This window comes from Centropristis striata, chromosome 15, assembly GCF_030273125.1.
Source record: "Centropristis striata isolate RG_2023a ecotype Rhode Island chromosome 15, C.striata_1.0, whole genome shotgun sequence".
NCBI lineage: Eukaryota > Metazoa > Chordata > Actinopteri > Perciformes > Serranidae > Centropristis > Centropristis striata.
In genome coordinates, this window is record NC_081531.1 from 16,671,718 (window position 1) to 16,743,575 (window position 71,858).

Here is a 71,858-nt window from a genome sequence, read left to right on the forward strand (position 1 = left end):
TCCTTTATTTAAATTCAAAGTACTTATAATTTACTTAAGTATTTCCATTTTATATGATGTTATACTTCCATGCAAATATTGCACTTTTATTTCCACTGCATTTGTCTGACAGCTTTAGTTGCCTTTCACAAGACAGTTTTCCACTCCCTTCCTGTCCAGTGAAAATCATGAATCTCCAGATGTGATGATTTGGAATGTTTGTGATAAACTGAAGGATGAAGTGTTCCTTCATGTGTTGAGAAAATTACCCTTCTTCTTAAGCTAAATAACCTCTTTAAAAACCCTCTTGGATCAGATGGAAAATCCATCATAACAAAGCCGCAAACAGGAGTTTCATTCCGACACCATTAAAAGTTATTAATGCAGCAGTAATATTAAACCAAACACATAATATATGTAAAACACTTCCTGTGCACAATCAACACTTTAAACACATTAAAGTATATTAATACAGTAAATAAGGATTTGCAGGACTTTTTCTTGGAATAGGCGAATCATTTCACCTTGCTGTATTGTGTTTTTTGCCGTGGGTCCACCACTTTTGTATATTCTTCTCACATGCAAGTTTACAATCTAGCATACAGTCATCTGGCTTTTATGGAGCCCGGCCATTCGCTGGGGGCTGCACGCCAAGTGCCCAAAGAGTGACCTAGACAAACATCCTGGGTCAGAAAATAGGTCATAAGTGATGATGAAGACGGATTATTTATGAGTCTGTATGCTGATTTTTTTTAAAGGAGTTTTGAGGAGTTTTCTCCCCCCATTGTGCCTTTAAGTAAAGCATCTTGATACTTCATTATTTTTGTTTCATACTCTAAGGTCCTTCATAACCACAATATAAGTGCCGGCTCAAGTATGATGGGGCCTGTGCAATAACAACAACCTTTTGCATAATTTAATAGCTTTAATATCTTTGATGCAAGAACAATTAAGATATGTAAACTCACAAGGCTTAAATGAACAGGAGAACTGCTGAGGAAATGGAAATAATCTTCTGGAAACTACAGGGCACAACAGGCTGAAAGAACATGCGGGGCACACTATTTATCATGGTAGTAAAAGAAAAAAAGTGGGGATATAAAAATGTTAACATTAAATAGTGTTCTTGCTTTGAGCGACGCTACAGACCTTCATAGGAGGAAAAGCACAGGTGAAACAAATCAACAAACTTCACTTCCTTCAGGACATGACAGTAAGCCAGCATGCACTATATAGTTTTTTTCGTGTTTTACAAGAAATATAAAAACTTATGGAAAAACAGTGGACAGTTTCTTATGATGTGCACTTTAGGGAATAAGCAGTGAAAGGTGCAAAGCTTATGACCCTTCTTTTCCATCTTCACTATCATTATGCAAAAGCACAGATTATTATATGCAAATATGACCTATATGCTCACTAACATAGCAATCTTTGTCAGAACTAATGACACATTTAACTCTGTAAGCTGACATATTAGTTTTATTCTGTATTTTTTTATACACACTTCTATATATTTTGCACATTTTATTTGTTCTTGTTCTTGTCCACCATTGTCTGATCAGTTACTCACACATGTCACACATGCAACATATGAGAAATAACTGCCTGCTGAACGTCCAGTGCAACCACTTAAATAACCAATAATATATCCTGGAAACAATGTTGATTAAAGTTACAATAAAGGAACCAGAGGTTATATGAGTAGAATCAAACATTGTCTGAATGCTGTTTATTCTTTCTGCAGATTTCTGCCTCTTCAGTACTTCTCTTCTTCTTAAAATACACATATCTTACTGATAACTTCTTCTGTTATTTTCTTTAGCATGAATAATATAAAAAATACAACCAGTCAAAATAACTTTCTTTGTTCTGATCTGTCCGCACAGCAGTATCCAGATATTAAAGTCAAAAGATCAGAGAGAGTTATCTCTCTCCTGTTCCCTAATGGTCATAACCCACATCGTCGTAGTCCTCTTCATCATCGTTTTCGACTTCACCGCCGATGTCGTCGTAGTCCTCTGTGGAGGAGTCGTCTCCTGCAGGATCTGGATCATTGAATGTTGGAGGAGGAGGGAGAATCTCCTCGTCATCCTCCACCGTCACGTAGTCAGACTGCTCAGCCTTGTCCTGCTCGTAGTCGGGCACGTCCTCTCCGTAGCCATTCATGGCCTGTTTGCAGTCAACCATGGCCTGTTCGTAGTCATTCACGGCCTGCACGTAGTCCGCCTTGTCCTGCTCATAGTCGGGCATGGCCTGTTCGTAGTCATTCATGGCCTGCACGTAGTCCGCCTTGTCCTGCTCATAGTCGGGCATGGCCTGTTCGTAGTCATTCACGGCCTGCACGTAGTCCGCCTTGTCCTGCTCATAGTCGGGCATGGCCTGTTCGTAGTCATTCATGGCCTGCACGTAGTCCGCCTTGTCCTGCTCATAGTCGGGCCCGGCCTGTTCGTAGTCATTCACGGCCTGCACGTAGTCGGCCTTGTCCTGTTCGTAGTCAGGCACAGCCTGTTCGTAGTCGTGTATGCTCTGCTCGTCGTCAGCCCTGTCCTGCTCATAATCAGGCATGGCCAGCTCATAGTCAGATACCTCAGCCAGGTTCTCATAGCTTTGGGCCTCTGGAACAACAAATTTCATATTAAGGCAGACTTTACTGTAAGGTTTTCCAATACACCACTGTAGTAGTTTAGTAGTAAATTAAATGGACTGCACTCTATAGCACTTTTCTAGTCTTTGCAACCACTCAAAGAGACAGTGCATTAACACCACAGACACCGCTCATTCACCCTTTCAGGCTAAACTGTATGATGCCACCTGCCACCATCAGGAATTAATCGGGAGCAATTTGGGGTTCAGTATCTTGCCCAAGGATACTTCGACATGTAGGCTGCCAAGGTCAGGGATCGGACCATCCGATCAGTTGGTGACTGCTCTACCAAATGAGCCACATCCTTCCCTAGTAGTGAAGCCACTATCGACTCTAAACATTCATTTTAATTATATTTATTTCAAGAGAAGGTATGTCTTGGACATTTGGGAGAACTTTAAAAAAAAAAAAAAAAGAACGTTTAAAAAAAAAAGGTGGACCAATTATTGGGATCACACTGCTCAGCACCGTCAGGAAAGTTTTTCCCAGGGTGCTGAAAAGGAGCCTCTGATCAACTGTTGAAAAGATACTAATGTATTTTTTTCCAGACAGCAGATAGTTAAAGCCTTTTAAACTGCATTAAAAGTAGGCAATTTCTCCTTCAAGAGATGCTGTGTATTGTTTCACAGTTTGCGGTAGGCCTGCAGTTACAGTTGTTTGACAAAATAGTGTATTTTGGTCTGATTTGGCACTTTTCTTGTTTGGCCTCACAGTGAACAAAATCTACACTCCGTCTGATTCGATGATGCATGGATGAACTTTGGTTCAGAAACCACAGCTTGGATTAGAATATGTGGTTCTCTCTTGGATCCAAGTCCAGTTTCTGGGGTTTTGAAAAACAAAAAGTCACCCCAAAAGAAAAGATTTTTCACTGCCCTTTATGACATCTAATTTTACTGTCATCAGTGGTTACATGTTTGTTTGGTTTGTCTCAGACAAATTCATGTGATACCACAAATATAATCTTGTTTTTTTTTTTTGCCCTTTAGATGTTTAGATATTTTCAGTTCTTGTGATAATGTGGTGAATGTGAGTGGAGGATGTTTGGTTTAGAAGAGAAAGGGGAAGTGTTGTGTCTTGCCTGCTTTGACAAACTGTGACCGCGAAGGTAAGGGTGGTATGATGACTTTAGGACTTCCTGCCTGGTATTTGTTGCTCCTGAAAAAAAAAACGTAAAAGAAATGCAGTTCAGTGTGAAAACTCTGACCTACAGGAACAGTTCCACATTTGTACTGTATTCGCTTTCTTGCCGAGAGTTGGATACGAAGTTTACTACCACTCTTACAGCTGTCCTTTAAATATGAAGCTATAGCCAACAGCTGCCTAATATAGCTCCTGGCTTAGGTCTCTCCAACTGCTGCAACTAAAAGCTCACTAATAAAGATGGGTGCATTATGAGATGTTGGGCCCCTGGGCATGGGAGCAAGACACAAACTTTGTGGTGGCATTTTGTCTCCTTCTTGGTCATTTTGTGTCTCTTTGTGGTCATTTCGCATGGGTTTGAAGTCGTATTGTGTCTTTTTGTGGTATTTTGTGTCTCTTTGTCATCATTTGATGCCCTTTTGAGTTGTTTCCTTGATGTGTCTCCTGGTTGTCATTCTATGTCCTTTTCGGGAATTTTGTTATCCTTTTTTGATCGCGTTTTTGTCTCGTTGAAGTTGTTTTGTGTCTTTTTGTGGTCATTTTATGTCTTCTCTAGTCATTTTGTTTCCTTTTCTCCTGGTTTTGTTGTTAGATGGATTAAAAAGACAAAATGTATAACATGTTAATTATGTGCTGGTTTTTTATTGTTACTTTTGGACAGACCCAGGCTAACTGTTTCCCCTAGCTTCCAGTCTTTATGCTAAGCTAAGCTAAGTGCTTCATATTTTAGACAAATATAAGTTTGGCATCATTCTTCTCATCTAACCATCCCTCTGTCTGTTAAAATGTGAAACTGTTCCTCTTTACAATTCAGTAAGATTTCACTTTTACCAGTCAAAGTAGTCAATATTCAATATTCAATATGGGAAAAATCAATAATAGAGCGTGTATTCATGTATTACTGGGCAGAGAAGTCAGAAGGTCTCCTGTGAAGCTGTGAGATTCTGTGTTTTCCTGTGGAAAAACAAAAGAACATGCAGTCAAATTTAATCAACAGGAAGAACAAACCTATATAATATAATCTTAAAGAGTTTTTAGAGCTCATAAAAGACCAGAGTGTTTGTTGTTGTTATTATTATTATTATTATTATTATTATTATTATTATTATTATTATTATTATCATCATTTTTGTGAGTCTACAGCTCAGCAGGAATATGATGCAGGATTAGGGTTTTACAAATGAGGATTATTTTAAATCAATATTATAAGCTTCTTCACTAACTTTTGGCATTAAGTAGGACATAATCATGAGAAAACCAACAATGAGCATTTGCACATTAAACCATGTTTATTTCTTCATTTATATACATATGGTATTCATGTTTTCATATGTAAAATATTCTTTTATCTCCACATGTGCTTATGATTATCACTTATATTGTGTTATATGTTATGTGTTTATTTGCTCTGTGTTTATCATTAACCATCACTGAGCCCGTCTCTCTCTCTGTTGCAGCCCAGATTCCCCACAGGGATCATTAAAGTTTCATCTAAACTAATCAAATCCAGAGGGCACCACTAATAATAGCAATTCATACAATTATAATAGTTTTTCTTCAGCTTTCCAATGAACCCCTCAGAGTAATACTTTCAAAGTAATAATGCAATGTTATCGGTTTATTTTCTCTTCCTGTTTAAATTGTGGATTGTACAGTTTATCGGTTTTTCAGTTAAGTAAAAAAACGGGTAGTTAACAAAATTGAAAATGAAACTGATGTCTATTGCTCACTTGTACTGTACATTGGCTACTTTACTTGGAATTGTGCCTTTACCAAATAAGGAATACAGCACTGCACTGGGAGTGTTACTTCCTAAGATTTAAGGAATCTATAATGTTGGTGAAATAATGCTCTAAAGTTCAGCTACATTTTAGTGAAGGAAAAACAAGCATGGGCTTTCATATATCTGAATAAAAAATGGTTCAAGTCTCCCCTTGGTTATTATCAAGTAAACCATAGAAAATGGCTAGATTTCAGCTCAAATTAAACAAATTGTTGTTATCATTATATTTGTCCAAACAAATGTACCTTTAGTTGTACCAGGCATTAAAATTAACAAGAAACTGAAAAAAAACAAGGGTGATCTAATCATTTTTTCCATGACTGTACATACACACACACACACACTCTACGATAAGCCCATTTAGCTATACGTATCTAAAGGTCATTAAACAGCCCTTAAAATTGCATAATTGTGTCTATGGAAAGCTAAGACTCTTGTGGGTTCAATTAGCCCAATTTCATTCATGTGCGATGATGTTCGCCCCCACAGTAGCTATTTCATTGTAGTAAAAAAATGTTTTAAACTTGACCTCACTCTATAAAAAGGGGCCTCGGGAAATTTTACAACCACAAATAGGATGTGTATCAGAGGATGTGTAGCTTTACTATGTATATTGACAATAAGGGGGTTTCTTAACAATTAGGAGAATAGAAGTGTACATCATCCAATCATTGAAAATACAGAACTCTCCAAAATGTCTTTGAAGCTAAATCACATTATGGATTCTTCTATGGTGTAATTTGATGTCCCTATGTCTTAATGTGTTGTTTTGGGGGTGATTTTTAATTTTGAATTGTTTATTAATTCTCAAGTGGTATCAAATTTAGCACCAAATATGTAAAACAAATTATATTTACTCAGAATTTGTGTATGAGACACATGGGAATTTACTTATATTCTAAGCCCTTATACACTCTAAACTTAAATACAATATTTACTGCAATTTATGACTAGAATAAGTTAAAACACTGTGCTGCAACTCAATTTATCTTAAGTTTTCCAATGATGGACACCACTTCTATGTGGCATACTGTTGACCTGCTATCTCACCTTAAAGACGCCCTGCCACTCTAAAACAAATGCATGCAGATTGGTAAGGGGTTAATACTGATCCTGCTGAGGTGCCAATCACAGCCTGTATAAATGGTAATTATAAAATAAATGTATGTAATATTTTTTTACATGAATGACTTTGTTTTATGGCTTTCTTTAAGAGCATCAGGTTTGCATTAATAACACTTTTATTATAATAAGAGGAAAAGAAGAAGTGTGTATCAAAACAGGATAAAGAAGTAAACATTTTCGTTTTGACATGCAAATGATACCACATCCAATAAGTGTCTGACAGATGTATGTGCAAGCAGAGATTCAACCTACCTTTTCTTGATATGCACTTGTTGATGATGATGAAGACGAGGATGATAATCCCAGATGCAAAAATAATCCCAACTATCACCCATACCCAGAGGTATTTGCGCCAGAGTTGCATGGACATTCTGCTCGGCACGACAAAAGAGGATAAAGTAGAAAAAGAAAATCACATTAAAGCTGTTATAAAAGCACTCCTCACTACAAGAAGACATCTGAGTTGTTGCTTTTCAGTAGAACTGTGAGTCGGAAAGAACACCATTGACCACTTCCCCTTTTGTGCGTTGACTAAGTCCTAAGGTTATTTTAGTAGTTACATTAGCACTCTGAGAATCGAACCACCTCTTGACAATCTCTAGGGACTTTTTTTTAACTTGTGAAGAAGTCTAATAAAAATGTGGTAACTTTATAAGGCTGAGGTGTCTGTGCCTGTACTTGACAAAAAAGGGACGGCAGTTTTCAACTTAATTTTTTATGTCAGCCACAATGACTTGTTTATGTTCCTTTATCTCTGTGAACAGAATTTAATAAATGCTTATCCTATTTTTTCTTTTGTTTATCTGTGCGCCCCATGTGCAACAGCTTCCTGCCAGCATCTAAAAAAAGACAAGTCTGACAAATACTGCTGATTCTCAATCAAACGTCTCACTGGATATTGTGTGGACATTGTTGAACATTTTCTCTAGAACCGAATTACTTTTATTGTTGAAGTTTGTCCCACTGTTTCCATTTTTATTATGAACAATTTGGTGACAGAACTGAATTTCAGGAATCGTTTAAATCCTAAATGTTATTTTCACATCAATTTCTTCTTTCTAAATAATCTGAACGTGCCTTACCTTTTCAGAGAACAGCTGATGTCTTCAGGCTTGGTTTAAGTGGGTTGAAATTCTCAGTAAATGGATGTTGAATGCGGATGGCAAGATATGATAATAGTCATCATGTCTTGTATTTGCATGACAGTTGCTAATTTTCTTAGTGGACCAAAGAAACTTGAAGTCTGAGACTGCACTATCTCCTCCCAACCTTTTGCCATGCTCCAGTGACTACGGCGTGTGTGTGTGTGTGTGTGTGTGTGTGTGTGTGTGTGTGTGTGGGAGAGAGAGAGAGAGAGAGAGAGAGAGAGAGAGAGAGAGAGAGAGAGAGAGAGAGAGTCAAACAAGCATATCAAATGTATAACTCTGTGCGAAGACTTGAAGTGTGATGTTTTGGTGGGAGATGGAACTCCTCACTCTGTGATGTTAAAGATGTCAAAAATTATATTTTATTTTTGTCTTGTGAGAGGTTATGTCAAAGACTGAAAAGAAGTTTACTTCCATTTCCGAGTCTCTTTGTATTTTCAATTCCTCTTAAATTTGCATCAACCTACGCTTGTTTTATCAACCTATGGGTTTCAAGAATTATATAAAAAGGTTATTGTGCAGCAACCTTTTGAAATTATTTTTATTAACGCTTTCTGTGTCAAAAAGAAAGAAATTGAACTTAAATTAACTTAAAAATATATATATTGTGGTAATAACACACATAATATACTATTGTGTAAATAAGTCAGTGCCGCTTAAAACCTTTTTTTCATTTCATTTAGCTTTTTTTCATTTTCACTTTCCCTTGTATTTTGAGTGTAATTCAATCATTTTAGAGACAAAGTACACAATAAACAAAGTTAAGAATGACTTTAACTGATACTATTATTATTATTATTATTATTATTGTTATTGTTGTTGTTGTTGTTGTTGTTGTTGTTGTTGTTGTTGCTGTTGTTGTTGTTGCTGTTGGTTTACAAATCTTCTATAGATATTGTGACAATATTGTTATTGTGTATTCTTTCGGCCATAATAATTGGTTAGTAAAAATCAGATTTTGTGACAGCCCTCATAATATCAAAATATCACAGGAAACTACAATGAAGACAGGACAAGAACAGGAAACAAGTACAAAGGAATACACCAGAGATATTGCATTATATATAGTTTATATTCTACATGAAATAAGTACTAAGTACTACATCATAAATAATACCAAAATGCATGTATGTCATATTGTACATTACGACATATTGTTATTAGTATATTATTCTTGTGTTGTTAACTAATTAGAAAGGGTGGGGAATGTGGAACTTAATACTTTGTATTTATCAGAAAAGTAATTAAAATAGTTTTTATTTTGAAGGGTTATGTCGGAATCACACAATTTACCAACATTTAGCAAACAGGAATTGAGAAATTTACTACCAAAATATTAGCGCGAAAAATTGTAAATTGTGGGAAAAGAACATTAGTAGGACGCGGTTATACAACGTTAATTTTAAACGTAAAAATTATGATTAAACTTTAATTCTTAATTATGCTTTTTGTTTTTATATTCGTAGACGTTACGAGTGAAACAAGCGTCGTTGAGCAGTGACATATAGATTTTATTTTGAAAGTAAAACCGGAAAATGCACTCTTCCCTCTCTCTCTAGCTTAACAGTAGTTGTGATGTTAGCCTGTTTTCTTGGACACTCCTAGCGCTTATCCCACTGCCCGCTAATTGCCTCAAGCCCCCTCAGGAAACCATGGCCGAGCAGGCCTCGGGACCCCCTCTGTCGTCCCAACATGACGGTAAATGTGTTGTGTTTGTGGGGTTTTGTGGTGGGAGTGTTCAGGGCTGGGAGCAGCGGAGCCAGCGGCCCTCTCCATCCTTCACAACATTAGCTTAGTTAGCAACATCAGGGCGACGTGTCACTGGCTGTCACTGGCTTTTATTGAACATTTACCACTACGCAGTTAGTGCACTTACGAATATCGACTTGAATTAATTTGCGGAAAGTCACTAAGGCTTTATATAGCTGAATCGGAGCTGTGATATTGCATCATAATGTACCCAAGCTAACGTTGTTTTCTCATTATAACTTAGCTGGTTAGCTTGTAGCTTAAGCTAGTCTGACTAATGTGATCTAAAGGTCGGCACTAGCCTCTGTTAGCCTGGCCTTGTCAGTCTTTAATATGGATCATATGGATTATATCAGTCCATTACAGTGTGCTGTGTATGGCCTGCACACTCGGGGGTTGGATCAGGAGCTTGATTCTGCAGGAGGTTTCTCCCTCTGGTTCTCAAACAGGGGTCCGGGGACTGGCCTGAGGTCCTGCAGGGAATATGTGCTGTAGCTTTAACCAGGGCCAGATTAACACTTTGCTGTACCCTGGGCAACAACATTCAATGGCCCCATCATCATGACCCCAGAAACACCATAATCTGGCAAAATATAGAATACATTACAGTAATATACAGTTAATATACTCAATACACCAATAACTAACTGTCATCAAGTGCATTTTTATGTACAGATGTGCAAACGCTCATAGAACTACAAATGCACCACTATGTCCTCTTGTCAAGCCACTCACTCACATATGATGTCATGAAAACAAAACACATCAGCATCAGTATAATCTGGCAAAATCGACCCACTACATAGATGATCATAATAATAATAATAATAATAATAATGATACATTTTATTTAGAAGGCACCTTTCTTGGTACTCAAGGACACCGAACAAAAAGATAGAAAAAGATAGGGAAGGAAGTGTCCTCAATTTTCACAAAAATATGTAAGCAACCACTTTCAAAGCATCCAATATTTATTTAACAACACCTATTCCCAGCACAAATGTATTGAATTGATAGAGCAATCACAGAGGAAGACAAGACACAAACAAAAATCGAGGATCTAGAATCAAGTAGCATTTTGGTCCTCAGCTCATTTTAAACAGAAATCACCCTGTCACCTCAAATTTCATTTTTGAGCAAACGCTCCGATGGACAGTTTAACATATAAGCGAGCGATAACCAGATATTTTGCTTGCGCCCACACTGCCCTTTAGAGGCAATTGCCCAGTTGCCCATATGGTTAATCTGGCCTTGGCTTTAACCCATTCAGAGACCTACATAGACCCACTTTTTAGGGGGCTGATGATAGTAGGTGATCAACGGCAGATACTTGCATAAAAGTGGTATACACCTTTTGAAAGCTGGGAACCTGAAGACTCATTTTAGCACTATCAGCACTATGTGTCAGTTTTTCTTAGTCATACATTTTTAATAAGTATTGTGTTTTGGTTTAGCGCCCATTTAAATTGTGAAAGTGTGCAAGTGCTTAGAACATTATGATGGAAGGACATGATCACCATTCCCATGCTCAATTAGATATCATAAGCTGTTGCAACAATTTTGGGGTTAATGCCATGTCTTGCACAGATTTGGTATTAAATGTAGCCATTGTTTATCACTCAATATTTAATGTAAATCCCTTCAAAACACCACATTAAGACACAAAGACCTTGATGGTCACCATAGTCAAATCCATGCTGTAGTTTAGTATTAAAAAGCAGAATTTCTGTAAGAAATGCAATTTTTGGTGACTGTCATTATATACCAATAGCCATATATCAGCTCAATGCCCTAGCTCTCTAGATTGTGTTTGTAAAGTTTCATGAGGCTGTGAATATCCTAGAGGTCACAGCAGATAATTTTATACAGTGAGGTCAAGTTTCCACAAATGCTCTCACTACAATGAAGTACGATTATGGGGACTAACATCCTCATAGAAATTGGGTTCATTGTTTCAGAAGATACCAATTTATTCACTGTAACTTTTATTTAATATAATTGTGGGTTGTTTTAAGATGTATTAGAATTATTTGATTCAAATAGATGGGTCAACGAAGATATTTTCATATGCATCATTGAGAGTAAAGTCCCATTTTCATCCTGCAGTTTCCCTGCTGCAGAAACACGAGAGAACCACAAAATAATCAGATTTACTGGCAGCTTTTTTATGACTGCTACAAGCATTAGAAGGCCCCCTCTGGCAGTCACTCTGTTCGGTAGTGTCAGTTTTCATGTCATGAACAATTCCTTCATTTTATCATTTAAGACCACCCTGTCCAAGAGACTGTCAGTGTTTGTTTTAATAGAGTGCTATCATCACACAAACCTTTACGCAAGTGTCGGTTTATAGATTACAGTTTTACAGATTTTTTATATATTTTTATAGCAATACTACAAAGGCTAAGGCTACAAAGGTAAAGTCAGGTCTTGACACAACTAAAATGTTCTCTAATTATCTCTAAAACCTTTTTATTAATGCTTTTGTCTCCTGGGCAACGTCTATGTTTTCCATTATGCTTCCACATTTTGTGACTGCTGAAAAGTGGAGTGTGATTGAGCTTCATCTACATATTTGCACTTTAGGTGAATTGATTGTCTGTTAGTTAATTACTGACTTTGTTTACATGCCAATTCATGTGATCCTTGTGCATTCCTGGACTGAATGACTGAGTGTTTCTTACCAAGACAGACAGTGTGGCAAAGGTTTGTTTAGGTCGCCATTATTTTACAACCATAGCAGATAAGTAAGAGTTAAAGTGCAAAAGGGCTTAACATAATGTCTGTGTAAACACACAAAAACCATGTGAATATGTGTTGAGCTTATGTGGTGATGGAATTTCTGCTTTAAAGTCCATTCAGCTGTCACATGATGGAGTCGTGCAGAGTGCACTGCTGCTTGTGCCAGTAAATGTTTCCGTTCGTCTGTCTGTGTTCGAGGGTATCATCGTCTCCGTCCTCGCTCCGTTGGTTTTTAATAAGACAGGAAATAAATAAGATGTAGAGTAACACAAGATATAGGAAGAAACCGTGTGACTTCAAGCCAGTTTGGAGGATTTTGGAGGACAGCCTCTCTTGTCCTCTCTCTGTGTAAACTACCTGCACATAAGTTGAAATACCACAGATTTTTTGTCATGCGACTGTTGGTCTCAGCTGAGTCATTTATGACTTCCCAGTGTTGCTGGGTGGAGCAGAATTTAATGTTGTTGTTTTTTTTACGGGATCTGGTTTCTTGCAAACACTATTTTCGTCAAAATTTAAAATAGGAAAATCTAGAATAAAGTGATTTCAGTAAATGATCACTATTTTAGGCTTGCTTCCTTTTTCCTGATGGAAGCATTCACCACACATGATTTGTCCAATGACTAAATTTGAAAAAACTAACGTCAGTTTCTGTTTTTACAGTTTCTGGCTATGGTAAATAGGATGCCTGCTGATTCAGATGGTTAAACAATAGGCAAGACAAGCTTATTACTTATAATTCAACAATAAGAACAACAAAGAGTAAACCAGTCTGGTAAAAAAATTATAAAAAATAGTGATTGTGAATAGTGATGATTATGGCAACCTTTTGGTAACTACTGAATTTCTACCACGGTCTGCTGGTTTGCTCATTTGCATATGTATTTATTCATTTCCTGTTACTGGGAAATGAGCATTGATGACTACTTCCTTTACACCTGTTTGTTTTTGATTTATTTTTGTGTATACATTTCCATATACCTTCTTAAAAGGTCATCATGGGATAAAGATAAAGACCTTTTTAGATCTCAGTAAGTTAGTTTAAATAGTTAGACTCAGTACCTCCATTAGTACAATACAACAGTATTTTTTAAGTTAGTTTTGATGCTTCACAAGAATGCTTATGCCAAAGGAAATGTTAAAAACAAGCTGTAATAGCGGATATGTTGACTCGTCTGATGCTGTGGGCCGTGGAAAGCAGTATAAATGTATAATGTCTGCGTCACAAAATTACATTTTTGCTCTCTAATCCTTGCTTTTGTCTTATATATAACCAACAATTTTATGTCCTCATGCCTCTAGAAATTATTAAAACAAAACAAAAGATGGTTTTTACTCTCATGTTAAAGTATTGATATAATAATATGAGACTAACAAAAATAATACTGAAGTAAGAGTACTCACTAAACTGCTATTGAACTAGGATCATCATTCACTGTGCAAACAGTTACTATTTTTATCAGGTAAATAAAATTATAAAATGTCATAGAATTGTAAAAACACATGTCACAACTTCCCCAAGTTCAATTTGACATCTTCAGATGTCTATTCTGTCTTATTCATTTAGACTAGATTAGATTGACTGAAATGTCAAAAATTATGTGATCAATCAAAAAGGCTAAAATGTCAAAATTTTTCATGACTAAAAGTCATCCAAAACTTGACTAACCAAACCAAAAACAACTAACAAGGACATTTGACAAAAGACTGAGACTAAATAAAAAATAACTACCAATTAACATTACCTGGGACCAACTTTATTGTTGTTGAACATTTTCTTGTTTCTTGACTGGCAACTGAAGTAATTACAGTGAATGAAAGTTGAATTTGCAGATTCTAGTCTTTAATTTGATGGTTCTGTTTTTATATTAATATGATCAACAGCTGATTAATCATGGTTGTGTGTGCTGTTTTGTCATCCAGAGGTGCTCCAGCAGCGAGTGGCCGCTCTGGAGCAGGAGAGGGCCGAGTTCATCAAACTCAAGCAGCAGCTGGAGGCAGAGTTTAACCAGAAGAGAGCCAAGTTCAAAGAGCTCTACCTGTCCAAGGAAGGTAAGGATCATATAACCGTGTAATCACAAAAGCTCTACCTACTGAACTACTGATAATACACATGGTAACCGTGCCAGTAACACCAGTAATGTGCAGCTTTTTCTTCACCTGTCCCTGATCATGCTCTCACGTATGCCTTTCCTCCACCCCAGAGGAGCTGAAGAGGCAGAACGTGGTGCTGGAGGGCGCCCAGGTTGAGCTGAGCACCCTCCAGGACCAGCTGTCTCAGGCCCAGGCTGAGATGGAGACCATCAAAGCGGTGGCCACTGTGTCGGAAAACACCAAGCAGGAAGCCATCGACCAGGTCCGCAGCCAGTGGCAGGAGGAGGTGGCCTCGCTGCAGGCCATCATGAAAGGTAAAGCTGAGCCGCTCTTACAAGCTAAAAATTGTTTTAATATCTTAAATTTTACCTTTTTCGTGTGTGCTTAGCTCCAAGTTGGATTCACCAAATTCTTGTTACTGCTTGTTTCAACCTGAAAACTTAATTAATTAAATAATAATGAAAATATTAAAAGACCTGTCAAAGGTTCACTGTACCATGACAGAAATTTTAAAAGAATGGTTTTGACATGCATGTAGATGCCAAAAAAGAAAAAAAACATCTAAAGCGTGTGTGGCTTAAAGGGGAGGCTTTCAAGGTATTAAGTAACACTTCTTTGGCAGGTATGGCAGCTGCTGTTCACTTAGACTTGCATAAAGATCCCTAGGAAGCTAATAAAGTGTGCAGATTTCGTCTGCCAAAGCAAGTCTATACCTGAATTACACAAACTAAAAAATTATTTCTTTTCCCCTGAGCTGATATACTGCAAGTGTCTACATGCATGACTGAAGGGAATATGTAAGGAAAACTGAAAATATCTTAAAATGAAGAAAAAACAAAAAAATGATTTATGTGGCTCCCCACTTGATAAAATTATTGTTACATGTATATTATCATGTTCTCTGTTTAATTGGATGCTTCCCCTCTGATTTCCAACCAGAAACGGTGTGTGAGTACGAGGTCCAGTTCCACCAGCGTCTGGAGCAGGAGCGGGCCCAGTGGAACCAGTACCGGGAGGCAGTGGAGAGGGAACTGGGTGAGCTCAGACGCCGTCTCACAGAGGGCCAGGAGGAGGAGAACCTGGAGGACGAAATGAAAAAAGTAGGCTTATTTTCTGTCTTACTGTTCGTATCACTACTGTTCTTATGTATATTTGTTATTTATCCGTGCTATTGATACCCAAACAAATTTTTTGACACATAAAAAAAAATCTAAATAAATGAAAACAGATACTGGATTAGAACTTGGAACGTGAATGTTTTATTTGAATATGTCTTTACACATAACTACACAAGCTATAATTATTGATTCTACAAATCATGTTTTTGCATCTGTAAAAAGAAACAAAGCATATGAAAGACATTGTAATGTGTTGTGTAGCTGCACACATGTATACATTTTTAATAGGGGATTGTAAAAACCTTTTTAAGGCGCAGGAGGATGCAGAGAAGCTACGTTCAGTGGTGATGCCCATGGAGCAGGAGATTGCAGCCCTGAAAGCAAAGCTGACCACAGCTGAAGACAGGGTGAAAGAGCTGGAGGCCTCAAAGGTTAGTCAGCCGTAAATCAATGAAAAACAAAGGTGGAGATGATAACTGGGCGTGACATGTACCAGGCATGGCAGCTGCTCTTTTCTGAGGAAATTTAGTTCAGTATTGTACAAGGTGAAAGCCTTTTTACTACTTCAACATTTAGTGCAGGTAAGGAAATATGGCATTGAACAGGGAGTGTTGGAAATACTTAAGATGCATGATCTCATTCGTCACAAAGATGCACTTTTAGTAAATAATTATACTGTATATAGATGTTTTTGCTTAATTTGATCTGAAAGCCTGAATTTGATCTTTGTATCCTTAAAGGAGTTTATGGAGTATCACTGTATAGTATTATTAGTATCTTTACCATTATTTGTACATTCATATAAATGTTGACATTTTATTCTAGTGTATCTAGTATTGATGAAGTTATGCTGCACCAACATGTACTTTAGTGTCAAACATTTGTTGGCCTGGAAAGTGGCCGTTGAATGTTGTGGTTACAATTCTCATCCATGAAAGTGTTTGTGGTTTCCACTTGTTAGTTACGTTACAGGGCAGAGTTGAATGTTGAATGTACTATAACTTTACCAACAGACAGAAGACATTTTTATGTCTTTTGTTTTCATATTTTATTGCCTCTTTAAAAATTTGTCACAACTGAAATAATTATTTTTTTTAATGAAAATAAATGCCATCTTTTTCAATTCAATGGTATTTAATGTGTTTGGTCATATATGCCAGTCCTCACCTTTTGCTTGTTTAAAATAGAAATAAAATAAAATAATACATTTAATCAAATAAAAACATAAAAATAATAACAAAAAAAAATATTTATGGCTGTAATCCAAAAAAGTTGGGGCGTTGTGTAAATGGCAAATTAAAAATAAACTTGTCAAGTTCAGAGTGTATATTTACAAAAATAAAGTACCCTTTTGAACAAAAATTATTCCATCTTTATATATATATATATATATATATATATATATATATATATATATATATATATATATATATATATATATATATATATATATATATATATATATATATGTATGTATATATATATATGTATGTATATATGTATGTATATATATATATGTATGTATATATGTATGTATATATATATATATGTATGTATATATATATATATATATATATATGTATGTGTGTAAATATATATATATATATATATATATATATATATATATATATATATGTAACAAAGTATTGGAAAAGTATAAAAATCTCTTTATTCACATTTTAGACAGCGTCCTGACTCCGACTATTTTGGAATCAGGTTTGTATAAGAAAAACCCTGAATACAAACTAAAATGGTTGGACACCTTTACGTCATCCGTATCCTTCCACCATGAAACAGTTCTCCCCTGAGTGAAGTGTCTCAAACTAATTTTAAGCTTGACAGCAAATAAACCAGAGTTGCATGCATCTTATTTATTTTTCTATGTTTCTATTTATTAGGTCAAAGAGCTCAATCATGTTCTTGAGGCTGAGAAGTCTTGTCGTACGGACCTGGAGATGTACGTCGCCGTGTTGAACACTCAGAAGTCTGTCCTGCAGGAGGATGCAGAGAAACTACGGAAAGAGCTCCATGATGGTACTTAGTTATTACTGTTTATGAATGTCCTTCTGATAAATAGAAGAAATGTAAATGCTGCACAGGTTGATGAGAGAGGAAGACTTGTAGTTCTTTACTTGTAATGGAGTATTTTTACATGATACAACGCCAACCTTTTTCATCTCTCTCTCTCTCACTTGCTGCTGTTTGGCGTCTCAGTCTGTCACAAGCTGGAGTTGGAGCGGCAGCAGCACAACCAGCTGAAACACACGTGGCAGAGAGCCAATGACCAGTTCCTCGAGTCCCAGCGCCTCCTCATGAGGGACATGCAGAGGATAGAGAGCGTGCTGTCCTCAGAACAGCTCCGCCAGGTGGAGGAGATGAAGAAGAAAGACCAGGTACACACACAAAGACAGACCTGTTAGTCCCTCAGTGTTACAACACCACATGTTACAGTTTGAAGTAAAGAGATAAAAGGGAGACTTAAAATTATTTCTCAGTGTTCAGCCAGCAGATTGAGCCAGTGGTTTGACAGATAATTTAATTCCATCTTTCCAGCTGAGACATGTAATCTTATCTTATCTTATCTTAGCGATAATAACATTAATATGTTGAGCTGCTGTGTGATCAGAAGGGCGCAAAGTTCACCCAGAAGTGTGATTTCTGATTCCCAGACAATCTTGCTGGGAATCGGAAACATGTTTAATGCCAAGTAGGTTTTCACATACAAGGACATCTCCTTGTCAATCTGGTGCTTATAAAAAAAAAAACAATAAGTAAGAGACTTCAATATAGTCAGAGTCATAAATATGAAATTGATCTCTACAATTACAATATCTAAATAAAATATATATATTTATTTAAAATTAATAGAATGTGAAAAACGGTAAATATAGATTATGAACATGTTAAAATAGCATGAAAGAAAAACAATATGTTTTAGATGTATGAAAGAGAAAACCTAGAGATTTGCAGTAATGCACCTTTAGTAACGCATCAGATTGAAAGTGCTTTGAATTTCATAATTGCAATTTTGTATACTACTGTTACGACTATACGACTATTTAGTCTCTGGGGACAAGGGTTAATATTTTTGGGGTGGTGTTGAAACCAACAGATATCTTGATAAGTCAGTTCTGCCTCTTTTGCTTTGTGCTGACTGTTATCCTGAAAGCCTGCTCAAATTTGATTGATCAATACTACTAGGACTACAAGCAGAAACCAGAACATTTCTTATACCAAAATACCAATAATATATTTTTCTTATACACAAATTATGTGTATAAGTTTTAAACTGTGTACTTTGCTTTTGGCTCATTTCAGCTTTTTATCTGAAATATCATAAAAATATTCACTCCAGTCATCCAATAAAACATGTAGGCCTTTGGCTCAGATGGTACAGCAGTGTTGGCAGTAGTGTGTTGGTGTGTGATGCATAGTTTTAATTTAATTAAATGGACATAATTTTATTCAAAATGTGATAAAACATAGTATTACTTTTTTATTTGTATTTAGTTCACTATCAAAGAATATGATCCATGGCTAAGCTCCAGCAGCCTAAGCAACGATGTGAAAAATTCAGATTTAAACACTTTTCTCTCTTTCCAAGGAGGAGGATGAGAAAGAGAGGCTGAGCCAAGTGAAGGAGCTGCACGAGGAGGATGTGGGAGACAACACTGAGCCTCTGGAGGATTTATTCCTCGGGCTGAGTGTCGAGGAGGTACGAGCATCATGTAATGTGATCTCTCCCTCAGAGAGAACAGAGCAGAGCTGTTACCGTCTTACGTCATATTATATTCCCTTAATGAGTAATGTGAGCTTCAAATGGGCAATATGGCACCTTCACTTGTGTCCTTGTGTACTGTGCTTCTAGCAGCCATGAACTGACGCTGCTGTAACCGGTGAAAACAGCTCGTTGGGGATGTTGAAGTAGAAAGTAGCACATAAATAATAGACTCATGTAAAGTACAAAAATGCCTCAAATTTGTAATATAATTTATATATATATATATATATATATATATATATATATATATATATATATATAAATGTATATATATATATATAAATGTATATAATATATGTATATATTTAAAAATTATATTATTATTATAGAATTGTACAAGAAGCTTATTTATAGTCCCTGTATTACCTGTAGTACCCCTTTTCGACCAGAGACGGTTCCCGGCCGAACCGGCTGTTCTTAACGAGCCGCGGGGGCTGCCGGCGGCCCCTCCCTTGCCACAAAGCACTCACAAGCGGCCCAGTCCTTCTGCAGGAGTCTCTCCCAGCTGCAGTCACAGAGCTGGAGGGCATGTTAACCCCTAGGCGTCCAGTCTGCAAATTGCGCATGCGCGAAGTCGCCACTGGCTCGTTTACAGTCAATGTCTCTTTTGAGTCACTTTTGCCGGTCCCGAGGCCGGATAAAGGAGGAGGGTCGGAATTGTGACAGACAGTGCATTGCAGTTCTAAACATATTTAGGGTGTTCTCCTACAGCGTCCATTACAATTACATGCACATAGTAAATTATGCAAATTAGCTAATGAGGAGTCTGAGGAGTTGGCAATACTGGCTGGGGGCGGGGTTATCTGACCAACAAGACCAACTTGGTGCCAGATACCAACTTAAACGTGTATCATTCATTTATTTGATTTGTTTAACTGCAATTTGATTGATACGGGCGAGCTAGTGTGCTAGGGTTAGCGGGCGATCGATAGCATGCTAAGGTTAGCGTGCGATTACTAGCGTGCTAAGGTTAGCGGGCGATCACTACCGTGCTAATGATAGCGAGCTAGCGCTAGCAACAAAGTCAACATTAACATCTTACATTCAGTGTTAATAAGAATGTATTTGGCGTCCATAGTGATCAAAATGAGCAGCACGGATGTGTTGTAGAGACATGTAGACTGCCGTTGTTATTATACTTGCCGAGAGGGCAGAGACATATACAGACATTAACAGTGACACATGACATGGCTCTAGAGCCTGTGGAAAAGCAAACAGGTTCAGAGCTGGTTCGCAGGTTGAACCAACTGTGAACCACCATGAGCTCTGGCAGGGAACCGGCTCTGGACGAAAAAGGGTAAAGATGGCAGTTGACGCGCCACCATTCTAAATCTACAACACTTCAGTCCAAACTATCCCTTTAATGAAAAATAAACAGGCATTATAGAAACCCCTTATTTACAAATTTCTCAACAAACTTATATTTTCCTTCTTTTTCAGCCCCATGCCAACCACAGCGGCCATGGCTCTATGCACTCCTTAGACACTGACGTGGTGGCAGGCGGGTCGATGGATCCTTACAAGGAAAACCTTCGGAGAGTTCAGTCAACGGACAGCCTCGGCTCCTCGCTGTCCGTCCAGCAAGGCCTCAACCACAAAGCCAAGTCGGCCAGCCATTTAGATGAGTCAGACTTTGGGCCCTTGGTGGGAGCTGACTGCGGCGTGACGGACAGTAGTTTTGGTGAAACTTCGTCCATCAGTTCCATCAAGCTGACGGCAAGTCATTTCCTGTTGACTAAAGACCAGGAGAAGGCCATTAAGGCCATGACGCCCGAGCAGGAGGAGACGGCATCGCTCTTGTCCAGCATCTCCCACGCCCCTGACACCGCCTTCTTACCACCGGTGGGCTACAGACTTGTCAGCGACAGCGAGTGGAACCTGCTGCAGCAAGAGGTGCATCACCGAAGACATTTCAGAGAAGTTTTAATAGTTTTAACACACTGCTGTTGTTAAATATAGTGCAAACTATCCAGTGGTTATAACAGGACATTTAACACGTACAGCACCAGGTAGCATTGACGGTTTCATTCCCTTCATGGAATATATCACTTCTCCAAGCGTTTCTCGCCATAGAGGAAGTTAGATTTTAACATCACAGCTGCAGTCTCCACTTCCTCCCACTGTTCAACAGTGAAGCCAAAATATACCTGCCATCTTGCACCAGCGATGTCATTTGGAGCTAGAAGAATTATCAGTTTAACATCAGTGTGATAGGAACTACCTTAAATGGCAGAAACCATCTCTGGGAAGCATTTATTTGAACTCTACTTTCAGTATTTTATCCGTTCACTAATATGGGGGGGTGGGATTTATAACCTATACTGCAGCCCGCCACCAGGGGGCAATCCAAATGTTTTGGCCTCACTTATGGGGAGCTGATATGTCGTCCATCTTATATATAGCCAGACAAAAAAAGAAAATAAGATGATCTTTTTCACTGTCTAAATAGCATACACAAGGTTTCATTGATTGTTTTTAGTGAGAAAGTTTAAAAAAAAAACTATGGATCTAATGTTAATGAACATGCCTGATAGTCATTTTAAAAGGTTAATTAAGCCACATATTCCATTACAGTATTATTAGTCTTTACATTATCAAAGCGTTATTGTTAAGTGGTTCATGGTTTTCTTGTTGTCACCAGGTGAAAAATGCTGGCAGGAAGCTCGGCCGACGTTGTGACATGTGCTCCAACTACGAGAAGCAGCTGCAGGCCATCCAAGGACAAGAGGCTGAGACAAGGGATCAGGTTTGTGTCTTTACAGTCATTTTATTACCTTTTTTTACAACAAGAATGATTGTTTTATAGAAGCATGGTGATGTGTGGAGCTGTGCTGATTCTCCGTTACACTGTCTGCCAGGTGAAAAAGCTGCAGGTGATGCTGCGTCAGGCCAACGATCAGCTGGAGAGGACAATGACTGAGAAACAGAATTTGGAAGATTCCGTCAAAGTAGGCAACGAGGAAACCGCTGCCAAGGTTTGGACACAGAATGCATTATTAACTAAAAAGAAATTAAAATTAAATGGACTAAAAGATTGTTCTTTTTATGGAGGTATATACAGTCATGGGAAAGATTATTAGACCACCCTTTTTCTTCAATGTCTTGTTCATTTTAATGCCTGATACAACTAAAGGTACATTTGTTTGGACAAAGATAATGATAACAACAAAAATAGTTTATAAGACTTTAATTTAAGAGCTGATATCTAGCCGTTTTCTATGGTTTTCTTGATAATAACCAAAATCATCGTCAAGAAAACAATGGAAAATGGCTAGATATCTTATGAGCTCTAAGCTCTTATGAGCTTTATTTTTATTGTTATCATTATATTTGTCCAAACAAATGTACCTTTAGTTGCACCAGGCATTAACATGAACAATAAATTGAAGAAAACAAGGGTGGTCTGATAATTTTTTCCATGAATGTATATTTTAGTATGTCATTCTCAAATTAAATTTGATAGCATGGAATAATGGCTATAGGAAAATGACACCTTTAGATATTTATTTGAGATAATTTTGTTATAGATTATGTTATAAACCCTGTGGGACTGTTTTGAGTTCACACAGTGCTGTGGAGAATATAAACAGAAAGATTTGTGCTGAGAGTTGGCCTGTAAGAGAATGACAGTATATAACAGCAGTTTCTATCAGCACATCATAATAGAGAAATCTGCTCTTAAATGTGTGGCGAGGAGCTGATGTGATTGGCCTTTATTTGTTAATTGCCCACTAACAAACCACGAACATTGCACTCCCACTGATATTGTGTGATAATGGATTCTTCTGTAGCCCACGCTGTTCCCATGTGCGTGAGTGTTCCCGGGATGCACCACAGGTCTGCCATACTCTCTGCACACTTGGATGCACTTTTCACTCTACACCTTTTAATCATGCAAAGAGTTAAGGGGCTGCCTAGGAAGATTTTCTTCTAAAAATAAAACCAACACAATGTGACAGTGCGATTGTTTTCATTGAGAATTAATACACCAGTTATTTTCTTTATTAGTTTAATAATAATATAATTTCCCCAATAAAAATTAAGAAAATAGTGAAACATTCCCTGTGTCATTTACCAGAGCCCAAGTTCTTCAAATGTGTATGTTTTATCTGACCAAAAATCCAGAAGTATTATATAATATTAAATATATACAAAGCTATTTTGTTTATTATCTTGTATGATAAAGAAATGCATCAAATTCTCATATTTAAGAAACATGAAATCAGCAAGTGCTTTTTTTGCCATAAAAAAACCCAAACAACTAAAACAATTTGATGATGAGTTGCCAAAAAAAATTCTGTTATAATTAATCACCAATTTGTCACAGCTCTAGTGTATGGGTAAGGCAACAATCCCACTGCCAGGAAGAAAATGATATGTCATGACTTAACTTTAACCCCCATTTTTAGCATCTATAAGCACTTAGAAATCTGATTATGAAGCCCAAAACCCATACCTCCTGGGAAGAAATTCACAAGTTGCACAGCAGATAAAGTAGTTAAAACGAGACCCACATTTTAACAGCTGCAACAATAGTGCATAAATAATGATAATACAATAATGTCATAAACATAATTCTGAAATGGACCATTCTGCACAATGAGTACTTAAACATTTGGTGTAAGTATATTTTAGAGCCAATACTTTTTTACTTCTATTCAAGTAGAAATTTGAATGCATCACTGGAGTATTTCTATCTATAGTCTAAAGACCTTATTGAAGGCTTTCTCCTTGTCTTAGGTGTGTTTTATTTTCTGTGTTGTAGGTGTCCGCCTTCATGCAAAGGGTCCAGGAGTCAGAGACGCTGCTCAGCACACTACAGCAGGCCTTCAGTGAAGCAAAGAGGAACACCCAGGAACAGATGGTAAGGAGCGTTTTCTTCCTGTGTTTCTTGCTCTTGCCAGCTGTGTTTGGATCTCAAGTTCCTTCCTAATGTCAGTGTCTACTCACGCCGGTGAGACCTTAGCCCTTCAAATATCAGGTTTTTTTGTTGTTTTGACAACAGGCTCTCTATCGCTGTTGGACGTTCAGCCAAAATGAACTGAAGCCTGTCTGTGTTTTTGATTAGCTTCTCTTTGTCTATGTGGCAGTAACCTCACTGTTCCTCCTCACCACAAGTATTTGCTGACATGTTGGAGGGGGCTTTTAAATTACGTATATGTCCAAAAGTTGCATATCCATCACAACAGAAATATACAGAATTTTTTTGTCCAACCAACAGTGACAAACTCCAAGATATTTAATTCATTATTAAACACAGAAGATCAGACATTTTAGAAGCATAACTCAGCTATTTCAATTATTCAAGTTGTTATTTATTACATTTTCTGTCACAGTCCACTAATCAAGTCTTTCAGGTAAAGTTTAGACCTAAAGAATAAACTAAAGAGTAAACTTTTTGGAACTAAAATGTAACTTTGACATAATGTTACTGTTCTTCCCTTTCATATATATATATATATATATATATATATATAAATAAACAAAATAGTCATTATTTTGGAGGAAAAATGTGTAATTTTATTGTTCCTCCAAACCACAAATAAATGATTTTTAACTTGCAAAAATTACATTAAATATGTCGGGATCATAAAGACAATTGTCATTAAAAACACTAAATTATTTCACTTATATATACTTTTTTTATGACATTAATACTAAGCAGACCACAAAATTTAAAATAGACGAAAGTTGCAATTATACAACCTGAATTCTAATATATCTTATAACTAATATACAATTTTAAATTTGTTGTCTACCCATATGCAAAAGTGGGTTTTTCTAGACTGTACACCACTGGGGAAAAAAAGTGAAGTCAGTGCACTTACTTTTTCTAGCAGCTTGTTTTGAGGGAAAACCAGAAGGAAGTAAGTGAGACGGAAATATTCTCAATAATGAATATGCAGCTGTGAGCTGTACTGTATCACAGCGTATGCACCGATGAGCCTTCAGAAAAACTTGTCTGCCCAAAAAATGAGACATTCCTGTTGCTGCATGTGGCTTTGATCTAAAGAAATATGGGTCTTAAAACAATCATGAATTCAGTCACAGTGTTTCGCCAAGCAGATTGATGACTCTGCAGGGAGAGTCAGATGGCCGGTGAGTCACTCCTCACCATGTGTTGAAGTGCTGCTGGTTCCACATAACAGGAGCTTAAAAAAAGGGAAATACGCAGACGCACGATAAGATGAAGTGATTTGTTTTGTGTGTTTGTTTCAGGTGGTGCTGGTGAAGTCGAGGGAGCAGGTGGCAGATGAACTGAGCCGACTGCAGAGAGACAACGAGAGCTTGCAGGGGAAACACAGGCTGCATGTCGAACTGCAGCAACAAGAAGACTTCCAGATGCCCAATACTGTGCAAGTAGGTGAAGCCCAAACTCAATTTAAGCATCAGTGTAAGAGCTGGGTGTCAAACCGAAACAGTGACTAATATCTGCATTGATTCTAATAGCCAGCAGGGGGCGACTACACTGGCTGAACAAAGAAGTCTGATTGTGTAAACAGTCATGGGATACAAGATTAGACCACCCTTGTTTTCTTCTGTTTCTTGTTCATTTTAATGTCTGGTACAACTAAAGGTACATTTGTTTGGACAAATATAATGATAACAACAAAAATATCTCATAAGAGTTTAATTTAAGACCTGATATCTAGCCATTTTCTATGGTTTTCTTGATAATGATTTTGGTTATTAGTAAGAAAACCATGGAAAATGGCTAGATATCAGCTCTTAAATGTACGAACAAATAAACAATTGTACCTTTCGTTGTACCAGGCATTAAAATGAACAAGAAATTGAAGAAAACAATGGTCTAATATTTTTTTTCCATGACTGTAGGTCTATGAGAAAATGACCCTGCTTCTCACTTAATTTATTACTTCAGTGAACATACAATTCACAATTCCTGGTCGGGGTCAGGAGCAGGCAGGTTGCTGGGATTGGTGGCCTTGCAGATCCCGCCTCTTGTCCAAATAAGGTCACTTATTTTAAAAAAAAACGAGATGGTGACAGCCACAATGAAATATTTGAGCCTTCAAAACAGTAGTTCACAAATAAATGGGTTCCATCACAGTGGCTACAGTCAGTTTTGTTGTGTTTTCCAAATGACTCATGATCTTCCTCAGTGATATATTGAAAGCTGTGATGCAATGTTGAAAAGCAGCAATGGAAAGTGCAGAGAACACAGTGGAATTATTTTGCTTCATATACTGATCCGGTGAAGAATGGATTTCCATGCTCAAACTGCATCAGTATAATGAGGGTTCTTATGAGGAGCATGCTCCATTTGTCACTAAACAGTCGACTGCCCTTGTAAGGTTGAGTCTGCACATGAGCAGTGGTGTCCTCATGCGTACCACATTTAAACTTTGGACCCAAAATTAAAGATGATAATCCCTGCAGTGTACAGTGAGAAGTTAATTACTTTAGTGTTGTCACTTTTGTGTCTTTTTTAGCTAATTTTTTAGTGATTAACAACACCATTGTTCATTTTGAGCTCTCTGACGAGGTGGGAATACTATCTTTTCTTTACAACTGTGTGCTCTATAACACACACACATTGTCCTCCCACACTATTACTCTTAGCCCCTCGCAGAATGATGCTGCGGCGTTATATCTGGCAGAGTGGGCCCGTGCTTTAGTGGAGGTGGAGTAACACTGATGATCCGGTGACATTTTCACCCTGTTGGTGGTTAAAACAAGCTGCTCACATAACAATTCAATCTGTATTTACTGCTTCAAGATACCAAATCATTAGCCTGGCTAACGCCAGACTAATCACAAATGAGATTAGTCTGGGCATTAATTTCTCCGTAGAGAGAGAGAGTGTGTGGCTTGCTTGCTTGCTGCTTTGCTTCTCCAGTTCTCGCTTTCTGCAAGATTATTTATTTTTACGCCTTATTTCGCCCTTATGTCATTCAGCCACACATCCACTGATTTTATGGGCAACAGACGAGCTGCTACGGGTTTTTCGCCGGCTCCGATGTCCCCCGGCTCGTAGCGAGATCACCGGCGTTACAGCAGTGGCAAAACGGCGTCTACAGCTAGATCAAAAGAGAGTTTTGCGTCTGCTGCAGCCATGTTGGATCCGTAAGAAAACTACAAAACTAAAATAGGGCTAAGAAACGGCCATCTTGCCAGACTGCCTGCAGGTTCGAAATGAAATCGAGCGTGCAAGGCAGTATGGGTATACCCAGGCTACCAAATCATGTTAAAACAAGGCAGTGTAACTTCTCATTATTTATATCTGGTTTTGTTTCTTTGAATATGATTTTAATTTTGTTGGACTAGATATTCCTAAATATTTTACTACTTTTTTACTTTTATTTGTGTGTACTGCCGAATGTCTTTGTTAATTTCAAAATAGTGTTTTACTAATTAGAGTTGTTCCATTTAAACTCAGGGAACATCTTGGCTGCAATATAACTTAACTGCCAATCCTGTTTAGGTTATATTTTATCACGAAAACATGGCCAATTGCAAGCCAATTGCTTGGCCCCAAAGAAACTCTAAAATGTTCTAATGTTCCTTGCTTGGCCTCTAGAAGTACTGCTTGCATCAATTGTATGAATAGTTTTTGAGATATGCGAAGGACATAAACAGAGATTCCTTCCTTTTGTTGTTAGATCATGCTGCCGCAGTGCATATCTACAAATTATCACAAAACATGAATAATAGAAAAATATACCAAAAAAGTTTAAAAATGTTTAGATGTCGTCACCACATGCATATAAAGGTCTATGTCGTCAGCATACAGCATCACATGTTCCAGCTCAGTCTTCACCAGACATTTAGATAAGACAATATAAAATTATATTTAGTCCAAGGGAAATCGCTGTTCAGCACAACTGCAGTACAAAGTAGATAACAGAAACAAATGGAGACAGTAACATTTGGGGAAAAAACCCAAAACAAATGCTGGAAATGCAAAAGTAAGAAAGTCACAGTCCTCTCTGCAATCTCCTTCAACATTAACAAATTGTGCTATATGAGGATGATTTTCCCACATTGATGCCTGTAATGTCGTTTAATGTATCTTCAGGAGCTACATGGCCTGGTGTTGCGGTTACGTGAGGACCTGGTGGCGTTGCGGACTTCCGCTGATCACATGGAGGAAAAGCTGAAAGCTGAGATTCTGTTTCTGAAGGAGCAGAACCAGGCGGAGCAATGTCTGAAGGAGAACCTCGAGGAAACTCTGCAACTGGAGATCGAGGGCTGTAAGGAGGAGATAGGTGAGACTCAGATGGTCGACCTGAGGCCTCCTGTTGTCCGGTTTGATCATTGATTAACTTTTGAGCAGCTCAACAGTTGACAACTAACCAATCATTTTTGGTAACAAACTTTTCAACACTTAAAGGAATACTTCACCCCTAAACAATACCTTTTTTATATATATATATATATATATATATATATATATATATATATGGGTGTGACTTGGGAGAGAGGATCCGCCCAAGATCCACCTAACTTCACTGGTAAGCGGCTTAGAAAGTACCTGCTTCGGGTAGGAACTTTCTGAGCCGCTACTGACGATATTGCGCATGCGTGATTCATTTACAGACTGGTGCAAACTAGATGCTAAGAGGTTAACAGCTCCTGCTCTGCTGACTGCAGCTGGGAGAGACTGCTGTCGGAGGACTTGGCCGCTTGTGAGTGCTTTGGAACGGCACCTGCAACTCGTTAAGAAGAGTAGGAACGAGTCTCCAAAAAGTCTCCAATAACACCAGAAAAAGTCGCTAGATTTGTCGCAAGCCTTTTTTGAAAAAGAATCGCTAGAGGGGTCTGAATAGTCGGTAAGTTGACAACACTGCTTGCTGCGTCGGTCTGTTGTCACATTCGGACTCCGCTGGTTAGCCGCTACAAAAGTACCTGTATGGGAACAGATTGTGGGTATTACAGTTTGACTTTCAATTTCAAAGTCACAAACATTTTCAATTTAAACTTTAAATTAAGAGACGCTCAGGTAAAATACAAATTTAGAGCCTTAGCAGAGCATGCAAAATATAGAATATTGGAGCACACAGGACCATCTGATTGAAAACTTTATCTGGGACAACAGAAAACCTAAAGAGAGATGAGTACTCTAAACAATTTCTATTGTTTTTGGGTGAACTATTCCTAAACCTCTATCTTCTGTGAGGATATTTCCAGCATACATATTTTTTGTTTTCTAGACATTTGTTACATTCTTCTTCTGTTTCTGCTTTTGTTTCTTCTTCATTGAACATTCAGACATCTTGGAAGGTACGACGAACACTTTGAACAAGCTCACTTTAACTGCTTGCTCGTGTGTGTGTGTGTGTGTGTGTGTGGCATAGATTTCAGACTAATAAATAACTGTTGTGAGTCTACACCACATGACATGTTTTGAACCCCGAATGGCTAAAATGTGCATTAATAGATAATTCACTTTATTGAAAGTTGTCCTGCCCCACAGATTGTTCTTAACATTTTTCAATGTAGTTATGTAAAGGATCTTTGTGTATCCTGTTTATAAGTAACACCGTTGTTCTCTGTTAAATATGTGCACCCACACCGTGTTGTTGTTTACTGAAAGGACTACACTCACTTGTACGGGACACCTAACCGATATGTGACGAGAGATTTTTCGGCCAACTTGTCTATGATCAAGTTTAAGTTTTCAGGTTATTAGTCATATGGAGGTTAACAGAGGGCCAATGGTACAATGAGACGTATTTGACAAGAAAACACTTTGAAAATCATGTTTAAACGTGATTGTTCACACCTGATAGAGCTACCGGAGACACAGGGATGGCTTTGATACCATTTCTGTCTCCTAAAGTGACCAATGAGCCAAGCTCCCTGAACAAATCGATGTAGCCATTAAACATCAGAGAGTGTTTCCTGTTTGTTTGTTGTTATATTTCAGCAGTGGCTTGATGGCTCATTCTGTCTATTAGCTCTGAGGGTTTGTCGTATTCATTTCTTACTGTTTGTTTCACACAAGCCAATCACACACAGCAGCTTTCAGCAAGGCTCTTTGCCTTCACTAAAGGTAGAGTTTTGTTGCATTATTCATGAATAGAGACCATGTAATGACTCCAGAGAGAATCAGATCTTTTAAGCTTTTCAAGATTCAGATGAGTTCTGTGCAGAATGATCTTTCTAATGATGTCTCCTTCCCACAGCATCTTTCTCCAGTCTGAAGACAGAGCTGGAGCGAATAAAGGCAGAGAAGGAACAGGTACTCTACTCTGTGATATCATACAGTCTTTCATCTCAGTCATATCTTTCTCTAATGTGTATACTGCTCTTTTTATCTAATGAAAAGATTGTCAAAAGACCACATGTGGTCAGTGAAGGTTTTCCTTCCTATCTGCAGTACCTAAATGTATTGTTGACTGATTATCTTTTGTGTTTATAGATGCAGAGCAGTCTGGCAGAGAAGACTGAGACACTGGAAAGAATCCAGGGCCTGAAGATCAACCTGGAGCATCAGCTCAGAGAGCTCACCACAGCAAAAGTCAGTCTCATTTACACACATTCACCTGGAGATCTCCCACTCCAAACTCTACTCTAAATGTGACCAATAATCAAACCCTACCCCTGATATTATAAAACTCAGCACAGCTGATTTAATTAATTTATTTAAATGAAAGAATGTGTTTGATGAAGTTGAGTGTGATTATTACAAACAGAATTTAAGTATTTTATAGCATTTTTAGAAAATGTAAAGCCTTTTTTCTAAACTGATATGTGATGACACTGAATCATTCTTGCAGCCAGTAAAGCTACATCATTTTAAATTATTCAGTAAATGTGTTTCAATTAAATATTCATCTCAATTGTTCTGAAATAACATTATGATATTTTTCCATTTAACCTTTCTAATTGAATGTGTCTATATTTTTGTGTGTGTGTTTCCACTGCAGAGTGCACTAGAGAGTCAGGTGTTTGATGAGAAAGACAAAGCCCAGCGGCTGCAAACGGAGCTGGACGTCAGTGAGCAGGTTCAGAAGGATTTTGTCAAACTTTCTCAGACCCTTCAGGTAAGAAGTCATCTATTTATGAGGCAGTACGATGTAAACATAAAGAAAAGGCAAAATATTTAAAGCTGATATTTTAATCAAATCCAATGAGAAACTAGAAAAGTGCACTCAGTAGAGTGCAGATCTCTGTCAGGCATTGATATTCTCCTGCACAGCAGAGATCTGAGCACTTTGGACACCACTCAGAAAAGAAGCATTTTAAAAGTTGATTGTTGTTGTCTTATTTCAGTTTATTTTAGTTACATACTGCTGTAGTAGTGGCAGTCAGCATAGCCCTGAACATCCATTCAGAAAGCAAGCACTTTAACGTTCGCTTGTTGACTTGCAGACAGACCTGAAAAAGCATGAAATCAGACGTTTTACAAATCTCAATCATGTTGTAATTATTTCAGCCTACTTTTTATCTGTTTCTTTCAATAAAATCACAGTATTTAATTTACTTTGGGTTCATACTAATGACTGAGTTGGCGTTGTACCCGCAGTCATCTAGTTGCAGTTCCTGGAGAAAGTGATGAAATCCACTGAGCTGTGTTCAGTGGATGATGTTAATAGTCTATACATGATGCCATTTGGTTTTCAATCGTGTCTGGGACTTCCATGACAGGTACAAAACAGTAGTCGCTCTTTCGGCCATGGTCAGTAACTGACAGTGGTGGAGGTCCCTTATTTAAGTACAAGTAATAAATAATACCACACTATGAAATGACTGCACTACAAGTAAAAGTCCTGCATTCAAAAACGTATTTAAGTATCGGCATCAAAATGTACTTCAAGTATCAAAAGTAAAAATATTCGTTTAGCAGACTGGCCTTACTCAGATTGCTTTATATATTCCAAATATATTATTAGGGTCCGAGCAGGACGACTTGCGAGGTCCCTATTGTTTTTCAAATGATTATTTATTGTATTATTATTTTTGATGCATTTATGAAAGCAGCATTTTACTGATGTCTAGGTCGGGCTGATTTTACTTAATGTGCTTTTATGTAGTTTAATTTCTAAACATGCATAATCACTTTAAATTGATCATGGCTTTATGTTAAATCTTGACCTGAAAAGTAGCCAAAGCTGTCAGCTAAATGTAGTGGAGTAAAAAGTACAATATTTGCCTCAAAATGTGGTGAAGATGTGTAATGTTACATAAAATGGAAATACTCAAGTAAAGTACCTCAAAATTGTACTAAAGTAAATGTACTTAGTAACACTCCACCACTGGTGGATAAACCAGGTTTATCAACAATGATGAATCACTGCAACCATGACAGATCCATTAGCATTAAAGTGCAAAACAAATCTAATGACAGACAGTGTCATGCATACACACAGCCAAACAAAGTGGAGCAGACAGAAACAGGACCTTGATTGTTTTGTGTCCTAATTAATTAATCAATTCATTGTCCCTGTCTGCAGGTACAGCTGGAGCGAATACGACAGGCGGACTCGTTGGATCGAATCAAAGTCATCCTCAATGACACCAACTTGACTGACATCAACCAGCTTCCAGAGACATGATACCACTGAATGAAAACTGCCTTCAGTTTCATTCCCCCCTTCTTTATCTTTTCACTGGCCCTAATAACATTATTGATCCGACCCTTCCTCCTCCTCCTCCTCCTCCTCCCCCATAACCACCACGGAAGAAGAGTTTGGAGGGACAGACTTGGCATGAGGAGCCTTTTGTGTACATTAAGAGTCTTGGATAGAATAATGAAGAAGAACACTACTAAAATAAATGTAAATAACTAAATGTGTGACTCTGGACGGAGGGAATCCATCTTCCTGTGGGTCTGTCTGTGTCTTGTTTCTACTGTAGATATATGACTGTCTGTATTAGCTCAACCAAAAAAGGTTTGTCATCTTCTAAAGCACTTTTCATCTGCAACTTCTCTTTCCAGGTAATTATAGAAAACAATTGGATGCATAACTTTTCTCCTTCTGTTCTCAAAGCGGTGGATAATCGCTTCCTTGTTCCACTTGCTTGTTCTTTCCCCGTGTTTCCTTTCTGGCTATTTTTCTGAGACATTTTCCACCTTGTTCTGGTCATTTCACCCTGTGACAGAGACACGATGAAGGAGATTCATGGAAATTACTTGCACATAACTTAACTGAGATAAAAAAAAGGAACACTGTTTGAGCAATACCCTCCATTTCTTATACATCCTTTACTGTATCTTGCTTCTTTCTTGCTCTTAACGTCTGACAGAAGCCTTTTTTTTTTTAAACTGCAGAAATACAGTGAGAAATATTCAGTTGTGTTTCAAAGTTTTATTCTTCACTCTAGTTTCTAGAAAAGGAAACTATCAAATCACCAATCATCATTAGCCAAGTTCATGTCAGAGAGTTGCTAAAACTTTGCATTTTTTATTGATTTCTTTTTTGAGTTTCTCGAAGGTAAAGTTTTGATTTTTTTGAAGTGGGGTTGTATGAGATACTAATCCATAGTCGTGGTAGATGACTGTTGGCGTGCCCCCAGTTTGGAAACTGGTACTGGTATAGAGGCTAAGCAATGTACGGTGGTGGAAGGGGTGCAGCAGCTTAACATGTAGACACGGGAAAAAAATCAAAATCAGTTCAAGTGTGTGCTATATGTAGAATATTGAAGGCAGTTGCAGACCAGCAGCTCCTGTGTTCTGCAGCTTAAATAACTGTTTTTGTCACTGAAGTCTGGTTTCTTTTAAGAGAACATGGAACGACTTCAGTTCTCCTCACGTAAACTTAAACAGAGCTGTCTGCTGGTTGCATTGCTTAGCTTCCATGCCAGTACTGCATGCTTCTCCAAACCGACATCTACTGCAGGTAATACACTGACTGTGGATAAGTACCTCATACAACCCGACTGTAAACATTTAAACTATGCCTTTAATGATTTAAAAAAAACTGGTACCTTATAGCCTACTTCTTAGGAAGATGCATGCTTTTGTTTACAAAGATGAGCATCTCTGCCAGTCCGACCGTAGATCACCAACACGACATTTAACCAACAGAATTAGTGCAACACAACATCAGCCTCCGCTATCAGTGAATATTATCGTTTTTGTCGGTATTGCAGTCAACAAGGCCATTAATAACAATATCAGCCAATGCCAATGTAACACGCGTAGCTCCTTTTATTGATAATGTATTTCTAATGCTGTTAAATTGTATTAAGCGGCATTTTCATTCTAATGGAAAGGCTCACAAGCACATCGGGCGCGTAGGGGGGATGCCTTATTTAGGGACACTTAATGATGGGAGAAAAAAGCTTTTGGTGTATTACCTTAAAATGCAACTGCACCAAGCCCCCGCAAAGAGCGCCAGGCTTTTCAAAGCCAATTTTACATAGTCATCAAGCTTAACTTCAGCTTAACTTCACTTACTGCAAAATTTTGAAAAATGCTAAAAGTGAGCAAGGGGCTCAGAGGGAGGCAGGGACGGGCTGAGGAGTGTGTGGCTTTGATGTACGAGGTGTTAACATTCTTGTTTTAACTTTAATGACCCAACCAGTCGACTCTTTGTCAGCATCAGCCTAACAAGGTCACATTCGCAAAAAAAAAAGAAAAAGCACTCGGCACATTCCGTAGGATATAAAAAGTTTTCATGAGAATACGATGACTCTAAAGATTATAAATCTTACAAATGAGCATAAAGATGCACATTTAGAGATGGTTATTTTAGGGTGTTTTACTCTGTTTTTCGCATGTAGCTTATTCTTCACAATTCACTTATGGATGCTTGGCATAACTTTTTAATGGCAGCAAGCCCTTTAGCACAATTTTTCAATAAGCAGGGCTAGAACTCCCACAACATCTGAATAAGACGACATGAGACCATTAGTGAAATGTTCTCTGCTGCATTGAAAGTTCACGCTTGGCTTTAGGCACCATAACTACTTGGTTAGGGTTTGGAAAAGTTAGTTTTCTTGGGTTAAAAATGTTACATACGTCAGTTAAAATAAGACCTCCCTAAAGTACATCACCAGACTCTCTCCTTTACAGAAGCAAATTTGACACAAGACATTGATTAAGCGTAACTCCTGGTTCATTCCCCCTACAACCCTATCTTCCTAATGGAATCATTAAATATGTGAATATTAAAGGGAAACTTAGCCATTTTTCAAGGTAAACCATATTTTCCTTCAACAATGTACATCCACTACAAGTGCTTGTTTTTGCCACTGACAGGTTCAGATTGTTTCGTTCTAAAATCTCATGTGGCCTCTTTTGCATTGTCAAAATCAGTTAAATATTCAGCCATGACGCTGAAAATCTATCAAAAAAACCTACACTTTCTGTACTCAAACATAACAAACTCTTCCGACACTCCTCTCTCCAACTTCCACTCACATTTCCACCGTTGTCTTTGTCAACAAAGCGTCTCATGAGATTTCAGAACGAGACTTCTACTTGAGTGAGACTTTGTTTAAGGCAATAAAACAAAAAGACCAGGTCAAGCGAAAGATAATGTTTTAATATGCTGTAGGGTCCTTGGGTGAAAAATACCAAAGTTTCTCTTTAAAAATATGTTGTATGGGGATGGGTAATTTCTAATCAGTCTAAGTGAGTGGCTTCATGTGCTGTTTGACCAGTTTAATCAACACAACTCAAGAGCTGTTATTTGTAAAGTAGAGGCTGATTTTAAGTACTAATAGATTAGCTGGAAAAATGCAACTGTTTTTAATAAGATTGTAAAATTACTCAAAAATGATAGTCTAAAACTTCACTTTTTATTATGCCGACAGAAATTATATGTTTTTCCACCCCAGTTAACTAATTTCAGTATTTTTTCTATGTTTTCAAACCGTTTCCCACGAAGATTGTGACTTTATTTTCTGCACTCACTTTTATGGAAAATATGTCATAAAAGAATATTCCTGAAATGGAGTGAGGGATTCCCTTTGCATTAAAGAAAACAATATATATATATATATATATATATATATAAACATGCATATTGCAGCTTTGTATGTTTTAAGGACATGTTGATCACTGTTTTTGTTTTTGGCTTGCATGTATTACATTTCCTCATGTTGCATATGTCTATATTCTGTAGATATCTTGAGTTGATATTTATGATAGATTCATGCAGTGTGTTATGAGAGGATGTGGATGTGTGGGCAAGCCCGCCTGAAGTTGCACTGATAGAAACCTGTATGTCTCTTTTGCTCGCGTGATTGTGGGCTGAGAACTGGTGAAAGGAGACATTTTACAGTGTGAGATGTGGATATTATTTTTCTCTGAAAGGCCTTATTGCGTTATGGCTTGGTTTGTTTTTAATTTTATTTAATGTCCCTCTAATTTAATGTCTGTTATGGCCCACATATGGTATTGCTATGAAGATTCGTGTATCATCACCACTAATTCGTCTTGTTTAAGAGTTGATTTTACTGGATCATTTCTAACATTAATGGATTATTTTTAAAAATGTACATTGAATCCCAAAACTGATTGGAGTAGATGTTAAAAATGAGACAGACTTTTGCATTTGTGTTCAGGGTGGAAGTCTGAAGGCCTGAAAGCTCACACTGTGTACCACCTACTACTTAAGTCTTAGCATAACTAAAAAGTCACAGCAAATAAAAGTGCACTCAAAGCCTAAATATGAGGTGTAATGATTTGTTTATGAAGAGTATGACTGGTATTAAATCTGTTTTTGTAATTTTCATGTTCACTCATGTCTCTACAGGGATAATACGATATAAGTAAACTTCACTAATTCAAAATATGTGTTAAACTGTCAGTTCTTGTTTCATAAGCATTGACAATCAAAACAATTTTTTAAGTCTTGCTTCCAGTAAATCACAACATTAGACAGCTAACTAACAAAGAGCCCAATGTAGATTTCACCTTTTCTTTTTTCTTTTTTCACGCTTTACTGGTCTTTTTTTAAATTTATACCATGCAATACTGACTCAAGAGTGCACAGTTTGAGCTTTCAGATGCAGCATTTATCATTCCATTTGAAACATTGTCATATACGTATTTTACATTATCAAATGTTTGCCAGGGTTAGACCAATATTCTTGTTTTCTGACAAATTAAATGCATCTGGTTTGAAATAAACACAACAGATCCAGATTTCTTTTCTTTTCCATCGGTTACAAGAATTGCAATCTAAAATAACTGTATAGGCATGGGTTTCAACAGAGATGTAGATATTGTTTCACAACAACAAGAATAAAATCTTCTCAAGTCTTGAATACTTCTAATTTGGGGTAATTTTATACCATAAAACCATAGTATATACCATAGTTACTGCTGCACATTGGCTTTTGGCACAGGAGAAATGTCAGCACTGATTTTTTCAAGTCTTATTCGTCTGACTTTAAAGTCATATTGGTCAAATCCTGCTGTGTGTACCTGCAAATCCACTTGTTACATTTAGAAAAAAACAAAACAAAAAGGAATTGTAATGTTTACTCTTTAGCTGAAAGACAGGCATGAGCAGCACACTGAATGATGAATACAGTTAAATTTAGATTTACTAGATTTGTGTTTTGTGTGTTGAGTTTAATCAACAAGCTTTATCTTGTCTCTTCATGATGTAATACTAAGCCATGAAAGATCAAATATAAAGTCATGGGAAAAAAATATTAGACCAACCTTTTGCTTAAATCTCTTGCTCATTGTAATGCCTGGTAAGACTAAAGGTACATTTGTTGGGACAAATATAATGATAACAAAACTAGTTCATAAGAGTCGAATTTAAGAGCTGATATCTAGCCATTTTCCATGATTTTTTTGATAATAACCAAAATCATTATCAAGAAAACCATGGAAAATGGCTAGAAAAATTAGTCGAAGAAAACAAGGGTGGTCTAATAATTTTTTCCATGACTGTAGGTTTAAGCAGATATGACAACCCTTCATTGATAATCTAACAACACTGGTGGGACCCTCATTGCATCTCAAGGACTTTTAAAATCACAATTAATTGTATGAATGGATAATCAACAAAACCTATGAAGAGAATTTATTATTAGGGCCACGGGACAATTGCACCAAGCACTGGCCCCTACAGCTATTAGCTGTAGGGGCCAGTGCTCGGCTTTGGCCCGAGCACTATTGTTATACTGTGGATTTTTTCTTCTACCTCTTGCGGACATAATTTTGTCCCGCTACTCGTCCATCTTGGAGTTGCAGTACAAATTATATATCAAAACGTGCAGTTTGATTGGGATCAGTGTGCTATTACTTTTCTCTGCGGAATACGAATTTTTTGCGATGTAAGTCACGAAAAACTGCGCAAAATTTTGTATTGAAGTGAATGGGACGGCCGGAAAAAAATTAGCAAAAAAGAACAATAATTGGAAATTTTCAAACGTCTACTTCGCCGGCAAAATTTCACCTAGAGACTCCATTTAAACTTTAAACAGTAGACACAAGTCTTGTGTATTGGTGTATTAATCCACGTTTCGATAGGTCATATAGTTTTTTTTATCAATCCCTGTTCAATGACCATGATCATTTTTGGAGAAATTCTGAGATTATAATGGGTGTGTATTGCATGGAATGTTCATCAGAGTTTGTGATATCATTGCTCAGAGTGTAGAGGGAGAGAAAAAATACATTTCTAAACTGCGCTCCAGGCCGCAAATTCCACTCTACAGAAATAATTTATACATAGAAACATAGTAAAATTTGTCTTCTCACTCACAATCCTCTGGTAAAGCTGTCAGAGTTATAGTTTGGGCGTAGGATGCACAGATGTGCCATCAACACGCACCAACAGCCCCATTGACTCCCATATTAAAAACGCAGGAAGATTTCTGTAAAATAGCATATTTAACTTTTCTTTTTCAGAGTTTTTCAGATTGCTCTTGCATAGCTATTTCTTAATTTTTCTTCACAAAAAACATATGTAGCTGTTCAGGAAGAACTCTGGACGCTCAAAGTAAGTCGGATCAATGATAGGTATTATGGTTTTGCCAAAAATTATTTCTGTTCGAGGCCAGAAATTCCAGTCTGTCCACCTCTGGCTGCCCTCACTGTGGTGTCAGATTCCACAGCTGTTAATTTCCGTTGATTGCTCTGCTCTGATTGGTCGACCCCAAAGCCTTTCATCTTTTCATCCATCTCTCACAGAAAGAGAGAACCAGACACACACACACACACACACTCACAGACAGACAGATAGACACACAGGTAACTTTATGTGATTACAGTTACAGATGCACACACACACACACACACACACACACACACACACCTGTGCACGTAATCGCGCACACTCCTCCAGATACACATGCTTCACACACACACACACACACACACACACACACACACACACACACACACACACACACACACACACACACACATTTTGAGGTTGAAAGGGTAGAGGTTGCTGTATAAATAAATACTTGAAAAGGAATGCTTGTTATAGGTGTGCTCCTTGTATATAATATAGTATCATAACATTTCTAGTATTAATTGTTTGAAATCTCTGAAGAATCTCATCATAGTGTACACACACTGGCAGTAGCCCCTGTGACCCTTACAGAGTTATTATTGTTATTGTTAATAATCGTAGTAGTAGTAGTATTGTTATGTGGCAGTGGCAAGCCGTGATAGCACCTGTAGGGGGCAGCATTCACCCTCAGTGCGTTGTACGCGCCGCTTTAACTTCCCACGAAGAAGAAACGACTCGTACGATAGAAGGTGGAGAAAAAAAAGAAAGCAGAGGGGAACTACTCCTGTTTACAACAACATAATGGAGCCAAAATGGTCAAATATCATCTGCAAGCGAGTTTTATTGACTGGATTTACGCTATGTGTTTTATTTGGTGAGTGTTGAAGTCTAACTTGGGTTACATTTCAATTCGGAAATGTTTGATTTTCAGCTCCTTATTTAAGGTGGGACATCAGGTTAGCTAGCTAGCGATGTTTTATCGCATCTCATGTCCGGGAGGGAGAGGGAGACACCTAACTACACCCCAATCTGGCTAATTAATGTACCTTTGTTCACCCCTCGTCGCTAGAGGTGAGATTTAAAACATTCACGTTGTGAGTGTTAGCGAGACCCACCCTTGTATACACATCGACATACGTGCCACACAACTTGTTAAGGAATAGTTAAATTCACTAAAATGTGAATAAGGTTTGGTCCAGAGTGGTGGCTACCGCCCTGTATACTTTCCTTCTGGAGAAGGTGATGGTGAGACCACTGCGTTAAACAGAGACACTAACCAGTTTGTACACGGTCATATTTTATTAAATTAATGGTGGCTGGGTTTTTTGATATATGCCGAATTAAAGAGTGGCTTCGATTTATATCGAAATGTTTTAAAATGTGAGCTATCATGGAGGTGTTTTGGGAGATAAACAAAGCCACGTTAAAGTGCTAGATTTCTGAATAACGGTGTCGTAAGGCGTGGGTCTCAACGGTCCTGGTTGTCTTAGTAAACCACTATCTGGTTTACTAAGATAACCAGCACACTATTAACAATAATGTACAGCATAATATATAGTTATAATTAGCATTATCTAGCAGTTATTGTATTTTATAAACGCACAGTGCCAACGCATCAACTCTGTAGGGAGCTAGGCTCTTTACATTGACTAGCTTAGCGTAAGATAACATCTCATTTCCTTGTTGGCCAACCTTACCCAGATAGTAACGCTACCGTCATGTCTACTGTATGCAGTTAATTCATAAGTGACGACACACCTGTATGCATTTTGTTCAGTGTCTGCCTTAACCCATAAGAACCCATACTCATAATCCTTAAAGGAAAATGATGAGGGATATACCACAGACCAAGTGAACCACATAGAACACATTTATGATGTTTTAAAAAAAATTCTACCCCGAAATGTCAAAGATCTGTGATGTGACATAGGCTATAAGTCACATTGGGCGTTTATTGTATTTATGTTTATGATATTTCTCATTTTAAAATAAATGAACTAGACACATTTTCTGCTTACAGAAACACAAATTTGCATCTCCACAACATATATGAAAATTGTGACATTAATAGTGCTGCTTAACAACAAATTATCAGATTTGTTTTTGAGTAACAAAATAAGAATAATTCAATAATAAATAAAAACAAATAACCATGTGCCTTTTTGTTTGCATCTCCATAACATATATCAACATTGTGACTTTAATTTGTGCAGTTCCCTATTGACGGATTAGAATTCTTAAATGGGTTTCATCGTGGTCTCATAACAAAAAATAAGCCTTTTTGAAATTAGCTACTTTTTCACATTTCTGTTTCCAGTCACACCCACATTTTGGAGAAGTCAGAGTCACATGACCACCACATCAGGGTGTTGAGTATACGTCGCTTAGGGATTTAATGCGTTAAGGTGAAGCATAAAGCTGAATATGGGAGATTCTAGAAGATTTAAAGTGTTTGTTACACAGGTGTCACCGTGGGTTCTTGTGGGTTAAGATGTACTTTGCACAATAATGGCTTCAGTCTTTAAACTATGTGTAACTGCTGCTACCACTGACGTTATTTCTAATAGTTGGCTATGCAAACAGGACCAAAACTCTCAGCTCATAGATAGATAAATCACTTTTCTGCATACTGATTAGAAATGTTTTACTTCTAATAATCATGTAGATACTGTACAATTGGTACAATTAGGGATTATCTAGTAATGTAGGGAATCATTTTATGCAGCAGATAAAAAGGTCCACCAGTTATTATCCTTTTTAATACTGGGCAGCTGGTTAGCAACATCCTGAAATGTGGAGAAGTTCACTGGTGGTTTTGAATCTCAGACTAATAACATCTGACTGGAGGAAACGGATGACAAACGCTTCCTTCTGTTTCATATTGTGAAATTAAATTCAGATGATTGCTGACAACAGTTTCTTCTGTTTTTAAAGCACTGCATTTCCTGCTGGAGTCTGGATCTCTGTCAGTATACATTAGACAATTCGTAATTGCTGTACAAAGTGCAGTAGACCTGAACAATCTCCTGTTTATTTATTCATTTTTTACATCTCAAGTCTTTTAGATCCTCTTTTTGTGGGCGCAAATATGAAAGTCACATGTCTGTGGTTGCCAAGGTTGTGACCTGGGTTATTTAAAGATCTTTACAATGCGGAATTTGTTAAGATGGCATTGAGCTGAATAAGCTGTCAAATATTATTTATTCAGAGCTATCCTGAACAAGTTATGTGCAGTCAGTACATGTATATAAACCTAGTTCTGTAAGAGAGAAGAGTGGAAACAGTAACATGAACACCTGAACAACATCTTACAACCAAAAGCAATGATTCTGCAACAATCAGGTCAAAGGTATAACTGATTTGTTGCTCAAAATTGCATTGGGCCTCTTATAGGTGTATATCTATTTTTTGAGAATAATAATTTGTAAATACAAATTAACAAACAAATCTTTTATCATATTAAAACAGTTTAAGGGATGTCAAAGATATCACATTCATGTCTGTCAGTCTAAAATCAAACTTAAGCTGTATTAAACCCAATCCGCGCTTTTAGATTGCCCACGATCCAGCCTCCATTGTTTAATTTGCACTGCACTACACAGTGATATGTGCGCCTTTAACACACAGCAAAAAGTAAACAAGTATTAAATACACATGAACAATGGGGAAACTAGAAAGAAGAAACAAGGGCAAATGGAATGAAATCAACAAATTAAACCTCAAACTCCACCACTCTAAGATTCAGCTGTGAAAAACCTGGTAAAAAAAACCCTAAAAAAATCTTCAAACCATGGCTGTGTAATATGGAGAAAATCAAATATCGCTGAATTTTTGAATGAATGCCTCGATATTGATCCAGTGATGATATTGCAGGGTTGACGATTGGTGTTTTCATAGAACATTTACATACACGTCAAACAATGTAGTGTCGTCCACCAAAAGCATAACCAAGCTCAAGTGTTTAAAATTATTACTTTTATCATAATTATAACCTTTAAACAGGGAAGGCCATTGAGAGTGAGCTCTCTTTTCCAGGACACCCTGATTATGATACATTAAGAACAATAAAAACACCAAAATAAAAAATATAAATGAATAAAAACATAATAAATAATTGAATAAAAAAATAATGCAAGTGCACACTCCTGGTAGACCCCTTTGCCATGATTTTTTAAATTTTTATTATTTTATTTATATTGTATATTATTTTGTTTAACATTTTTGTAACCTCATGGAAAATTTAAATTTAAATGTATGTTTATAATTAAACATTGTCTATTCACTTACTATATATCATAATCATATATTTATCATATTTATTATTTATTAAAAACATTTTTTTCCTAGGAAAATACTATGAATATGTTAAAGATTTTTTATTCAAAACTGATGACTGTAACCAAGTTACAGGATGTTCTTCCACTCAAACAAATCTCAAAATAAAAGCGCTCCATGTTACTGTATAAATAAAATCCAACTGAAGTTAATTGAGGATAACTTGTCTTACTTTCCCAGAATAAAACAGGAATAGCATAATATGTAGATGTTATTGTTACATCCAAGAAGCCTTTAAAGTCTTTAATCCGTCTCTGAAACTGGACTTCCTGGACCGTATTTCATTGTCTCACTGCTACCTGAAACAACACAACACATCCCCTCGAATATGTTGAAGCTGTGTATGTTGTTAGGTTGTGTTGGATGCTATTATAACATGCTCTTTACAGTTTTTCCCATCCCAATTCACTATGGTGCATTCAACAGTTAAACTAATCCCAGGAACCTTTTTTCCATCCCCTCATTTATTTACAGTCACAAAGCCTTCATCGGCAATCGACATACATGCCGACCCTGAAGTGATGGTACAGAACGGCACCACGGGGACCCTTCGATGCACCTTTAAGTCCAATGAAGTGGTCAGCAGCTCCACCTCGGTGACCTGGAGCTTTCAGTCGAGTCAGCCCGACAATCAGTTCTCCAAAGCTCCATACGTGGTGAGTCCTTGTTGGTCACATCCGCCGTGGGGAAGATTTCCCACAGCTCCAGGATGTTTTCCTGCGATTGTATTATCTGAACAGACACATGAAGAGCTGCTCTTCGGGCAGCTGTTAACTGTCATGGCATGGCTCCAGTACATAGCAGCTTGCAGTTTCATTTTAGATACAATGTCAGTGCCATATATTTATTTATACTGTATAGTGTTTATTTCATTTGGGTGTTTTGTATGCTTACTCCTGCTACCCTCTTGTGTCATTGTAGCTCTGTTATCTCTGTTTGCTTTCATCTGTTTATCTCGTGTCTCTATCTTGTTTAAGCATCATAATTTAATCTCATGGTGCGTTTTTAGAAATCGTGTTTATTTCTTATTCTTGTTAAGCTCATTTGTCAACGCTACAGACAAGCTGCAGCATTGCTTCTGCACAGTATTTTTATAGCGAGTAAATTGATTTGTTTCTGGCAAAATGATTCATGGAGCTGGTGATTACCACAGATGTCATGTTCAAGCAATCACGATTTACTGTCAAGTGCTTAAACTGTCTTTGTCCGCTTCAGTGAACATAATTAATTGCCCCTATCATTCTATGATTCTATTAGTGTTTACTTCTTTGAGACACTTAACCCTTGTGCTTCACTCAGGGCATTTTTAATTTCCCAACACAATACTCTGGCCAAACAGCCTTCATGAGCAGCATGTGACAGCTACCTCGTTTGAACTGTTGCAGCTCGCACTGGAGCGGTATATATTACTGCTGCTATGCTGCAGAGGTGCTGCCTGCCATCAGCATTTAGTTTTCCTTTGATAATGTCCATAAATAACACATGTTACTGCTCATTTTTTTCTTTTGTGTTTGTAATTTATGGTGCAGTGCTATTCACTGCATTTTCTACAACACAGTTCAGCAGATATTTCAGAATAAATGCCTTGTGTTGACAATTGGATTGAGTCAAAATACTTGTTTTTCATGCCTGTGACATATTCTACAGACAGACATTGAAGCTGTAGTGAAAGGTGTAATGTTACACCTGATACAGTGTCAATATGATGTCATTTCGCCAGAAATTGTTGCATCGCCCCAGTGTTGATCTGGTTGATCACAATTTTGGTTGATCTCAATTTTGGGCTCAGTCTAGTGGACCTGTACTTATAAAGCGCTTTTCTAGTCGGTTTCCACTCAAAGCGCTTTACACTACAGACTGCGCTCATTCACCCATTCATACACTCAAATTCATACTGGTGGCAGAGGCTAACCTAAACTGTGCCACCTGCCACCATTGGGAATTTATTCAAACACCGATGAACGCAGCATCGGGAGCAATTTGGGGTTCAGTATCTTGCTCAAGGATACTTCGACATGTAGGCTGCCATTGCCTGGGAACCACCAACCCTCCAGCCAATGGGTGACCACTCTACCAACTGAGCCACAGCCGCCCATCTTTGTCTTACAGACACTGGCAGTGGGCAATGATATCATCCATTGGCCTGATCCTAGTGCACGTCGTCACAAGATCTTGAGCGATAAGCCGCAGCCCACATGTATGTTTTTGTTGTGATATACATACAGAAAAATGTAAACAGTTTGTCCTAGAAAGCAGTGTCTGCTGTACTAAACTGAGAGTTTGTTTGGGCGGAGAGCTTTGCAGATCATGTCTCTGTCCACAATGCCTGCTCCTTTTTGTTTACAGATCAGTCAGGCTGGGTGGGGGCCTCCTACCTGTCTGCTGTGATCTCCTACAAACATAATGACATAGCCTAAGGGTTTCGAAATCGCAGAGGAGTCATGCCAGAACAGATTCACGCAGTCAAAACTTGTAGTACACTAAGCCGGTTACATGTATGAATGCATCCTTTTTTTGTAGTAGTAGTGATGCAATTCATTTCTGACCAGTCAGGAGCAATTCAGTGTCAGCAGTGTTGGTTAGCTTTCACCTGTGCAGAGCTTGTGCTTGCATGCTAGTACGTTTAGTACACAACAATACATTTAGTATTTTATTGTCTGGAAGCTTGTTGTATTCATATTTAATCCAAACCACACAAGCATAAGTTCTGATGCATAAGCATCAAAGTTCTAACAAAGGTGTTTTCCTGCACACCTTCTTAGACCACTTGTTTTTGTGATAAAGTTTTCCCCTACCTGGAGCTTCGGAACTATTTGGGAATTTGATCAGTAACTTCAATGTGTGTGAGAAACCATGTTGTTTGTCAGATGATGTCGCAACCAGAAAATAATGACTTGGCCAGCCTGCCTGTCTCACTCCTTACCAGATGTTGGCTGTGATGCGTCAGTTTTATTGTTTGCCAGCTGAAAAGAAGACAAAGAAGAATTTTTCTTTTGGTCAGGTGTTTCACTGTGAATGCTGAGCTTTACAAAATCAGCCTTGAAATGATTGCACGAAAACTGCATTTTATGGTGTTATCCGAAATCAGATATATTGCCCAGTAGGTTTGCAGATTACAAGGAATTTCTCTGTGTTTTTGTGCCGAACAATAAACACAGAAAGAGAAAATATAAATGAAGTAAGTCAAGACCCCTAAATATAGAACAGAAATTTTACAACAATGTTCTTCGTGCCCAGGGTAATGTGGTTAAGAACTTTATGCTTGTAGTCCAATCACCCATAACACATTTTAATGTAATAATTAAAGGAGGATAAATGGTGAATGGTGATAACCGAGTAATTAGTTTAAATATTAACATGATTTTCCTTCTCTTTTTGTAGATTTTCTACTTTTCCAATGGGAAAGGATTCCCAGGACAATATGAGTTTAAAGACAGAGTTCTATTTATTGGAGACATAAACAAGAGGGACGTCTCAATACAACTGAGTCCGGCTCAGTTCAGCGACAATGGCACCTACTTCTGTGACGTGAAGAACCCGCCAGACGTAACAGGAACACCAGCCAAAACAGAGCTCCGAGTCGTTCTGAAGGGTGAGTTTCAGACTTCAAATTTAAATATGAAAATAAGTTTAAGCTCAAGGCAGAAATACTTAAAGATTGTGATTACACAAGATACTTTTTAAAAGTACCTGCGAAGTGCAGCCTTGGCCTTTCATTTATAAATTAATTTCACCCACTCACTGACTGTCTGCACACACTGCATGCACACATGCTGATTGGACATTGTGTGAAAATGCCTGCAGTTTGCCCCATTGTGCTGAATCTGTCATATTTTCAGGCAAGAGGGGGACTTGTCCTGCTCATTGTGGCTGAGGTTGCCATTTTGGTCACAGCAGGTGGTTTGCGCCAACTAGAATTGAGTAAAACGTTGATTATATAATGGTTTAACCTAAAATGCTGCTGCACCAATCTTTAAATCTAGTTTAAAACCCAGTAGGATTACCTTTAAATTGCCTTCAAATCTCACTTTAGACATCTTGATCACCAGGCGTGTCAAAACAAAAACGTTAAATGTGAGTTAAATGTGAGTTAAATGTGAGTTAAATGTGGAAAAACTGCAGTCTAGGAAAAAAAGCACTGACTCTCTGGGTTGGGACAATAAACTATGCCATGCCATGAGCAGTACGCACACAACATGAGTCACTTTCCATCGAACATGGCTCAAGGAGTTGTTTAACTTGGTTACTGTGGTGTTTGAGGTGTGCTGGTAGAACCGGTTGCCTGCAAGCAGCTCTTCATTTAATCCGCACTTGGCTGTGACTTCCTCAACCTTTCCTGTCTGCAGTACAGTAGTGTTCAAAATAATAGCAGTCCAATGTGACTAACCAGATTAATCCAGGTTTTTAGTATATTTTTTATTGCTACATGGCAAACAAGGTACCAGTAGGTGCAGTAGATTCTCAGAAAACCAACAAGACCCAGCATTCATGATATACACGCTCTTAAGACACGCTCTTGTGCAATTGGGCAATTAGTTGAAAGGGGTGTGTTAAAAAAAAAATAGCAGTGTGGCATTCAATCAGTGAGGTCATCAATTTTGTGAAAAAACAGGTGTGAATCAGGTGGCCCCTATTTAAAGATGAAGCCAGCACTTGTTGAACATGCATTTCTCTTTGAAAGCCTGAGGAAAATGGGTCGTTCAAGACATTGTTCAGAAGAACAGCGTACTTTGATTAAAAAGTTGATTGGAGAGGGGAAAACTTATAAAGAGGTGCATACAATTATAGGCTGTTCAGCTAAAATGATCTCCAATGCTTTAAATGGAGAGCAAAACCAGAGACACGTGGCAGAAAATGGAAGAAAACCACCAAAATGGATGGAAGTATAAGCAGAATGGCAAAGGCTCAGCCAATGATCAGCTCCAGGATGATCAAAGACAGTCTGAAGTTACCTGTAAGTGCTGTGACAGTTAGAAGACGTCTGTGTGAAGCTAATCTATTTACAAGAATCCCCCGCAAAGTCCCTCTGTTAAAAAAAAAAGGCATGTGCAGAAGAGGTTACAATTTGCCAAAGAACACATCAACTGGCCTAAAGAGAAATGGAGGAACATTTTGTGGACTGATGAGAGTAAAATTGTTCTTTTTGGGTCCAAGGACTGCAGACAGTTTGTGAGACGACCCCCAAACTCTGAATTCAAGCCACAGTACACAGTGAAGACAGTGAAGCATCATGATATGGGCATGTTTCTCCTACTATGGTGTTGGGCCTATTCATCTCATACCAGGGATCGTGGATCAGTTTGCATATGTCAAAATACTTGAAGAGGTCATGTTGCCTTATGCTGAAGAGGACATGTCCTTGAAATGGGTGTTTCAACAAGACAATGACCCCAAACACACTAGTAAACGAGCAAAATCTTGGTTCCAAACCAACAACATTGATGTTATGGAGTGGCCAACCCAATCCCCGGACCTTAATCCAGTTGAGAACTTGTCATGAGAACTTGTCATGAGAACTTGACATCAAAAATGCTGTTTCTGAAGCAAAACCAAGAAATGTAAATGAATTGTGGAATGTTGTTAAAGAATCTTGGAATGGAATAACAGCTGAAAGGAGCCACAAGTTGGTTGACTCCATGCCACACAGATGTGAAGCAGTTATAAAAAACTGTGGTCATACAACTAAATATTAGTTTGGTGATCACAGGATTGCCAAATCCTCGAAACAAAAAAGTTTGGACAAAATAGTTTTGTGTTTGTAAAGTTCACTGCAGACACTGCTATTTTTTGTAATACACCCCTTTCAACTAATTGCCCAATTGCACAGCTTTAAGAGTGTGCATATCACGAATGCTGGGTCTTATTGGTTTTCTGAGAATCTACTGCACCTACTGGTACCTTGTTTGCCATGTAGCAATAAAAAATATACTAAAAACCTGGATTAGTCACATTGGACTGCTATTATTTTGAGCACTATTGTATATAAAACTGGTCCACTGGGGAAAAAAAAGTGTGATTGAACTGCTTGCAGTATTGATAATATAAAATAAGATAGAACTGCTTTATCCCAAGGTAAATTTAAGCATTATGCATCAAAGTTAACCAAAATTCACTTCTCCTGCAACTACAACCTGATTCATTTTTCTTGTGTTGGTCTTTCACATAACTAAAACTATAAGAGGTATAAATAAAATAGGAAACATTCTAAGGGGCATACATGAGGGCATCCCTAGTATGTTTTCTATCTTGTTAAGTGTCCTTGGCTAAATAAAGATTAAGAACTTCTGCTCTATGCTCTCTTCAAAGCCACCAGACTCCCTTGATTAAAAACAGCAATTTTACCTTGCAAAACACAGGAGTTGCACGTCTACAGCTGCTTCAATCATTTAGTTTATTTGTGTTGTCATGTGACTTTAGTGAATCCAAACACAGACTATGGATAAGTTCATCATACACCCACTTAAGAATCTGAAAAAAAATCTGTACTACCCCTTTAAACCTCTCAACTCCTCTCAGTGTATTGGCGTGAGATCTGGTATAACCCGACATATAAAAGCTGTTTCAGCAGGTGAATTCTTGTTATTTGTTTTCCAGTTACATGAAGCCTGCATGTGCATGTGATGGCTTGTTATCTTTTGGCTCAGCAGTGGTTGCCCCACCCTCCAGGTGGGCGATTGTTCTATATCCAGCATTTGTATCGAGGAAGCAATGCAGAACCTAAACAGAAGAAATTTGTGTGTTTATCAAAATAGTTGTGACTACAGTTTTTATTCAGCTCTTTCAAAGAGTTGCTGTAGTATTTTTCCTAAACACACAGATGTTTTGTTACTACTTGAGGGATATCAGAAACACTCCCAGCTTTGTACCCTGACCATGTTTTATGTACAGTAACACAAATGTATTTCGTAATCGTGTAGGAACCAGCTGAGAAAACCTATATAAAGTGCTGAGGTAGGGTTTACACACAGTATCTCATTTGTTTACTCGAATAATTGATTAGTGGATCAACAGAAAAATAATTCCTATTTTGATAAGAGATTTATTATTAAAGTAATTTTTAATGCAAAAATGACAGAATATGCGGTTTTCAGCCTCTCATATTTGGATATTTCCGTTTACATTAAACTTAATATCTTTGGGTTTTGGAATTATAAAATACACATTAAAAACACACAGATAAAACTGTGAAGAATGTTTTAACTATTTTTCTGACATTTTATTGAACAAACGATAAATCGAGAAAATAACTGGTTGATTAATTATTAATGCAGTAAAACTGTTAGTTGCAGCCCTGCAGTCTGTAGACCATAAAACTGTGTTTGAAAGACATTTTTTAAAACTTTGGCTTATGAATTTCAGCAATTTACAGACACTTTTAAGGGAGTTAAATGCCTTTACATGTATACAGACTGTATTATAGATTTATATAATATAACCAGTCTTTAAATCTTCTAAAACCGTTCTATAATATACATTTTTTTCTAAAGATTTGTGAATTTTAATCGGCTCCTCTGTCATTTCCTTATTCATTGCATTTTGGATTCCTCGAACAGAAATAATATTTGTTATTATTTGTTTCAATATTTTTATCATGGTGTTTAATTTCTTTAGACAAAACATTGTATTGTACAGTTTAAACAAAGACAAAAAGGTGGCATTCATTTAGCAAAACTATCGTATTCTTCAGAGGTTATTAGTGCATTTGAAAATGTCCGCTTTATATTTGACCTTGTGTGTTTGTGGCTGTTGTGTTTTTCCAGAATCTCTTCCTCCGAGCAACACCGCCATTATAGTCGGAGCAGTTTGTGGTGCTTTACTTCTGCTTGTCCTCGTCGCTGTAGCTGCCTGCGTCGGCATGAGGGTGCTTCACAACCGGCATGAATATGAAGGGTGAGTAACTGATGACTGACATCAACACGGCTGCAGTAAAACAACACAAAACCTATATTATAAAATAACAGAGTGGATTAAAAAACTAATTTGCAGTTGTCAAGAATATATTAATTAACCTCACTTTTTTCCCCAAGTATTTGTAAGCACTATATAAACATTTAATAAATGCTTTATTAAACACTATAGTGTTGTTGTAAGCTGATAAATGTGTTTTGTTAATGTATACAACCTCCCATTGGAAATCATAAGTGGATGCTGCTGCTGTATATATGTTAATATAGAAATAATTTAATCCTAACCCAGAGATAACATTTAGTTGTTGCAGAAGCTCACACATCTAATAACTGCCTGCTTTTATTTATATTGATATATTATTCGTCATTTATTTCTTATTTTGCCAGCTTCTTGCCTAAATAGGGTTTAAAGTAAAGTGTTACTAGAATATTTATGTGCGTTTTTAATTAACTTTTTTTTGTCAATTATTTTATTGTAATATATGTTCCACTGTTAAGATGGTATTTATCTAAAAAAAAAATGTATCCTGCCACAAAGGAAATTCGAAGTGTTTTTTTATTCAATTATTTCTTAAAAACCTGCGTTTTCAGATACCAAAGAGGTTAAACTAATTGTAAAGGGAACTAAAATAAAAAAGTTGAGGATTTGTGGTACACATATTGATCAAAGAGCTTTGTGGTTATTGGAAAGTAACACACACACACATACTCTTAGTGGAATTAAATGTTATTTTACCTCTTCCACAAGTAGTTGAAACCAAGCTTATCAGAAATAAGCATTCTCAGTGTTTGATGTTGTTGAAATGTCAGGTAAGTCAATAGTTGAATGTTGTTTTTTTTCCAGTAATATTTCACTCTTTCAGAGATGTAATCGTCAGACCGTAACACCTCTAACTCTTTCTGCATGAGAACAGGGTTCAATCTATCTGTGGTGAAAAACCTGTTTGTTTTGGACTTTTTGTTTTTGGATGATCAGATGTTGTTACTAATTATTAACATGTTTGTTTAAGGGCGCTCTTAGTTTCCTCTGTGTGCTGGAGGTAGTTTGACCATGTCTACCCCGCATGCTGCAGTTACGCTTATTCTGTTCATTTCGAGACAATCACGTTACTGATCCATATATGTGAGAGATTAAAATGTATTTTGAATTCAGAAAAAAAATGGCTGTCAGTTTCTGTTTGGCTGTTGGATGGTTTAAGCAAAGTCAATCTTTGGGGTTTCTGTTTTCACTGGTGCCAGTCACTTTCCTTCATTACTGTTTGTTAACTAACTTCACAGCAACACTTTCTATTAACGTCATCGATTAGCTTGTTGTCAGGTAATCAGCATGTTGTCTTGTCATTGTTCATCATCTTCTGCCACTAACGCTCCAAACTAACAACCATCTTCTTCATGTGTCTCTTCATCAACAGCTTTTTTTTTTTTTTTAAAAGGAAACATGTTTGGTCAACAGACGAGGTTGCATGTTAACAGTTTTCAGTCACCTTGAAATGTTAATGACAAAATGTTAACCGCTCATTATGAAGCTACAGAAGTTAAACTGCCTCTCTTATCGGACATACTGTACACTGTCAGGCGAATTCACAAAGAATGGATTGCAGCCACCGATTGCACTATGAATTGCACATCACTTGTAACTGCTGTCTGGCCCGTATTACCCCCGAATTGCAGCACAAAAATGGCCACAAAGTTTTTAAAAAAACGCATTCACCATGTCCTGACCAACAAGGTGCAGAGGCATTGCTCAAAACGGACAGAAGATGAATTTCAGATTTTAAATCGCAGTATGTTGGTGTGCATCAGTTATCCCCAACTCTGAAATTGAATATATGAGTGAATAATTTCACTGCATATGGCTATTAGTTATAATCTTTGTGTATTGGAGATTGATTTGCATAAAAAGGGGGCAATTTTGCACCAAATGTTTACATACTACCTCATTTAAATATGTTCAAATAGTTGTCTTATTTGTGCAGGTTTCACAAACACAATCCATTTGTGAATTTGCCTGACTGTCTTCACTAGAGGTGCACCGATAACCTGTTTGATTTTTAACAGTCCATGGATTGTTAATGGTTTGGCTGCAACAATCTATTAACCGACAGTTATATTCTTGATTCATCATTTTTTGTGTGGTCAGCAAAACGTTATAAAATGGAGGAAAGATAATATTTCCTTCCACTCAGGTTGTCTGTTCTCTTGGCCATGGCCCTAATTCGAGTTCTTAAAATTGAATCCAATTAAATATGAATTTAAAATATAATAGCTGTAGCTATTTGATCTAAATTCTGAAGGTTCGAATTCAGGAATATTAAGGCTATAAGATGAAACCATCGATATGCTATGAATGAAGGTTTAATTGAACGAATGCATCTCTTGAAATGAACTTGTTTGGACGACAAAAACACTGGAAGTGTCACCGAATGATGCTGGACCAAAATGGGCTGCAAATAAACCAAACAGTAGTTGTAAAGTTAACTTTAGTAGTCAAATAATAATAAAATAAACTGTAGTTTTCAGGCCTATTTAACCAGTGAAACCAGTGTGCACAGCAATATGTTTATATCTTTTCACACCAGAAAAATCTTGCCCTTCCAAGTTTTGTTTGTGTAGCATAAAAGTCTTTGCTTGCATTACTCTTAAGCTGCATCAGCACCAGGCTGATATCACTCTAAATCCCATTGGTGCACCTCTAGTCTTTTCACTGCTTTCAGTATCTCTGCCGTGCACTTTGTTTGCATTCAGTGTTTCATGTGCTCATCTCTCATTGTTTTATTTTTGTCTACTGTCCCATTATTTGTGTCCGTCTCCATTTGACTGTGCACCAATGATTGCTCGACACCACGGAAAATGGTAAACCCTATAATAGATGTACGTCCTTGGAAAGCGTGAGCTCTCAGGCTCCGAAACCACGAAAGAAGGTGGATACCAGTCTGGAGGGCTCCAGGTCTACCAGTCCCTCGGGTCCACTACAGGTAGGAGCTGGGGGACAGAACAATCCACTGGCTGCCACCATTTCACTGGGAATATGTTGCATTTATGTTGTTTATCAAGCTGGACTATAAATAAAATACTCTGAATAAGTGGACGGGGAAAAAAAAAAAAAGGAGATAAAGATATAACGTCAGTCATTTTCAATGTCGAACAAAACCTATAACAAAGTTTATTTTTATCTATTCTCATTTGTCAAAAAAACAACAACCTGCACTACAAAAGTTTAATTTAAGATCATGGAAGTTTAACGGTCATTTGCTTTTTTGCAAAGTTATTTGAGAAGATTTACTCACTTACTCTAAATGCAAAGTTATCACCAGCAGCTGAGCTCTTGACTAATGACTCACAACTTAATAATAACCTGGGCTGCAAAAACAAGTATTGTAGTAATTTCCTATTCATTTTCTACAGACCATTTGTATCTTTTACTGACTGTTTTTCCACATTTCTCCTGTTATATTCCAGGGCCCGGTGATATACGCCCAGTTGGATCACTCAGGCAGCAAAAACTCATTCCACAAGATGGAGCCAGTGGTCTACGCTGACATTCGTAAAAACTGAAGAGGAACTGGGGACCAAAACATAAATAAAAACACAGTAAAGTATGAGACCTCTCTATCAGCTGCTCTTGGGAAGGGTGGGAATATTTCAACAGGGACAAAAATTGGTGCAGTTGCTTTTTTTTCCTTCACTTTTGTCCTCTGAAAGCATGACGCTGTTACATGATAAAATGTCGCCATTTGCTTTTATTGTAAAGACAAAAAACTCAAAGAAACACTCTAATGGACACTACATCACTCCATCAGCCTCCTAATTGTTCTCAGTAAAAATAAGAATGCCTTCATCGATATCATTCCATATATTTTTATGTTAATTATTGTAGCTTTGTGACTACAAACGGCTGTGCAGGCTGTTGCACCAGCTGTGACTGTAAAGTCGACTCAAACTAAAGTAATTATATATTCTAACTAAGTTGACACTAATCAAAAAATTGTTCAGAACAGATTCACGAGTGAGGTGCTAACCAATTTATTATAAAAGGAAAATGCTAACCGTTAGTTTCTCCATGGCCAATACATTTTTCATTAAAACAACTAGATGTCTGCATCTGCAACAATGACGATTTAAAAAGGGAAGACAGGTCTGACAGTGCAATTCTACAAAAATAAAAAAATGGCTTTAAAAGAAGCTTATTTTACAACAAAATTAAGTCTGGTCTCTGTCAAAACTATATGTAAAACATCATCAAAAATCATCCAACACCCAAATCGTTTAGGCGAGCATATCATTGATTCATTAACTTTCTGGTGGAAATGATTTTAAAATTAGTCAGAAGACACCAGAGTTTCACATAAAAGTCTGTTTCCAGTTGCTGAAGAGTTCTACTGCATATGTGAAAAAGCCAAGGGCTGTACCGACGCTTCAATTCTTTATTCATAACGTTGATTTTCAAGTTCTAAATCAACATTTGAATGCTTGGTGCTCCATCATATTTTTAATTAATTTAGGGTGACATTGTCATAAAATATGACGGCTGACATTGAAGGCTTCATTCAAAAACCTCCATAGAAGCTAGAAAATATGACATTCAGTACAGTCCTTGAAAAGCCTTTAGTTTCTCCAGAGTTAATAAATTACCTCAAGTGATGTCGGCATCAGTTTGGCCTGAAGATTAGAAATTTGTTGGTGCGAAGTTAAAAAAAAAAAAAAAAAAAAAGCATAACACACCTGAATCTTACACCAAACAGTTGATGGCTCAGATGCATTTTGGATAATGTAGGCTCCAGGTTTTGAAGAGGAAGAAGAAATCATGGAATAAAAAAGCTAATATAGTACTAATTAATCTGTACAGTGTCTATTTAGCATTACACTTCCTTCAAATATAATTTTATCTATGTTAGAGCTCAGCTACGTTTTAATAAGTGGGCTGTGAAGCAGATAACATGCACTCTCAGCTACTTTATTAATAAAGTTATGTGAATCTGTCTATTTTCTTTTACTGAGCAAGATGCAGCTAGTGTCTGTCTATTTTTTCATTAAATATTGAAGCAATGCTTATCTTAAAGCCTCCTGGGTGCTTTATATTTATCACAACAAAGCTGGTGCAACAGGCTGCTGAAGCCACAGTTCATCTCCACTGTTGGGCAGTTCCATAGTGATCTTGTTTTGTTTGGGGCGAACAATGTAGAGATATATTTTACATTGCCTTGAGTAACCTTGCATGCAACTGACATCTACAGAGTAAACTTGGTACTCCTCAGATAGAAGAAGTCGTCTGACAATGTGTTACTGTGAATGCTTCAGTTTTCTGTAGAGCTCTGGCATGTTGTTGTGGTACCTTTTAAAAAAAGAAGAAAAAAAAGAAGAAAAAAAAGCCTCCCGTTTGATTTTCACCTCAGTGGAACATGCTCTTTGACCAGTTTTTTCTAAGTCTGTTTTAATGTTAATATTAAAAGAGGTGCGTATGAACAAACATGCAATCCAGGTAGAGTTTTGTTTTCTACATCACGCTTAAAGAGCTTTTTCTGTTTATAAGTGTGATTCAAAAGAATAAAAACAATGTTTTATTATCTGGGATTTTTTCTTTCCAGCTTTCCATGTTTTTGAAATATGCATGTTAAAAAAACAAGTTCAACTGAGGTGAAAAAGTTTTTTTATGATAACTGGGAGTTGTCTTTTGTTGGACAAAACGAATGCTAAATACACTGTTGCATGCAATTTACTAACATAACAACCATTATTATGAAAATATCCATCCTTTTTTTTAACATCTATGTGTTGTGTAAAGCTCTTTTTTTGTTTCCAACCTAATGGGCCAAATATCTTATATCAACAGTAATATTAGGGAAGTTGTTTTCAGATGCTTTTAAGCTTTACAATGCATTCCAAATTTGTATGATTTTTATTTAGTTTGAAGCATTTAAAAGCCAAATTTATGTTATTTTGTTCGTTAACAGTGTGGTTACCTATGAGAATGATATTTGTGTGGCAACCAGTCTAAATGCCTTCAGCTTCAGCTTGTGATTCCAAATGCAGTAAATTTCCATGTTGACCAGTGTTTGTAAATATTTCCTGCTCATGTAAGATATAGTGCTGTTTACTGTAACTCATTCCAGTGTGGTATGGCTGTGGATGTCTTTCCAGAGAAGGAAAGTAGTTTGCTGTAGAGGTCTAGAAAGTTGGTGGCATGCTTAACGTTTTCTCCTATTTTAGTCTTAATTATTTGTCAGCAAACACTCCAACGTATGCAGTGCCAGCAGGGAGTGTTGAGCCGGTCAGTCAAAATCGGATTGAGTTCAACTTTCTTCAGTTAACAGGGATGTAATAACAGAAACACTACATCCCAATCTGAGCCTGTCAGAGGCAAAACAAACACTAAGCGGGTGTGCATTTACCGTGCACACCACGTGCTATCACATTATAGTTTTTTGTTGCAGCTGCTGCCTGCAGCACTCTTGTTTAATACTGGACCAGTCTTAAAAAATGGTGTTCCCATTAGTCACTGAGACACACAAACATGGGGAAATAGAGTGCAGGTAGAAAAATACCAAAGTTCCCAGTTAACAAGCTAACTAGACCTGTCATGATAACTACTTTTGGTTGGATGAAATATTGTCCCAGAAATAATTGCAATAAGTGGTATTATTGCTATTTTAAGACATTTTAAGCCATAAAATAACAATAATATTGCTTATTTTATGCCAATTGGTTAAGATCTTTTTTAACCTCAGCATAATTTTTTTCTGTTTGTTCGCCTTGGGAAAGCAAATTTGTTTTGGTGGGGGAAAACCCTGCTGTTTTCCCTGCTGTGTAATACTGTACAATATTGTAATTATTGTGACAGGCCTAATGTGGATATCTTAGCATAATGTTCTAGCATTTAGCATGTTAGCACTAATCTGAAAATATAGCAGAGGCTGGCAGGAAATTGTTTTAGAGGAGTTGTAGCTTGAAGTCAGGAACTAGCTAGTAATTAGGGTTCAGCCTCTCATCATGAATGTTTGTAAAAATCAAGAATGTGTAAAACTTGTCAGGTAATTACAAATATCTCAGCCTGGACTGGGCTTTCCTTAACTTTATAATCCTGACCGAAAATGAAATACGTTGCTCCTCTAGAGTTATTTCTGGCAGAGTTAACTTATGTCAAAACTCTTGTTTACATTCACAACTACCTTCTGACTGAAGACAATCTTAATTCACTCCATTTTGACTGGACTCTGGCTGTGACACCACACAATGCAGGCACTGTAGTCTTCCAGAGCCCTGTACTAGGAAGCTGGATTTGAGGGTTAGCGGGGTAACTTGGATTTTCAGTATCACAAAGGTGGTTCTCACTGAGCTGCTGAATAGGTTTGTAGTGTTCTCTACACACTACTAGTGTTCTTTACCCACACAGTCTCTAAACTTACTCTCCTGTAAAATAAGTAGCACACATTAATACTTCACTATATAGTATGACTTTACTTGAAATGCTGTATAATTCCTTCAAAACACAATGTTATCACTTTATGTTTTATGCTTTATCCTGATTTGCTGATGTCAGTTTTAAACTGCCGGTATTACAGCTAATACAGTCCTGATTAGAAAATGTGAATTTACCCAAGGTAATAGGCCTTTAAATAATTTCTTCTACCTAAATGATAACTGGCAAAAATAGCTTGAGAGTTTAATCTAAGAGCTGATATCTAGCCATTTTCCATGGTTTTCTTGATAATAACCAAAATCATTATCAAGAATACCATGGATAATGGCTAGATATCAGCTCTTAAATTAAACTCTTATGAGCTATTTTTGTTTGTTATCATTAAATTTGCCAAAACAAATGTACCTTTAGTTGTACCAGACATTAAAATGAACAAGAAATTGAAGAAAAAGGGTGGTCTGATAATTTTTTCCATGACTTTATTTAGAGTGTAACTGTAAGTGAGCTGTGGTGTGCAGCTGACAGGTTAGAAATCAACAGGAGGCATTGAGAGCGCATGGAGTATTAACCCATGAATTCACACTTGTTATTTTCGGTCAAAAATGCATTGCGTGCCTTATTCGGAGCAACAGTTGTGCTTTAAGCTGTCATTATTAATTACTTAAATTAAACACTCAGTTTCTGGGATCTGAACCGGTAACCTTCTGTTTGAAAACCAAATGCCTAACCTCTAGGCTACGGCTGCCCTAAATCTGGTTAACCACCTCTGTGATACCTCTAATCCGTGACTGCGGTCATTAGACTTAATGCGTATGTTGCTTCGTAGTACAGGGCTCAGGAGTGTTTCATCTTTAATGTTCTCTGTTGTTTTCTGTTTGTTTGTTTTACCACTTAGCATGTATTTCCATGTATTCACCAAATCCAAAACAACCTGTATGATACCGACGAACCTTTACTGCTGGTCGCTTTGCTCCTAATTGTGACTTGTTGCAGTGTTTAGTGCTGTTGTAGAAATTGTGATGTAAACTATAAATTATGAACGATTTCCGATCGGACCAAGCTCACGCGCAACGTTTGGTGTGTTGGTGTCTTAAAGTTTTGAGTGGATGCAGGTTTGCAATGTTCACTCCGCTCACAACGAGTCTTAAAGTGCGTGCTTAGTGTTTTTTCGATGGTAAATAGTTGTGTGTTATTTGAGAATTGTTTGGTATGTTATGTTGTAAAATCTGCACTATGTCTTGCAAATCAAAGACAACAAATTCCCTGTGATTTTTGTTTTTATTTTTTGTTCATCTCCGATGACCTTGGCCTCTGTTTAACGTCTTTTAAAACTGGAATGTTGTACATTTAGTGCCTTTTACATTTCATCAGCTAACTTGAACATCTGCTCAAAATAGAATTAAAAAAAGATAAGATTCATTTATTTTCGTTTTATTGTATGTATTTTTTTATACACATAATATCGCCTCTGTATCCACTGTTCAAATTTTATATAAAACCTATTCCTGGCCAACTACATGTCTGTGTGTTTGTTCTGATTATTATATTCCCGCTATACTGAGAACTTTCTATTTTCTTCAGTTTTCCTCTAAATAAGATGAAGACACAAATATCAAGCTAATATATCATCATTTCAAGGTGAAACAAAGATGAACAATATCTGCATATTAAGTAGTAGTATGTACTTTTTAAAAGGGAAGTCTTTGGTTTTGGTATAATTCTGTTGTTTATCCACATACTGAGTGAAAAATATGAGGTACTAAAGTGAAATATACTTACTTAGTATATTATACCACATTGGCAAAGAGACCGAGGTGAATTTTTATTTTTATATTAGATGTTTTGGGTCAGGATCATTTTCTAAGTTACTTTTTTCTGTTTTCTCAGAATAATTTTATCTCTGAAAACGAGTAAGGTCTCGCTGCAACCTGTGCTGTCACGTGACGACAAGATGGCGGACGCCTTGAGACTTTCTTCTATGGGTTCGTCCCATGTTCCTTAATTTTCGCCTCCTTTATCCTCTGTCCTCGCTTGAACCGGAAGTTCTTTCGCGGGCGCCATCTTTAAGACCGTCCCAAAACTTATTTGTGCCCGGAGGATAGAGGATAGAGGAGGCATATCGGAGGAGGCACAAGCGAGGATACATGAGAGCAACCTATGCGGAAGTCTTTTAGCGGTGGCCCCGCCCCCTGACTTATTGAATAGACGCAGCAGCTGATCGGGCTGATGTTATACATCGCAACATCGCTGTAGTTTCATACCGGAGTGAAGACAGATCACAGATTAAACTAAAGTGTGTCACCACAAGTTTTATATTTTATTTATATGATTCACCATGTAGTTAAAATCTGTTTTATTGTGACTCTGAACAACAAAAACACCACAAACATATTTCTACATTTATAATAAATTAAGAGAAAGATCGCTCTAGAAGTTTTTTTTCCCTTTTTGTGATCTGTTTTTTTTCCACCATACAGATTTATTATGGATATTATTAAAGTTAAAAAAAACAAACATTAGAGAGTATGAGAGTCTGTCCGTCAGCAAGAAACACTTTTACATTGTTTGTCATTTTCATCAGTCCCACGTGAGGCTGATCATTCCTGAGTGACATAATTTACATTTTACCTTAATCATCTAACCTAATAAAATATTGGCCGGTGTTCAGCGGACACAATCGTGTTCTGGGATAATAATTTATCACCAGGATCGTCTACTACGACGGCGTATTAGGGCCTGAAAAAAAATTGACCCAGGGGAGAAGGACCCAGCCACCATGGCATGATTAAAAACACATAACATGAGGTGATGGTACTACATCACCACATTTCATTCCTTTCTACCTGCGGGATGTCTCTTCTTCTCTATCATTCACTCTGTTTTGGGTGTTTTATCAGAGTGATCCGACTGACGCTCCTCGTCCTCGCGTTCACACAGAGCGCTGTCTTTCAGACCTCCTCTGCTCCTTGTTGACAGTTACAGTGTGTAACGTTGGTCTAAACTTTTTTCACAGCAACAGGTTTATTTTTCCCAGCCTTTATTCCTCATGGGCATTCTCATGTGATGCGTCTTTACGCTGCCATGGAGCCGGTTTATGGAATCTTTATTCATCTTTGAAGTGTGTGTGTGTGTGTGTGTGTGTGTGTGTGTCTGTCTGTCTGTGTGTGTGTGTGTGTCTGTGTGTGTGTGTGTGTGTCTGTGTGTGCTTGCATTTGTGGCACCGGACGGACCCAGTGAGGCATGGACCAGTATTACCCCCCTCCCCCGGGTCCGTTTTTTTTTTCATACTTTGCCCTAATAGTCGTCCTAATACAGAAGCAAATAATAATAAATAAATAATATAAAGGCATTCCCGTGCCCCTGAGCTGGACACAGTTCACAGTATAAATACAGAATGCAGGTTGTTATTCATGTGCAGGTGTTTGTTAAACAGAGAAAACACTTATTATTATTATTAGTGCATGTCTCCAGCTGTTAAAGCGACTGACAGCTGATCCAGCTGTGATCTGCTGCCACCGTCATTAGAAACGGACGTACCTTCACGTGACGCTTCGGAGGGAAGGACGTCCCATGTCCTACAGGCCGCAGCGAGACATTTTAGCTGAAAACAGGTGGGAGATTTTTTTGTCAGTGTTTGTTGATGTAATTCTATTTTCGGCCACAAGAGGTTGAACTACACCATCATGTTTAAAACGGGAATTTCGTGTTTTCTTCCAAATTAGTTTTTATTTCCCCTACACTCTAAACACAAGGTATATAGCCTACTGTGTTGTACAAGCTATGTGACATCACTGTCATCTCTTTCTGTGGCTATGTATAAAATAAAGGGCTATTACTACAATCGGAAGAAGAAAAAAAACACTTCTTAGCCAACTGTTTTCACAGATAATAAAAAATACCAGTGTTTTTGTTTACCTGTTGTTAAATTATAAACACAGGAAAGAAAAAAAATGTTGATCAGACAAAACGGATTACCAGATATCTTTCTCAATAACAGGCAAGTCGCAAGCGAGGATATAACCGGTGATGTTGTGATTATGGTAAACATCCTCTAGACCAATAAAGCTCATCCTAAAGCTACCCAGATGTTTTTATTTTACACAAGTGTGAAGTGTCACTTTCGGTGAGCTGTCTTTTATGTTTTATAGGAGTGTTTCCCAGCCTTTTTTTGTTTGTTTGTCAGTTGCAATCAACATAGCAGAGCTCTATTATTTAAGCTTTAGTTGCAAAAAAAAATGCAGAGGACTAAAAAATACAACATATGCTTCCAAAATGTAGTGGAATACATGTTAAATGTAGAATTAAAAGAAAAAAAATACTTAAATGAAGGACGAGAACCTTAAAATTGCACTTGAGTACAGCCCTTGAGTAAATGTACTTAATTACATCCCACCGTGGCATGAAAGTACTGAACACGATTAACACAACAAGCAGAAAAGCTGCATTGTCTGAGTGAGAGCAGCAGGAGGCAGAGTTGACCTGACTGAGAACTCCGCAGGGTAAAATTTGCACATCAGTCATTTATATCAACACCCTACCCTGCCTCTCTCATTGCATTACTGATTAATGTGCTGGAAAAACATTCCACTGATCTCACTGTCTCCCTCCAGGAAATAAATATCTGGAAAATAAAAAACCTTCACACACCCATCAGTGATGTTGATGCTGAGCAGCATGGAAAAGGAAACAAAAAGTCTGGGAATCCCGGTAAATAAAAGGGGACAATCCCCTGAGGAAAGTGTGTATCATGTGGTGTGCGATATTTGTAATATGAAGCGACGAAATGAAGTGTGTATGTGTGTGTGCTGAACACATGACACCACTGATAAAACATAATGAAGGATGAAAGGATGGTGAATGTGAAACCAAACCTACTAATGTATGAGACACTGCAGAAGAACATACGAGGTAAGGTTCTACTTCTAAGCTTATTTACAATACTTGTATTTTTTTATCCTGCCTTTTAATGGATGTGGTGTAAAGTTACTACGTAGATTTACTCAAGTTCTGCTCTTTGGAGTACTTATACCTCATCCTCTCCTTAATTTCACAGGTAAATATCGACTTTTTATTTATTTGACAGCTACAGTTAGCAGCTTTCTTTCCTAATTTAAAATTTTTGTATAGACAGTATATAAATAAGTCCACATTAGTTCCACTTACAACTACTTAACTACTTAATCACCTACAACAGTAAAATACTACTTACACATCAACAATAATATGTACAACTCATGGATATTTTTTTAACATGATTTATTTTTTGATATGTTAAGTTCATATTGTTCAAAATACTTTCCTATAGAGGTCAAACTATTAATATACTAATTTATTTTGAATGAATTAATATTAAAAATAAATACATTAAAAAATAAATAAATATATTCAAATAGTAATAAAACTAAATAGTTAAAAGGGGGAAATTGTGTAATAAATATATTCATACAGAAGGAAATAAAGAAGCAAATTAAACCAAATATGTGTGTGTGTGTGTGTGTGTGTGTGTGTGTGTGTGTGTGTGTGTGTGTACTTTTGGTATATTAATATATTTTTTAATTATTTTAGCTTTTGACAGCTACCACCCTTCATAGTATCACACAGGCTTCATCAGCCATTGATGCTTTAAAGCTGAACTAATCAATGTTTTTATATTCACAATGGATCAAATTAACATATGTAATAAAAACCTCAAAACTCAAGTGTTGTAGCATATTTTAGCTTGTTGTTTTGGTTTAACACCACACAACTTCTTTGTTCATAGAATAGCTCACTTTTTCAGTGGAGTCTATAAAAACAAAAAATGCCTGTAGCTCATGATACCGCCAAAATAAAAGGGTTTCTTTGTCTACAACTGAGCACGTCCATGAAATTAGTCAGAGGTGCAGTGCCTTGCTAAAGAGTACTTAGACAGTTATCACTAAAGGAGGAGAAAGTGTTACTCATTCACTTTCCCGGCCGCAGAGACAGTCATTTAAATGTAATTGTCTGTACATGTAAACTGGCCTTTACTCATTATAGTTACAGTGTTGTTTGTTTACAGTATGGCGAACCAGAGAAAAGCCACATGACAAGCCAGACTCACTCCCACAGTCTTGAAAAGGATGTGTGATTTTTCTGCACACCCACACTTGTCCGATAGGCGGATGGATTCCTATAAATCCATCAATAACTGCTCTCTCTGGGTGGAGATACATTCGCTCATTTCAAACATTTACCCATAAAAGGTTGCTTTAAAAAAGATATTAAAAACTTGTAAAATACCCCAAATTCCAAATGTAGATTGGTGTGTGAGAACATCTAAACTATTTTTTCAAGAAAGCTGAGGATTAATAGGGGGTATTTCTGGAGGGGGGAGTTGTGGGGGTTCTGTCTCCTTGAAGTAGAGCATAAAACTGGACTTCCCAACCCCCTTATAAGGCATTTCCCTGAGAGCAGTGGGAGGGGGGAAGAGGGCCGAGCATGCAGGATATTCTCACAGGATGTGATGGCTGGACAGCAGCCGTGAGATGTGGAGGGAAGAGTCAGCTGAGAGGAGCTTTCTGGCTTGCGGTGTTTGCTTGGTTACTATCGATCTGTGAGTGGGTGGGTGTGCGCGCAGAGGATGTGAAATCAACATGGTCAGGAGGCACAGTGAAGACTAGTTATCAGCTGAAAGTGAGGTAAATGTTCAGCTCTCTGTAAAAGACTTCAAGCATGTTGTTGTTGCATGTTTTGGTTGCCTTGGACTTGACTGTGGGAGCAGATGTGTGCATGGTTACAGACTGCCGTGGTGGAAGAAGTACTCAAATCTTTTTAAGTAGCTAAATGTGCCAGTACAACAGTGTGAAATACTCCAAAGTGTTGCATTTTAACCTCTTAGTAGTTTGTAGAGATGTTTTTACATTGAAAATGCATGATATTTCAGATAAAATCAATAAAAAAAGTTGTGAAAAGGATCTAAATACTTATTCCACCACTGGTACATCCATTTATACATTAATTTGCCTGAAAGATTAGAATAAGATGAAAAAATATCAACAGTTAAGAGGCAGAAATGTATTGGAAGCTCAATGCTCGATGTAAAATGATACCATGTGGGGATAAGATTTTTTATTGCTCAATAATAGAATTTTCTTTGTGTTAATTAAATAGAAATAATCTCTAGATCCTGATTGCAAAACTCCTGGTCATCCTGCTTCAATTTTATAAAAAGTAAAAAATAAAAGTACACAGTATCAATAACAAAATGCATTCAAAGAATAAAGTACTTGTTCTCCAGATTAATGGGACAGGAAAGAAGAATAAACAAAATTTGGCTACAAAAATCTGTATTATATTGTTGCTTTTCTGAAATCTTCTTTAGGACTTGGCCATAATTTAACCCTCCTCTTATGTTGTGGGTCAAATTGACCCATTTCAAAGTTTAAAAATTAAAAAATATAAACAATAAACTATTGTATTTTATATGTAGGTATTTCCGATGTATATAAAAAAAAATGTAGCATGCATTTTTTATGGAAAAAAAGTGAATTATCCTCATTGAACCATGATCTGTGATATGTAAAGAACACCATTGCACTTACTATTGATTGAAATGGTTAGTAATGGAGTTATTAATGAAATGCAAACAATATTTATTGGGATTTTTAGTTTCTGACACTTTTGGATGGTTAAACATACCCAAGGATTTTGCTGTTCCTGATAAAAACGAACATAACAGGAGGGTTAAAAGACACCATGTGACGGAGGGGAAATGTGTCTTTGGTAGAATAGGTGTCTTTGCATCCCCCTGTTTTCATGTGCATTTTCAACTTGTGCATAAAAACACCTGAGTGGAAATCCATTCTAATTGACCCACAGCTCCTAACTGTTGCCGACTTGGCAGAGCCTGACTCCTCCTAACTCCCAGCTAATATAAATTAAACAAGAAAAAAAAAATCGCACCCCTCACAGTTGTCATGAAGCGGTAAATATACTATAGAGACAAAAAACATATTTATTTGTGCAGTAAATTTCAGCATTTTAAAAGTGTCATTGATAATTGACTCCTTTTCGGAGCCAGTCTCAAGTTGCCTGTCGGAGATGTGCTGTTTTTTAGCACTTATGCATTGGCTTCACTTTGCAGCCCTGGAGGTTGCAGCTTGATGGAAATACGCATTCATCTGTATTTTATTTGGCTGATTTATTCTCATAATTCGGTTAAAATATGTGATATAATTGGATGGAAACCTGGATATAGATATCTGAATTGCTTCAGGATTCTTGAAGATGTTTTTAATGTAATATTTGAAAAAAAAACCTAGAAACTATAGCTGTCAAATAAATGTTGTCAAGTAATAAAACACAGATTTCTCTCTTTGAAATGTGGTGGAGTAGAAGAATAGAGTGGGATAACATGGAAATACTAAAGTAAATCTTAAAATTATACTTAAGTACAGTGCCTTGAAGTCCATTCCTTGCTTTAGATTGAGAGAGAAAAAATTGTTTCATTTTTGTTTTTGTTAATTGCCATCGTATTCAAATGCTTTTCAGTAGCACTAAATTAATGAAGTGTCTGTATTTTGTGCAGCTACACACACTCACAAACATCACATGAGAGCACTGTGATAAATATCTTTATCAAAGCTGCTCTTACACAGATTTAAGAGTGTTGTTATGTGAAACTCTTACATGCGAGTGGAGGAAAGATTTCACATGAATTGAACTTAACGTTTGTAAATTTAAACACTGGAATTAACTGTTAAGGAGTTTTAGAGCAACAGCTGCAAGCATTTTCTAATTTAAAACCTCAACTGGGTGTTTTTTTTTCACTATCTGCCAAACCTTTACGGCACCTCTTTTGTTTCACTTAATTTCCACGTCCCTATCATCCCCATGGGTACTTTCTTACCATTACTGTGATACTAATTACTCCCACATTGTCTGCCCTGCAAGCTTACATGTTGTTTTGTTTTGTTCAGGGGAACCTATCAGGAAATAATGTAGTAAGTTTCCGCAAAATAACAAGCCACACAACTCGTAAAAGATGACTCACCAAGGCCAGACAAAACAATCTTTACTTTTTCTGTTTCTGAACAATAACCTACAGTATAGAACTGCGTTTACTCAGAACTCACGGAAACCCTTTAGCTTCGTACTTAGTCACTCGTTCTCAGTTCTACCAGTTTTGCAGCTAATTACAGCATGTCATACGGTATTAAGAGAAATGTCACAGCGTACATGTAACAAAAAGCCCCTTTTCTATCTCAGGGCATAAATAGCACTGTCATAGGTCAGCATGTCACACAGTAGGTAGGGCCACTTCCCTCTTCCTTCCCCTTTCGAGTCATATCACCTACAGCATGCTTCCTGCATTCATGTGTTTTTAAGTTGTGTGATCTGGACTCTCCCTCTGCTGCAGCACCATGGCTGCATTCCAGCTGCTCTTCCCGCTGTTGGTCAGCTGCGTGGCGGCGTCCACACCTCCTCCCCGCCACATCCCTGCGTGCCAAGTTGTAAGTAAAGCCTGGCTGACACACACACAGACACACACACACACATCACACTGTACACATCTCTCTCATAGAGAATAAACAGTCACATTGTCACAGTAGACATCTGAAGCAGCGACAATAACTTTTAACATTTTTAACTTATAGACAAATATTATTTTTATTTGATACAATTATTGTTATTTAAATAGCTCGAAAATACAGTCATGGAAAAAATTATTAGACCACCATTGTTTTCTTCAATTTCTTGTCCATTTTAATGCCTGGTACAACTAAAGGTACATTTGTATGGACAATTATCTTTCTTCATAGTGATTTTGGTTATTATCAAGAAAACCATGGAAAATGGCTACATATCAGCTCTTAAATTAAACTCTTGTGAGCTTTTTTTGTTGTTATCATTATACCTGTCCAAACAAATGTACCTTGAGTTGTACCAGGCATTAAAATGAACAAGAAATTGAACAAAACAAGAGTGGTCTGATATTTTTTTCCATGACATAACTAATAATTGTAAAATTCCATACATTTTGCAAGGTCAACTGTGAATAAATAAAGTTTTGATTTGATTTAATTTGATTGATTTTTAGTACAGTATGTATTAAGTAATAGATCTCAGTAATACATTTCGTAAACTTTGTGTTTAAATATGCAAGTGAGGCATCATCTAATGTTAACTTTGGAAATTGAAATTTACAGATGCAAATACATGGTTGCCCATAACATTTGAATAAAATAGGTTTTTTACCTCTTTCCATGAAATGATTGTGACAATGTGATTTATTCTTGACGGATAAAGTGTATATCTTCTCAAAACTTTATTGATCAGTCTCCAAATATATCACAATGAAAATTAAACCACAATTAACAGAGGATTGTGTCTGAAAACAAAACTATTCCAACTCTATGGGCAACCGTGTAGATAAAGTGAAGTAGAATAAACACCTATATCTGTATTTTGGATATTTTCTTTCCACTGGTCTGTAAGAAGATGTGTAATAGAAGCAACATAGCCCAAACTCTTAAAATGTGTTTGCCCTAAACTGTGATGTTTCATAGTTTTTATGGCATCTTTTACTGTAGGCACATTCCTCAAATTTCCAGTTAAATAAATATTCAATATGTGTTCATCTGTTTTTAGTTTATTTCTATGGGTTGCCCACAGCAACTGAGATGAGACACCTAATCCATCAGGTGCTTGAGGTATTTTCAGATTATCTGCAGACAGAGAGTTTATTTAAAAGCTTTTGAGTTGAGCCAATCTGGTTTATTAGTTTTAGGTCTGCTGCCGTCAGACCTCAAGGCAATATTTAGACAGAGACACATTATTTGGCTTCGCTGGAAGACAAACTGGGAAGTGTTTCTGTGTTACACGCTGCAGAGGGCACTTGTCAGTCAAGTATTTCCTGTAGACTGTGACATCTTTTCCTTGGAGTTTCTGATTAATCATGCTTTAGTCGTTGCTTCTCATGCAAGCTGCCAGCAGACCAGTTCTTGTTCTAATTATGTCATGAAGTGAAAAATGTAACATGCATCACTTCCTGTGGGCTGGAAGATTTTCTTTTCTGAGGAAAGACCAGCAAATACATAGCAGAGCTTCAATGTCGTAGGGTTGAATCACTGCTCATCACTGTAAACCACAAAGTCATGTTATGTGCTACTTATTCTGCTCACAGACGTTTTAGACGTGCTGTCATCTATCTGGGTAGCATGTCATTCCCCATCTGTCATCTCGGTACTGTTTCGTCATTTAGCAGCAGACTACAGGTCTGAAAAGTGAAGCCAATACAGAAGTACCTTAAACCTGCATTATTTCTAAAGGGCAGCAGGGGGCGACTTTACTGGTTAGAAAAAAGTCTGATTGTATAGAAGTCCAACAAAAAATGACTCTACTTTTCACTTGATTTATAACCTCAGTAAAAATTTCCCTACTGGGTTTATGGCCTCAGCTGTTAGTTTCAAGTCCTCCTTCTAAAGAGTATTATGTACATTTTGTAAGCTATGGTAATTTAGAGTAAAAAAAGATGATAAAGCAGGGTATGTTTTAGGGTACATCAGATGTTATACACACAAAGACTTTGAGTGTAAGCAGAATATGTCTTAACAAAAGAAGTCACAGAGAAAAGATCTTTTAAAGGGTAATACTTTCTTATAAGTCAGATCTCTTTCTCAGTGCCTGACAACAGACAAAAGATGTTTTGCCCTCCAGTAGTTTTTTAATAAATCATTGTTTGTTTACGCAGGCAACAAGTAATGCCACTTATTTCAAAATACCACAAATATGCCAGGGAGCTAAACTAACTCTGCCTCTGAGAGGAGGAGACAGTTTTATGAGCTGTTTTTGGGAGAGTGGGGGTCTCTGGCCCTTCAATTATAAAGTACTCTTAATAACTTAAATATTTGAATATATTCACGGAAAAGGTCGAGAAGATGAAGAAAACTGTGGTTTTGCAATAAAGGTGTGAGTGCATTGTGTTTACACTGAAAAATCTTTCTTTTAAAGCTGTTTTGTTCGAGATTGAGTCATTACATAGCAGCAAATTAATTTAAAGAGAATTGTAAGAAGTGTTTTTTTGTCATCAGAACTGCTCACAATCATAAAACTCAGAGGACTGGGTTGCTGCCAAGAACATACCGTAGATACACTGACTCATAAATCGGCCCTCCATGTACGCTTTAAACATTTGGTCTGTATTGTGTCACGGTCAGGCAATTTGGCAGCGTGCCGACATAATCAGACTTGTGTGTTTGTCTTTTGTTCATAGGTCCAGATGGATGTGTTTTGCAGCAATCTGAGCCTCAGAAGTGTCCCAGTCAACCTTCCTAATGGCGTCCAAATGCTGGACCTCTCTCGTAACCAGGTGCAGAATCTCACCCAGGAAACTCTAGCGTACCACATTGGCTTCCATCATCTGAATCTTCACTCTAACAAGATCCACTTCATCGAGCCGGGCCTCTTCAAAGACATGATTGATCTAAAAGTCCTGGATCTGTCCAGGAATCATCTGAATGTTTTTGCTCACTCCAAAATCAACATTGGGCCTCTAACAGCTGTAGAGTCACTTGATCTTTCTAGCAATGGGCTTTATACAGGGATGTCAGACTATTTCCTGGCTGATTCTCCATCACTGGCAGACCTTTCTTTGAACAGCAACAGCATCACAAAAATAGCACAACATACCTTCAGCGGATCCTCGTCATTGAGAAAAATCAACCTCCACAATAATGTCATCTTGGAGATTGAGGATGGAGCTTTTGACTCCTTGAATAATCTGACTGAACTCGACTTGTCCAAGAATTCAATCACTTGCATCACAGACTTCAACCTCTGCAACTTAAAAGTGCTTAATCTCAGCAAAAACAGCCTGGAGCTTTTCCAAAGTACAACATCTACGGATTGCTATAAACTCCTCTACCTTGATCTGAGTGAAAACAAAATGCTGTACTTCCCTCTTCTCCCTCGAAACAACAGGCTAGAATATTTGGACGTTTCACGTAACCACCTTCAGAGCATCAACGTTACAGGGAGTC

The 71,858-nt window shown here is 37.3% G+C and overlaps 3 protein-coding genes and 1 long non-coding RNA gene across 5 annotated transcripts in view; 3 read left to right on the forward strand and 1 right to left on the reverse strand.

Annotated features, from left to right (window-relative positions):
* Window positions 1-3,723: 3,723 nt before the first annotated feature.
* Window positions 3,724-7,931, reverse strand: LOC131986427 (uncharacterized). The gene is made up of 4 exons (XR_009395699.1): window positions 7,757-7,931; window positions 6,927-7,045; window positions 4,669-4,720; window positions 3,724-3,781 (listed from the first exon to the last, which is right to left on the reverse strand). It is a non-coding gene; the product is annotated as an uncharacterized LOC131986427 (long non-coding RNA).
* Window positions 7,932-9,380: 1,449 nt separating this feature from the next.
* Window positions 9,381-37,364, forward strand: rabep1 (rabaptin, RAB GTPase binding effector protein 1). Its single transcript, XM_059351354.1, has 18 exons — window positions 9,381-9,517; window positions 14,231-14,359; window positions 14,512-14,715; window positions 15,341-15,501; window positions 15,831-15,950; window positions 17,418-17,553; window positions 17,734-17,912; window positions 19,124-19,234; window positions 20,741-21,193; window positions 21,942-22,046; window positions 22,159-22,275; window positions 24,066-24,164; window positions 25,520-25,660; window positions 28,341-28,530; window positions 30,451-30,506; window positions 30,687-30,785; window positions 31,195-31,311; window positions 32,722-37,364. Exons 1-18 carry the CDS (start codon window positions 9,472-9,474, stop codon window positions 32,821-32,823), a joined length of 2,565 nt encoding a protein of 854 aa, XP_059207337.1. The 5' UTR covers window positions 9,381-9,471; the 3' UTR covers window positions 32,824-37,364.
* Window positions 37,365-39,932: 2,568 nt separating this feature from the next.
* Window positions 39,933-60,373, forward strand: mpzl1l (myelin protein zero-like 1 like). Of its 2 annotated transcripts, XR_009395698.1 has the most exons (7): window positions 39,933-40,072; window positions 44,008-44,189; window positions 46,915-47,125; window positions 51,294-51,423; window positions 54,310-54,415; window positions 54,900-59,488; window positions 59,536-60,373. XR_009395698.1 is itself a non-coding variant. In XM_059351371.1 (6 exons), exons 1-6 carry the CDS (start codon window positions 40,000-40,002, stop codon window positions 54,993-54,995), a joined length of 798 nt encoding a protein of 265 aa, XP_059207354.1. In that variant the 5' UTR covers window positions 39,933-39,999; the 3' UTR covers window positions 54,996-60,373. The 2 variants fall into 2 exon arrangements, 1 of the variants encoding a protein (XP_059207354.1); XM_059351371.1 differs by having other exon boundaries at window positions 54,900-60,373.
* A 4,990-nt stretch (window positions 60,374-65,363) lies between these two features.
* The window catches only part of lrrc32 (leucine rich repeat containing 32), a 9,585-nt gene continuing 3,090 nt past the window's right edge, over window positions 65,364-71,858 (forward strand). The window contains 4 exon segments of the mRNA XM_059351356.1: window positions 65,364-65,393; window positions 65,395-65,516; window positions 68,237-68,330; window positions 71,093-71,858. The exon segment at window positions 71,093-71,858 is cut by the window's right edge and continues 3,090 nt beyond it. Of these exon segments, the coding sequence (XP_059207339.1) occupies window positions 65,364-65,393; window positions 65,395-65,516; window positions 68,237-68,330; window positions 71,093-71,858 (1,012 nt within the window).

Coding starts and splice junctions, on each gene's coding strand:
- rabep1 (XM_059351354.1), top strand. CDS start 9,472: ATGGCCGAGCAGGCCTCGGGACCCCCTCTGTCGTCCCAACATGACG. Junction 15,502..15,830: donor TGGAGGACGAAATGAAAAAA/GTAGGCTTATTT, acceptor AACCTTTTTAAG/GCGCAGGAGGATGCAGAGAA. Junction 30,786..31,194: donor GAGAGCTCACCACAGCAAAA/GTCAGTCTCATT, acceptor TTTCCACTGCAG/AGTGCACTAGAGAGTCAGGT.
- mpzl1l (XM_059351371.1), top strand. CDS start 40,000: ATGGAGCCAAAATGGTCAAATATCATCTGCAAGCGAGTTTTATTGACT. Junction 47,126..51,293: donor GCTCCGAGTCGTTCTGAAGG/GTGAGTTTCAGA, acceptor GTGTTTTTCCAG/AATCTCTTCCTCCGAGCAAC. Junction 51,424..54,309: donor AACCGGCATGAATATGAAGG/GTGAGTAACTGA, acceptor ACCCTATAATAG/ATGTACGTCCTTGGAAAGCG.